The 72089-nt window shown below is 37.4% G+C and overlaps 1 long non-coding RNA gene across 10 annotated transcripts; it reads left to right on the top strand.

Annotated features, from left to right (window-relative positions):
- The first annotated feature begins 25455 nt into the window (after nucleotides 1–25455).
- Nucleotides 25456–61986, top strand: LOC111093297. 10 transcript variants are annotated; one of them, XR_005381670.1, is made up of 11 exons: nucleotides 25456–25650; nucleotides 26250–26476; nucleotides 29708–29852; nucleotides 34427–34565; nucleotides 37092–37190; nucleotides 44514–44617; nucleotides 47893–48006; nucleotides 54435–54580; nucleotides 57205–57260; nucleotides 60259–60384; nucleotides 61752–61986. It is a non-coding gene; the product is annotated as an uncharacterized LOC111093297 (long non-coding RNA). The 10 variants fall into 10 exon arrangements; XR_005381671.1 differs by having other exon boundaries at nucleotides 47893–48061; XR_005381672.1 differs by lacking the exon at nucleotides 29708–29852 and having other exon boundaries at nucleotides 34474–34565.
- The last annotated feature ends 10103 nt before the right edge of the window (nucleotides 61987–72089 follow it).

Here is a 72089-nt window from a genome sequence, read left to right as displayed (position 1 = left end):
CCTGTGAGATAAAATGATAAGTATTACCTACACTATCCTAATGATGAAACTAAGTTCAGAGGTAATTCTCTTTTTCCCAAGGTCAAGTGCAGAGCAAGTAAGTGACAGTTGACACACCACACATTGCAATGGCTGTCCCATTAAAATAAATAAGAGATTTCACTCCCACTTTCAACTTTGTTTGTGGACCTTATTAATCTTCCCAAAGATTTTGCAGTCAAGTTTGGTTGTATTTTGATTCATTCCTTGGGAAATTTTCAATGAGATGGCAAATGTCAGCTGCTGCCAAAGGAATGGTTGGTTTGATGCAAAGTGATGTGTGAACACCTAGAAGATGCTGTTAATTGATTTTTCAATGTCCTTAAGTGTGAACAGGTGTGATGAAGTGTAAAGAAGTATGTGATGTGGATGTGGCAGAGTTGTCACATAGAGAAGACTGACTATCAGAAGAGATGCCTCCTCAACTACTATCAACCTTTCTGTCCAAACGTCTGTTCCCAAACCATCCTGCCTTGGCAACTTCAAGAGCCTTAAGAGATGTAGCAAAGAGGCATGTGACATCTTTATGCACACTTGAGTTGGGTAGACATATGTGACCACTCTAGGCTTGGAAGTAGATTTTCCTAGAGGAAAGGCATCATCTCTGACCTATAGTTAAGGACAAACATCATTGCCGGAATAGGATTTTTTTTGTAAACTGAAGAGTTACATCCTCAGCAAAATCCATTTTTAGGTTGAGAAACCTGGATCCAAAGAGTAATAAATCAGTAAAAAGATATCCTCACCAAAACGTAGCCACAATGCAAAGTCTGGGTAGGATACTATACTACTATACTACTCTTCTAGAGTATAGCCGAGAAGTTGAGGCCAGAAGGTGACAAGAATATGCCTGCAAAGGGGAGGAAGAATAATTGTGTAAATGTTTGAGCAAGTTGGTATTGCTCATCACTCCTTGTGTTGTTCCAAATGTTTCTGGTTACTGGTAGGCTATTTCCTCCTCTCTCATAATCAATGAGCAGTTAACAAGTCAGAATATCATCAGCCTGGTTCTGTGTATTGTAACTTTTACAATTGGATAGTTTCTGTGTCAGAGATCAGAAATATCAGATCTTCTGCCCTCACTCCCTCTCATATACTGTTTCCCTTTCTGCCTAGGGCTCTTGGTTGGTTGGGGTTTGGCTTTCCTCCAGAGCATTGATGCTTTATGGCCCTGAGAATTTTTAGGGGGTTCTCCAGAAGCAGAGGATCAAATAGAATTGGATGTGCAAGATGCTTATCAGGGACTAATATCTAAGGAAGTGAGAGGAAGAAATAGGTCAGACAGAGAGACAAAAAGGACCATGATGAGGTCAGGGGTCAGACAAAACTTGGCCAACCCAGTGGGGAACTGTGGAGTAGATGTGGCTTATCCATGTTGTCATAGGGTGACCAATTTGTTCTGGCTTGCCCAAGACTTATGTCAGCACAAAGTCCCACATTCCAGGTACACTCACAAATTGGGAGACTTGGTCACCCTAGCACTTATCTCATGTTGGGTATCATGTCACTGAGGCTCACGCTGTGATGCTGAGGCACACCTTGAAAAAGCTTCAGGCCGGGCTATCTACAGAGGCTATTGTGGCAACTTGGGTAGCACGTCCTTGCAAGAAAGGAGATGTGAACAGTGCATGCCTGGTTCTACCATAGGGAGATAGGATGCCATACCCACAGTCCTGGACACCTGACCCTGTTCCATTCTTTCTCCTATTTCCTACCTTGTGGAGCTATGGTAAAGGTCCAATGAGATGATATATGCCTATTATGAGCATAGATAGAATAGGTCCTTGTTAAGAATGAACCAACATTATTTTTGAGGAAAAATCTCCCACCTTGGAAACAGGACAGAAAATTGCCTCCAGCACCCACCTCCCACTAGAGTTTAGCCTCCTGTCTCCTCTAATCTACCCTTTTATCCCCTTTCTATAGGTTCCCTCTCACTTTTACCTACTTCCTGGATAGGTTCCACATCTGTGCAATCAGATAAGAGTAACAGCCCCTGACAACCAAGACTTTTGAAATACATTGTGGCAGAACATGCTTTTTACTTGGGGGCAGTCTGCTTCCATGAAAATCTGAGAGTCAAAGAGGGCCTGTGAATAGTCTGTGTTCAGTGAGGTCCCTGCAATTCTGAACTGTGGGCAAGGAAAGGGTAATGCTGGCTGAGCCTGAAAAAGTACAGTGGAAGGCAAAAAAAATTAATGATTTACGGTTTTGGAAGAAAGACTTTTGAAGAAAGCTTGACCGTAACCTCTGGAGCTTAGAGAAAAGCTCTACTCAGTGAAGGTGGGTTTCAGCAGTAAATTGGTCTGGACAAAACACATAGAGAGTCATTATAAGAATAGAAAGCCCTCCTCACCTTATTGGGGCAGAGACTGCTGATAAGAAGTATCCTTAAAGAGCAGCCTGCTGGGAGGAATTGGACTAAACTCAAGGACAATAGCAATCATCGTTAGGGGCAGAAAGCCAGGAGAAGTAATATGGGGGCCAGTTTACCACGCTAGTTCCTGAGTTGCTTGCCTACAGCTAGCTGGTTGGCTCAGTTGGATAGAGTAGAGAGCTAATGAAGCCAAGGACAAGAGGCTGAGTTCCTGCAAAGACCAGCCAACTTTTTACTTTTCTACTGCCACGGATTCCACTCTATGCTAGACCATGAAGCTCAAACTTGTGTGTTTATTTATTATCCACATTCCTCAAATTTATTCCCTAGGGATTTCACTAAATTGTTAGCAAAAGTGGAGATATGCTATTTATTTGGAGGCTCAACCAATGATCCAGGCCAGCAATAAGACATTAATTCAATCACACATTTCATTCATTCTGCTAGTCCTATTTAAGTGTTTACTCTGTGGAGGTATTGTGCAAGGTGCTATGGACACAGCAGTAAACTAGAAAAAGTTAGAAGTATCACTGAAATAATAGGACATTCAACATAGGAGAGAGGCAAAAGGTTGGTTGTATAGCAATCCTAGGAAGGAGAAATGATTCCTCCCTACAAAATGAGGACAGAAATTAGTAGAAAAAGATATCTCAAAAAAAAAAAAAAAAAAAAAAAAGAAAAAGATATCTCTAAGAAAGAAAAAACTGTTGGAGTAACCAAAGAGTTCAAAAGTATAGAAAGAAGATTTTCACTTCTGTTGATAAATTTGGAGTGAAAAAGTAATATACACATGGATAACTAAGAAACTGAAGAAATAGGACAATTAATAATTCTAGAGAAAATACAAATTATATGAGAAAAATGAGATCATAGTACAAGTAAAGATGTTAAAAGAAGTTGCATATCATGGACTGGAAGAGAAAATATTGTTAAAACATCTATACTACCAAAAGCAATCTATACATTTAATACAATCCCTATCAAAATATCAACAGCATTTTTCACAGAGCTAGAACAAACAATCCTAAACTTTGTATAGACCCACAAAAGACCCCAAATTGTCAAAGCAATCTTGAAAAAGAGAAACAAAACTGGAGGCATCACAAATCTGGACTTCAAGTTATATTATAAAGCTGTAGTAATCAAAACAGTATGGTACTGGAAAAATATAGACACATAGATCAATAGAACAGAATAGAAGATCCAAAAATGAACCCACAATATTGCCAGTTAATCTTCAGCAAAACAGAAAAGAACTTCTAATGGAAAAAGGCAATCTCTTCAACAAGTCGTGCTGAGAAAACTGGTCAACTGCATGCAAAAGAATGAAACTGGTCTATTTTCTTACACCATACACAAAAATAAACTCAAAATGGATTAAAGACCTCAATGTGAGACCTGAAACCATAAAAATCCTAGAAGAGATCACAGGCAGTAACTCTTGATACCAGCCATAGCAACTTCTTTCTAGATATGGTCTCCTGAGGCAAGGGAAACAAAAGCAAAAATAAACTATTGATACTACATCAAAATAAAAAGCTTCTGCCCAGGGAAGGTAGCAATCAACAAAATTAAAAGGCAACTTATGGAATGGGAGAAGATATTGGCAAATGACATGAGATAAAGGGTTACTATTCAAAATGTATAAAGAACTTATAAAACTCAACACCCAAAAAATGAACAATCCAATTAAAAAATGGGAAGAAGACATGAATAGAGATTTTTCCAAAGACAACATACAGATGACCAACAGACACATGAAAAGATGCTCAGCATCAGTCATCATCAGGGAAATGCAAATCAAAACTACAATGAAATATCACCTCATACTTGTCAGAATGGCTAAAATCAATACATAAGAAATAAAATGTGTTGGTGTGGATGTGGAGAATGAGGAACCCTCTTGCGCTGTTTGGTGGGAATGCAACTGGTGCAGCTACTCTGGAAAACAGTATGGAGTTTCCTCAAAAAGTTAAAAATAGAACTACCTACTCTACAACCCAGCAATTGCACTAGTAGGTATTTATCCAAAGGATATAAAAATACAGATTTGAAGGGGCACATGAACCCCAACATTTATAGTAGCAATGTCCTCAATAGCTAAACTATGGAAAGGCCCGATGTCCATCGTTAGATGAATGGATAAGAAGATGTAGTATACACACACACACGAAGACACATACCCACACACACACAGGAATATTAACCATCAAAAAAGAATAAAATGCCATTTGCAATGATGTGTATGGAACTAGAGATTATTATGCTAAGGGAAATAAGTCCATCAGAGAAAGACAATTATCATATGATTTCACTCATATGTGGAACTTAAGAAAAAAACAAACAAAAAAAGAAAACATACACATAGGGGAAGGGAGAAAAAGATAAAAACAGAGAGGGAGGCAAATCATAAGAGACTCTTAACTATAGGAAACAAACTGAGGGTTACTGGAGAGGAAGTAGGTGAGGGGATGGGGTGACTAGGTGATGGGCATTAAGGGAGACACTTTGATGTAATGAGCACTGGGTGTTATATGCAATTGATGAATCACTAAATTCTACCCCTAAAACTAATAATATACTCTAACTAAATTGAATTTAAATAAAAAAATTTTTAAGTTAAAAATAGAACTATCCTAAGACCCAGCAATTGCACTACTAGGTATTTGCCCAAAGAATACAAAAACACTCATTCAAAGGGATACATGAGGGATCCCTGGGTGGCGCAGCGGTTTGGCGCCTGCCTTTGGCCCAGGGCGTGATCCTGGAGACCCAGGATCGAATCCCACGTCAGGCTCCCGGTGCATGGAGCCTGCTTCTCCCTCTGCCTATGTCTCTGCCTCTCTCTCTTTCTCTGTATGACTATCATAAATAAAATAAAATAAAATAAAAAAGTTTAAAAAAAAAACAAAGGGATACATGAACCCCTAGGTTTATAATAGCATTATTTATAATAGCTAAGATACGGAAGCGGCCCAAATGTCCATCAATTGATAAATGGATAAAGAGGATATGATATATATAATATATATAATATATCATTATATATTATATATATTATATATATAATAATAATATATCATTTTATATATATAGTATATATATATATACACACACACAATGAACTATTACTCAGCCATAAAAAGAATGAAATCTTGTCATTTGCAATGACATAGATGGAGCTAGAGAGTATTATGCTAAGCAAAATAAATCAGTCAGAGAAAGACAAATACCACATGATTTCACTCATATCTGGAATTTAAGAAACAAAACAAATAAGCAAAGGGGAGGGGGAGAGAGGCAAACCAAGAAACAGGCTCTTAATGAGAACAAATTGATGGTTATCAAAAGGCAGGTAATGGGGGAATATGTTAAACAGGTGATAGAGATTTAAGGAATGTACTTGTGATGAGCACCAGGTGTTGTTTGGAAGTGTTGAATCACTATATTGCATACCTGAAACTAATATTACACTGTATGTTAACTAACTAGAATTATAAAAACAAAACAAAACAAAAAGTTGCATAAGGGGAGTTGAAATTGAGACTGCAGAATGGTGGGGGGAGGGCAAGGGTTTGCTCTTTTTCATTATAAATGTAGCAATGCCATTTGATTTTTTTAACTGTATATTTATGACTTAATTTTTTTATTTTTTATAAATGCTATATGTCTTTTATAAAAAAGCAAGGGTCAGCAGGCATTTAAAAATCTAAAAAAAAAAAAAAGGTAGATATGACATTGAATCACATAGTCTGTAACAGTGAAAATTGTTACCAGGTTAAATGTTCATCAATAGGAGATTGCTTAAATAAATATCAGTAAATCCATAAAATAAATGAAGTATTTCACAGCCTTTTCAAACAAAGTGTAGGTTGATATGTGTTGACATGGAAAGATCTCTCCATATATTTTTAAGTGAAAGATCAAGTTGCAGGAAGTATGTACTGAAATGTGCATTTATGTATACATATATGTGTGCATATATTTATGTCTGTGTACATGTTTGTGCATACATGGGAAAGTGTATGGAAAGAAACAAAATAAACTATCAACTGTGGCTACCTCTAGGGAGTGCTTAGAACAGGGTCAGAAGGACTCTCACTTTTTCTGTCTAAATATTTATTGTCTGTATTTTTATAATGAGCAAGTACTACCTCTATTATTATGATAAAAATCCACAAAGATAATATTTTTCTAATTAAAATACACAGAGAAGGGGCTAAGTTGCATCTGACTCCAGGAAGCTCACCAGCAGTAGTGTAGAGGACAGACAGGTTAGAGAAGAGGTGGAAGGCACATGAACCATAGGAGATAGTCCTGGTCCAGGCAAGGGATGGGGACCTGAAAGAGGACACCAGTGAGAAGAAGGGGAAAATGTGGAACAATGCTGAGCTAAAAGAGGTGTGGCATATGTTTTGGGTTGATTTCCCAGTAATGATGAGGAATTTGTTTTGATAGTTTGTGTTGTGGTAGAAAGAAATGGAGAGGTGGCCAGGATCCAAAACTCCCCAAACTATGAACAACTCTGTTTAAGGCCCTAGAGGACCTCTCTACTCAGAGAATAAGTTTATTTTTTTCTTTTCTTTCTTTTGTATATTTTTTATTGGAGTTCGATTTGCCAACATATAATATAAAACCCAGTACTCATCCCGTCAAATGCCCCCCTCAGTGCCCGTCACCCCATCACCCCATCCCCCTGCCCACCTCCCCTTCCACTACCCCTTGTTCGTTTCCCAGAGTTAGGTGTCTCTCATGTTTTGTCTCCCTCTCTGATATCTCCCACTCATTTTCTCTCCTTTCCCCTATAATCCCTTTCACTATTTTTTATATTCCCCGAAGTAAGTCAATCAGAGAAGGACAAACATTATATGGTCTCATTCATTCGGGGAATATAAAAAGAGAGTAAGTTTAACAGCTGACCAAAGTTTGGTATCAAGCCAGCTGGGGTTCACACACTCCACTGGGAAGACATTGTGGTCGGCAGTGCATGTTAGCCCTGTCAGTCTATGGTCTTAATTACAGCCCAGGCCTCGTTGGCCCCTTTTCTCTTGGTCAGTACCTTTAAGACTGTCCCATACCTACGATAAGCAAAATCAAAGAAAGTCAATATAAACTGGAACACAAAGTGTGTGTATAGAGGGGGTAGGCAGCAAAACTCCAGTTGGCTGTACCTGCAGGTGTATTCTGAATGTGTATTCTGAAGCTATAAAGGAGGGTGTGAGGGTGATATAATCCATGTCGATGTGGAATGTATCTCTGTTCAGCTCCCTTCCCACTGAAGAGTCAGGTAGAAGAGGAGGAGGAGGAGAGAGAATATGTCCCCTCATCTGACAGAGCTATTAATAATCTTTGGTTGCACAAAGGGAGGCCCAGAGCTGGGTTTAGGAGGAAGGGCAAAGGAAAGAAAAGGATGAACAATGTTTATGAATGATGAAAGCCTGAATTGATGGAAAGAACAACAACAACAACAACAAAAATAATAACCAGAATATCTGCTATTCAGTTCTAAGGTGTTTGTCCATCCGTGACATAAACTGCCTCCTTTCACAAACATTTAGGAAAGTATGTTACATATACAAAGGCCTATAATTGTGAGTTTGTGGAGTGGGCATAGATAAATAAAATGGATAATTCCATATCTGGGAGGAAAAAAAAGTTATCCATTCAAGACAGCAAGACAATCCATGAAGCTGATAGATTAATTTCATCTGAATCTTAAAAGAGACAGTTTATCTAACATTTAGGTTAGATGCTGACAAAATTATTAAGTTACCTGGACTATGCAGTCCCCAGAGATCAGTCCTCTGCTCTACAGCAGAGCAGAGAAGGAAGGGTAGGCAGTATATCTAACAGGCAAACAGAGAATTCCCAGCACACACTATACACCACCTTCAAGGAAGCACAGGGAAATGCAATTCTCTCTTGTGTCCTGAAGGGAAGAAACTGAAACATTTGTTGAATAGCCAAAGCGACAACCACAGTAGGTTCACCGACTGAGGAAATTTCTCAGACTGTTTAGAGACCAGTGCAGAAACAATGAGGCTTATGCAAGTTGGGGGAATACTATTACAAAATGTTCCTCAAGTAAATTCTCTACATTTTTCAGTTTATTATTGATTTCTCCAAAATGCCCTGTGAAGTAGGATTCCTGGTCCCTCATTGCCCTGTACCCTAATTGCCATGAGCCCAGTTTGGCTATTCGTGTATATTTGCGATGTGGTAATAAAGAAAGAGCTTGCTTGTGTCCTTTATATTTGTGTAATGCTTTGAAGTTTACCAAGCTTGCTTATAAACATTATCCCATTTTGACTTCAAATGATCCCATAAGTATATACCATTTTTAGGTGGGAAAAATGTCTCTGAGACAGGTGAAGTGTCCATAAATACAGAATGAAGAGCACCTGGGTGGCTCAGTGGTTGAGCATCTACCTATTGCTCAGGTCATGATCTTGGAGTCCTGGGATCAAGTCCCACAACAGGTTCTCTGCAGGGAGCCTGCTCCTCCCTCTGCCTATGTCTCTGCTTCTCTCAGTGTGTCTCTCATGAACAAATAAAATCTTTAAAAAAAAATTTAAAAGAATGAATTGGCAACTTCCGTAAGATTTTACTATGAGCCCGACCAGATACTGGGCCCAAGTGGTACAGCTATGAAGACCATCAGAGCCTCAAGCAGCACTAAAGCTGATAGGTTTCTGGAGCAGCTGCTACCTGGTGCTCGTAAGTACTCCATGCTGGGGTCTACTCAGGAGAGTCTTGGCGACTAAAAGCCTGGGTCCTGTAGATCTTGTCCTAGCTTGTTTTGACTCGGCCCTTCTGGTGGAAGAGTTCTTGAGAGTAACTGATGCCAAAATACAAGCATGTTAGTTGCTTTGGGAAAATGCCTGACCCCATTCTGACCTACCAACCAAATCTCTGATGTGATTACTGCACAGGAAATATGATTTCCTATTTGGCAAGTCATGTGCGGCTCATTGCCCTTTCTCTCTCTCTCTCTCTCTCTCTCTTTTTTTCCAAATCTTGGATGGGCCCTAAATGGTTTCCTAACTTCTGGACTTTACCCAGCTGTCTTCACAGGCCAGAGTGCCATGAAAACAAAAGTCATTCCTCAAGAAAAATTGCATAGGTAGAAGAATCTCTGTTCTCACATTCATGATCTCTGTACTCCTCCCATCCCCAGGGAGAATCAGAGGGGAGGACCACCAGGACGTAATTCACCCCTATTATACAGATGGGACTCAAATGAGGCTCAGGAGCTTCAAAGGGGCCAAACTGACTGGTCAGTTGTCTGCAGAGCTGCAAATCCACCTTGATTGCCTTGCCCAGGGAATTTGCTCAGTGAGTGCCCTTCAAATGGTCTAGACATGAATCCTGGATCTGCCTCTAGTATCCATGTGATCTTGGCAAATTTCTCATCTTTTCCCTGATTCCATTCAGAAATGGGAAAATCAGGGTAATAATAAAGCTTACCTCCCAGGTAATACGTGGAATACATGGTAATCTCTCAATAAGTGTTAAGTACTACTATTGTTATTTTATTGAAAAGAGAGAGAGTTCCAGCCCCTTCCCCCAGGTTTCCAAGAATAATTATTCTAATTTCTTAAAGGTCTTCCACTTCCAGAGAAAGAATGGAGAGCCACAAGAAGTTAACTGATTGCTGATCTCCCTGCCTGGCAGAAGGCAAATCATTTCAGGACACACCATAGCAGAGGTTCTGTGGCTGCAGAAAGAACTGAACTTTCTTTAAGCTTTGAATCCAGACTCTCTCTTCCCTACTGTGTGAGCTTGGACAGGTTATCAAACCTCTCCAAGCCTGTTTTCCTTATCTATAGGCCAGGAATAATATGTAACACAAAGTGTACCTACATGGATGAGAAATAATAAATGTGAAGAGATTTGTATGGCACCTGGCTAAGTGAATTGCAGCTAGTATTTGATTCTTATTATTCCATCTGATCAATGATTAATTCTTGTAACAAGGACAGAGAAGTGCACACATATACACATTCACACTCACACACTGCCCTCTCAGGCCTAGAATGCCATGCTTTTGGGTGCAGCCTTCTTCGCTTGGCAGGAATTGGGTTCCAATATTGATTTTAGGAGCAATGAGGAATAGATGAGGGAAGTGGTATAAAAAATAAAATAGAAGAATAATCATAATGTTTAATGATCACATTGCAGTTTGTAGTTTACAAACAGTAAACTTCACCAAAATTGCCTCAGGTAACTTTTTTTTCCTTTATTATAGTGCACTTGACATACAATATTACATTAGTTTTAGGTGTATACCATAGTGTTTCAATATTTATATAGATTACAAAGTGATCCCCACTATAAATCAAGCTACCATATCTGACCATGCAAAGTTGTTACATAGTATTATATACATTTGCTGTATATTAAATTGCCATGTTTTATTTATTTTATAACTAAAAATTTGTACCTTTTAATCCTTTTCCCCTATTTTGTCTCTTCCCCCTCATTCTTCACCTCTTTGGCAACCATCAGATTATTCTCTGCATTAATGAGTCTATTTCCATTTTGTTTTATTTGTTTGCCTTGTTTTTAGATTCCACATATAAGTGAAATCATATGGTATTTTTCTTTCTCTGTCTTATTTCACTTAACATAATACCGTTAGGTCCATCCATGTCACAAACGATAAGATTTCATTCTTTTTTATGGCCCCTAAGATCATATTTTAAGTAGTGATCTAAATCAACACCTCACACAACACTGTATTCTGAGCCAGCATCCCTCACTGTAGACCATAAGAAATTTTGTAAATGTTCTCCCCTTGCCTCTTGGTCAGTTTCTCTGTGTCCCTAGATAATTTGACAAGGATTATGGTTTTTACCACTGGACTTCTATTCCCAGTATCAGTCTTTTCCATTAAATCCTAAACTAAACTATAATCTCAGAACCTCTTAAGTAAATAGATAGCAATCATTTTACCCACCATGATCTACTGGTATTTTATCTTTTTTCAAACCTTTTTGTAGTGTTGTCCTAGATACTGAATATATTAGACATTAAAAAATAAATACAACAGTAAAAATTGATTTATAATCATTATACTATATCCTGAACTATTGCCTTTCTCTTAAAGTGAATTCAGATTAAGACTAATTTACATTGATTTTTAAAATCTAAATTGCACATTTATCTAACTACATTCAAAACACAGGACCAAATTTTATATTACTGTTTAAACCTTTTGGAGAGTTTAATTGAATAGCATTTATGGGTCACCCCAGTCTGTACTGAGAATATCTCATTACTTTTGTATTATTTAATGTGGTGCCCTAGAAACTAGTCTACATTATATGTATATTATGTGAGCCCTTTCATTCTCTCATTTCCCTCCCTACACCCAAAACAAAAAGTCAGGGAGAGCCCTACATGTTTGGGCAAGATTAGGTATGAGAAATTGTTTGCAGGCAAGTTTTGATTATTATACTTAGAACAGAGTTCATCACAAAATAATGAGCATACTAAATATTAGCATTAGCAATATGCACTAATAGAGGGAATTGTGACACAGTTAACCAAAGTATGAGTATTTGACATTGTCAATTAGTCATTTCTATCCTCATATTTTCAAGTGACCTTCTCTAGCATTTTGAGAATTCTCCCAATACTATGCATGTGCTTCAAGGAAAAAGTGGCTCATCATCCCCATCTCCAGAGACACAGATCCTGATTAGTCTAGGAGTCTGCACTTTTTCTTATAGAGCCAGATAGTACATATTTTAGATTTTGTAGGCCAAGAGGCATAACCATTTAAAGAGGTAAATCCTTACCTCTTAAGACATAATTAAAAAGTGGTTGGCTGGATTTGGCCTACAAGTCAAAGTTTGTAAGCCATTGGTCAAGGCCATCATGACAACCCCATGCTCTTTGCCGATTAAGGTCAGGAGTTTGGCTTAAGCTTATGGAGCACTTCATTTCCCTGAGAACAGTTATTGTTGGTCTGGGGCTGGACACATGATTTGAGGTGACCTGATAAGACCAAAGTGAAGAACCTGATCCTATTGTTGGGAGAACAGTTCAATCTCTCTTTTTCCTTTTTCTCACCCTCTTTCTTTTCTTTCCTTCCTTGCCCTTCCCTGTTTCTTACTAGAGATAAAGTGAGAATATTGCCACAACTTCTGCTGATAGCCATCTTGTGATTATCAGAAAAGCCAACCTGAGAAGAAAACATCTACATGGAGAACAAAAGAGCTGAGAGAATCACATAGAACAGATACAGAACCATGATTACACATAGCCTGTAGCCCATTCCACTTTGGTGTTTCTTACTATGCGAAATGAGAAACATATGTATTAGTTAACCTAACTTATTCAAGTTAACTGTTTCTTGCAGCCCAAAGCATTCTGATACAAAGTGAAAATCAGATGTCATTAAAAATTATTATTGCAACTTTTGCAGCTAATAGCCTTTGCATGTTCATATAGGAATTAACTGCTCTCCCTGTTCCTGCAAGTATCTCTCGTTTATTTCTGAATAAACATTAAAAGTACACTAACTCATATTTTTCTCCTCCAACCTCTTTGTTGATGTCTGCTTCCTGCAAGCCCTGGTATCTGGAGATCCTACTGTGGCTAGATGGAGATGCCTACCAATGGCTTCTGTCAAGATACTACTCACCCATCTCAAATCTCCAGTACTCTCTCCTACTCTATCATCATACTGACAGAGCCTACATTCTGAGCAGAAATGTAGGAAATGTTCTGCTGCCTGTTTTAGAGTAGACTAAGCTACTACAACAAAGAGACCCCAGAATTTAAAGGAATAGAGAAGTTTATTTCTCTCACATAATAGTAAAATGAGTGTTGAGTTTACTGAGGAGGATTTTGGGGTAGGAAGATTTTGGGGAAGGATAGAACTGGTGATAGTTCTTCAATTTTTTTATAGCTTTTAGATTACTCTGTTAGCCTTCCTTCCAGGGAAAAAAAGGGAAGGACATGGAAGAGGGAATGTTCATGGAGGAGGTTCTGAGGTAAGTCTGAAAGTGACACACATCACTTTTCACATTCTACTGAAGAGAATTTACTCAACCCACATGTCCACACAGAAAGGGAAACTGAAACCAGAATGTCCCTGGGCAGCCATATGCCAAATTCAAATGCTATGTAAGATGGGAAGGAAGGTAGATAACTATCTCTGCCACATTCCTTGTGTGTTGTTAGCCAGACCTCCAATCCACATAACCTGTACACCAAGAATCACATTCCCTGTAAAGATAATCCCTTCAGCTCCTGCTCTAGTCTCAGGACTTATCTTCCCACATTGATTTTGCAGCTTGCTTTTAACTGTTACTCCATTTGATTCTTTAACCCTGATGAGAAAGATTGGATAAATGTTATTGACTCCATTTTACAGATAAAATACAAGAGATTAAGTGACTTGCCTAATATTAACCAAGTTATCAACAGAACTAAAACCTGGCAAAGACTCTTTCCTTGACCAAACCCTAGACATGCTCCTCTGAGCCTGATCAGGCCCCATTCTTGGGCATGTTTTCAAGAGTACAGTTTTTGCAAGAATCCTGCTCAGTCACTGTAGCCAGATTCCCCCACCCCCAATATCTAACAAAAGTCCTCTTCCCCTACCAGGTGATAGCTAATCACTTGGCCTGCCTTCAGCAAGAATCCACTTTGGTAAGTGTAGCCAGGACACTCCCTCCACACCCCTGATATCTCCTCTTAGTAATTTTCTGTCAAATTGACAACTGACCCCCTTACTCTGAGTTCACTCTCTTTCCTCTACTGCAAAATCCTATCACAGTAGTCCAGAATAAAACCTGCCTTACTGTTTAGCAAGTGTTATGAATAATCTTTTGTTTAACAGACCAGAATTCAGGTATCCTGGTCTAAATTGGGTACTTTTTTATGAAGACACAGACTAGGTAAAAGCCACACATACTTATTAACCTCACTCACATGCTCTCAACCATGAAACACCAACAGGAGACCATATGTCAAAGGCACAGGAAAAATATCTAGCCATAGAGGCATCAGAGAAAAAGCTCTGGAGGAAAAGGATAGTTGTTTTGTGTTCTCTCTGCAGCTTCTTAGCCATTCTCTGCCCCTTCTCTGCTCTGCCTTATACTATGGAGGCATTTCCTGGGCTCCCTTACTGTCTGGTTTCCCACTGGATTCGGCCAATGAGAAGCATCACAAAAAATCAGGAGATAGGGTATCTTTTCCCTGCTCCTTTCCTGCCTTTCTGGAAGTCATTGCATCCCTCCATATCTGCCCTTTACCAGGAAGCCTCTCCCATTGGACCCTGCTTCTCTCTGATTTCCAGCCACACTTTGTTCCCCTTGCCCCCCTAGTCTCAGTGGTGATAACAGTTCCTACCAATTCTAGTCCTCTGGTTCTTTTAACATCCCTCAATGATTCTTTTAACCTTACTTTAGCCTAGCCTCCTCTTTATACTGTTTCTTTATTTGAACTATCTGGGGTAAGTTATTTCCTTCAAGGATCCTGAATGATACTGAATACATGTATGACATCAAATTTCTAACCAGAGCAAGTGTGACTGAGACTCATCTTCACCTCTGCAATAAGCATACTACTGTCCTAACATAAGCATCACAATAACCTTTGCCCTCTCCCAATTCAGCATGTGAACACCACCAGGGAAAGCTGGCTCAGCCTTTCCTTTTAAAGTTGAGTTTTTTTATTCCCCCTCTTTCTTTTGCAGATACAGATTTTGGTCAATGTTTTGTGGCTTGTGGTTCACCTGCTGGCAGCAGCAGTGGGGAAGTTAATCAAACCCTCTGAAAGCACAGAGAACACTGGGATGTTGTTTTATGCCAATCAGAATTTCTTTCCAGTGCTAAGGATGCTCAAACAAATTTTCACCAGGGAACATGAGGGGACTACCATCCATTAAAAAAGGATTGATGATTGCAGGCTTTCACTTGGTATAAGAGGCTTTTGGTAATGTTAATGACAACAACATAATAGCTAACATTCACTGTGGATGTATTTTGTGCCAATCTTGTTTTCAGGACTTTATGTATTTACTCATCTAATCTTCATGAAGGGAGAAGGAACTGTATCCTGGGAAAAAGAGATAAAACTTTTATTCTGACTTAGAATCAGAGAACAATGGAATAGAGGGAAACTTACAGTTCACTAAATTTATCTTTCTACAGATGAGAAGAATGAGATGAGAGATATGATATGGCTTCTCCACATCCATTTGGCTAATTAGCAACAGAGCCAAGATACCACCCCAGATTCCTCTTTCTTCTCCTTCAAATATATTAAATCTGTAAGTCAACATGAAGCCATAAGTTATCATCTCAGCAATTCATGAGTCAGGTTGACACATACAAAAGGGGAGGAGTCTCCATAAAAGATATTCCACATACTGGCTCTTTACACATTATCTATATCAGTGATTGCAGAGAAAATAGACATGGTAGTTGAGCACTGGGGTTCATGAAGCTCAGGGGTACTTCTGAGGCATGGTGGTTCTTTATCACCAAGATGAAGGATACTCTCCCCAAGGCAAAACTGAGACTTCTGAGTATGAACTTATCACCATCCCTAATCTGACCTGGAGAGGGTAAAAATTAACTCTCTAGACAAGGCTTCAGCAAACTTTTTCCATAAAAGGCCAAATAGTAAATACTTTAGACTCCCCGGGCCATATGGTCTCTGTCACTACTCAATTTTAATGTCTTTCCAAGCTCTAGTCTGCTATGTTTTTATTTAGTTTAACATTTGTTACTCACAGTGTGGATGTCATTGTTGTAGTTGTTGGGGAAAGGGATAAATTAGATATTCTTTCAAGATCTGACTTCTATATCTGGCAATATTGCAACCTAAATTCAGAGAATGCCCTGATAATACAGCACATTTAATAATACTGGATAAAATATTAAATAAATAAATAAATAAAGGCTGTGCTGCTGGAAAAGTAAGAGAATTTCTTCAAGATCAGAAAGAAAATGTAGAAAGTGCTAATCCACAGGGTAGTGTTAGAACCAGCATCTCCCCTGGAGAAATATGTGTATTCTGACAGTCTATAATCTGAGTTTTAACAGACCTCTACAGGAAATAGGAGACAAAGCCTATGGCCCAGGTAAAGTAAGAAGTTAGATCAAAGCCTCACCTAAAGCCAGAATCTTCAAGGGGTAATATCTTCATCAGGAGGGTGGGGAGGTATCACCCTACCAAGGAAGGTGAGTATGATACATGATTGTCTTAGTCTTGGCTCTGGAAAAAAAGGAAGTGACCTCTGTAAACTACACTCATGAGGATGAAAGCTGAAAGGTCATCTTATTATCTGACTCCCCCTAAAATATAAAAATTTAGTTTAAATTAGTTCTGGGTTAGCAATATCACCAAAAACTAGGAGATGTACAAGTTTTTTATGGAGAAACATACTTTAAGACCAGTCTCAAATAATTTCACAGATAAAGTCTGTGGTAGGCTGAACAATGTTTCTCAAAATGTCCATATTCTAATCCCTGGAATTTGTAAATGTTACCTAAGACAGCAAAAGTAACTTGGCACATGTGATTAAGTTACAGACATTGATATAGGGAGATTATCCTAAATTATCTGAGTGAGACCTAAATGTTATCACAAGAATCTTTATAAGAGGGAAACAAAGGGAGACTTGACACAGAGGAGACTATGATGTGAAGACACTGCAGAGAGAGAGTTGAAGATGCTACACTGCTAGCCTTGAAGATGGAGAAAGGGGCCATAAATTAGGAAATGAAAGCAATGCAGCTCTAAAAGCTAGAATAGGCAAAGAAATTTCTCATCTTCCAGAGTCTCTGGAGGGAGTGCAGATTTGATTTTAATCCAAAACAACTTGGTTTCAGTCCAAAGAAACTCTCTTTTGGACTTCTGACCTCTAAAGCTGTAAAAGAATAAATTTGTGTTGTTTTAAGCCACCAAGTTTATGGTAATTTGTTACAGCAGTAATAAGAAAGTCCAAGGAATGTGAGCTCACAAAAAGAAAACCAAAACCAAAATCACTAGTAATACAAAGAAATAAATTATGAGACATATTCTGCAAAAACAACATACTACAGAATCACACCTGCAAACAATATTAACATTTTGACAGATGTAAATATTAAATGAGATTGATTAATATGTCTGAAGAAATAAAAGAGAGCATTAAAAGTACAACAAAGGAATAATACCATAAAGTAAGCCAGGTAGATGTGAAAAAGAACCAGACAGAATTTCTTTTTTTTTAAGATTTTATTTATTTATTCATGAGAGAGAGAGAGAGAGAGAGAGAGAGAGAGGCAGAGACATAGGCAGAGGGATAAGCAGGCTCCAATCAAGGAGCCTGACGTAAGATTTGATCCCAGGTCTCCAGGATCATGCCCTGGACTGAAGGTGGTGCTAAACTGCTGAGCCACCCAGGCTGCCCCAGAATTTCTTTTTTAAAAAATATTTATTTATTTATTTATTTATTTATTTATTTATTTATTTATTTATTTAGAGAGAGGTTGAGCAAGAGCAAGAAGGGCAGAGGGAGAGGGAAGGAGAAAGAATCCCAAGCAGATTCCATGCTGAGTGTAGAGCCCAATACAGGGCTTGATCTCACAACCCTGAGATCACAAGTGGAATGGAAACCAAGAGTCAGATACTTAACCAACTGCACCACCAGGTGCACTGAAATAGAGTTTCTAATGTGTAAAGTATAGTGGTTGAAATTAGAAATTTAATATATGTGCTAAACAGATTCAACAAAGCTAAAGAAAAAAATATGAACTGGAAGATAGCCACAAAGAAATTACCTAGCTAGGCTATAGCACAGTACAACAAAGAGATGAAAAATATGAGAGAAAAGTTAAGAGACATGGAGGATAGAGTAAGATGGTCCAATACATGTCTAGTAAGAAACTTAGACAAGAAAGAGAATGAGAGAGAGACACTAAAATATTCAATGTTATAATGAATGAAAATTGTCCAGATATGATGAAAGTTATCAAGCCCTCAATTTTAGGAGACTCCTCATATCCAAAGCAGAATAAATAAAAAATAATCCATATATAGACAGTGTAATGGAACTACAGGACACCAGAGATAAAAATGAGTTTACAATGGGACAGATAGGGGCAGATTACTTACAAAGAAAAGAAAAATTAACACTGACTTAGTAAAATAGAAGTCCAAATTCAGAAGCATCATATTTTCAAAGAGCTTAGAGAAAATTGCTTTCAACTTGTAGTTCTATACCCTGCAAAATTATTTAAAATGAGAAAGGAGTAAAGTTAAAACATTTTTAAATAGACAAAAACTGAACTTTTATCCCCCATCAAAATGTGAGTAAATGAAATTTCAAAAGCAAAAGTAAAATGATACAAAAGTCTCAGGTAGAGGAATGGAGAATAAATAAATTGGAAAATTTGTAGAACTTTGTGGGGATAAAAAGGATAATAACAAATAAATAAACAAGAAAGGAGGGAGCTAAACTTGTTCACATTTGTTATGTTATTTGAAGGGAAGGCAAAGACATTGATAAATATTAGAATTTTAAATATGGATATTAAACCTTTTAAGAAATGGTTAAATTAATACAAATAGAATTAATAAGACTTTCAAATGAATAAAGGAAAAAATATAACGAAGGAGAAAACATCTCAATCTGAAACTAAAAAAAAAGTAATAAAAGACTAGAAAAGACAGGGCAAATATAAAGCATAAATATATTAGAAATTAATAAAAATACATCAGTAATCACAAACATCGTAAACTGACTAAACTCTTCAGGCAAAAGACAAGGATGTTCAGAATGAATTTTTCAAAGTATAGAATCCTGCATCATATTATTTTCAAAGCACATACCTAAAGCATTATGGCATAGAAAAATTGAAAGTAAAGGAATGGAAAAAGATAGCAGTAAAATTCTAACCCAATGGCTGGGTTATATCAGTATCAGAGAAAATGTATTGTAAGGCAAAAAAAGCACTACTAAAGATAAAATTATCACTGCATATTGACTAAAGGTCTAGTTCACGAAGGAGATAAAACAGTTCTAAGTTTTTATGTGCCCAATAATGTTGATTTAAAATATATAAAGTTAAATGACAGAATAAGAAGTTAACAAATCTACCATCATAGCAGAACATTTTAATACATCTCTCTAAATAACTGATGACTCAAGCAGGGGAAAAAGAAGCAGTAGGGATATAGATTTGAGTCACACAGTTAACAAGTCCACAACCAACTACTTCAGATTATCCCATGTTTCCAAGCATAAACGGAACATTTACAAAAATTGTTCATGTACCAGGGCATAAAGCAAGTCTCAGCAAATTCCAAGTATGAAGATAGAGACCACATTTTTCAATCATAGTGAGATAAAGTTAGATTCAACCATTAAATGGTAATTAAATAAGACAAACTTCCTGCCCCCAAGAGGCTTATTCTCTAGAAGCAGAAACACAAAAGGAAGCAACTAATTGGAATATAAGCAGCATAAGTTCTAATAGAAAAGCAATTTTGAGGGGATATAAAGGAAGATCAACTGATTCTTAGTAGGCATAATCTAATGGATGTGCTAACATCTGAACTGTACTTGAAAGCTGAGGATGGGGCATGAGGGCAGCAGCCTTCTAGGCCAAGGCATAGAGTTAAAATTGCTCAAAAATTGAGAGATATCATTAAAGTCAGTTTTTCTAAAGATTATTAATCTTTCTTTTGCCATAGGCCTCTTTGGCAGTCTGGTGATGCCTGTGGACTACCTCTACAAATTTTTTAATATGAATTACAAAGGAAACCAAATATAGTGAAATACAGTTATAAAAAATATTCAGAAATATACTTTATGTTGTGTTAATTTCAAAGTCACGATGAGCTGTAAGCAATGTATTTCAGGAGACCTGCAATAAGCATAATGTGATATGAAAATATCTGTTATTTCTATTAGTGATGATGTCACAGTACTCCTACACTACTGTGGTTTGTTTCCTTCATCATTATCAATGGAAATGCTAAATTTCATTTAAAAGTTAATGAAAACAAAGATGTAATTTTCTCCCAGTAGTGGGTCTATAAAAGGCATTATAGATGTCTTTATAGGATATAAAATACAAGCCCAATCATGATATAATTTAGGTGCTAGATTATGAAGGGAATTTTAACTCTTTTTGTGGGCAATGGGTATCACGGATTTCGATGCAACATTTAAAGTTTTGTGTTATTTTGTTGTGTTTTTTTTTTCTGTCCTGTATTAATAAAGTATTAAGTGAGGTTGATTCTTTAATATATACTCTTACAGTGTGATAAAAGTGAGAACTATGATTTTAGTTAGCAGTTGTAAATATAGACATTCCTTAATTTCAAGGTATTAAAAATGTCCTAAGAGTCAAGGTGTTTCTGTGATCTCCTACTACATATTATGGAGGCTAAAGTGTTACCATTTTCGGGATATCACATTCTAATCTTCATCTACCACCTCATGTTTGCATAGCAACTCTGTCTTAGTTGCCTGAAGTGCACATGCCTCATTTTGGTAATCTACTTTAGTCTATTTCTGTGCACTGAAAGACAGTCCAATTCAGTATTCCACACTTCAATATTAATTTGTCTTTTAAGCTATTTCAACAGAGGATGTGTGTCCTCTGCTACAACTTGGCTCGAATCCATCCGTCATTTTATTGACCTACTGGAAACAATGTCCAATGCATTCCAGCTCACAGATTGAGTTTGCTTTAGCCACACATGAAACCAGGACACTGTTAAGCGTCTGTTTTTAAACAGAACATTCACAATGACAGAGATTTTCCACATGGAAATGAATATACATAAAAACTAGCATATGGAACAAGAATTGGAGCTTTCAAAATTTCAAAGGTTAAGCAGATCACTTAAAATTACAATTGTAAGTGAATAATGTATGCGTTTACTGTTGACTCAGAAATAGTCTCATGCATTTCCTTTAAATGCTGATTTATAAAGGGCATTTTCCCCAATAGTTTTAGGAGAAGCACTCAGTGACACATGTAGATAATTTTGAAATAGAATATTGGTTTGCTACAAAGAAAGAAAGTCAGGCTTTTTGGTGGAGAGAGGTGCAAATTATTTCCCTATATAAAATTTTCCTTCAGTAAACACATTTATGAGACCAAGAGATGAGGGTGATCTTTTTTTTTTTCTACATTTTTTTAAGGGCATGTGATCCTTAATGAAATTGTACACAGGAAAGTCCAATGTAAGTAATTTTGATCCCTCTTATCTGTAGCCCAGTTCATTGCATTATAAAGAGAGGGTTGCCATTATTTATTTTGTGATTTACATGGCCCCCCCAAAATAGGAAACTGGCAAGCATTCATTCCATAAATGTGAAGTGGGCAGAATTAGTGAGATTTTTCTTAAATATCTAACCAGGAAAAATGCAGTGTTTTATCAGATGAAGAGGAGGGCTCCATTGACAGGACAAACAGAAAAGGCCCATTGGAATTAGGCTCTGTTCTTCATACTGTTTACAAATGCCTCTTTCTCTAGGCAAGAAGCAAATTACTCAGTATGACTCCCAGGGTTATTTTGCCTACAAAAGCTACATAATATCTTCTCTATTACCCTGAATTGCTTTTTATTTCCAACCACATTATTTGCTAGATTCAAAAAGAGGAAATAATTCTCAAGGTGGATCTCTTCTAAGGACTTCTAAGAAAAAAAGATTCTCTTCATCTTCTCTCAAATATTAATATGAATTTGGAAATAGTCATTTCAAAAATCCATACTTCACAGACTACTATATAGATTTTCCAAGTACAGTTTCATTTCAAATCAATTCCTACATTTGCCAGAAACACCGATCCTAAAAATTTTTGTTAGTTAATTCGAAGATATACATATATATATGTATATGTGAAATTTAAAGATATACATATATATGTGAAATTTATAATCACAGAATATTTTAAACATTAATTTAGAAAACTAAAGAAATAATTATGAAGAATATAATTTAAGAGAAATATAAGGCAAATAGACAATTATCTTTAGAAATGACTAGATTTTTAAACTTTAATTATTGACTATAATTTCTTTCTAAAGAATTAAGATTTCTTTCCATGCAAAAATTAGTTGTTTTTCCTGCCATGTAGATTGCTAATCTGGATTCAAATTTTAGCTCTTGTACTTTTTAGCTGCCTAACCTTGTAAATCACAATTACTCAGAAACAGTAAAATGGGAATAAAATTATCTCCCTCTTAGGTTTTGAGGATTAAATCAAATAATTAATGAGAATATGCTTTGTGAGACACAAAGTGTTATTGAAAGATTAGCACCAGTGCTTTTTAAAGTACAGACTGAGATATCATTACTCATATTTGATATATTGCAAAATGTCTTTCTCAATCCTTTTGTCTTCTTAAACCCCTCTCCTCTCTCTAAATTGGCATGAAAACTTATTGTTTCTGCCAAATCAGGCTGGATGTGAACAACCATTTATTTAAAGATGTGCATCAACACTACTCAAAACAAAACAAAACAAAAGTACCAGTACATGGCATTATAAAAATCAGTAAGCATTGCTATTAGGTCAATATTTGATGCAGAGAGTATTAAGTCAAATGTATGAAAATGCTATTTTTTGTAGATCAGAAAAGGTAAAATATTGGCAATTTCCTATGTTCAACCTGTTATCTACTGAAATAAGAATGAAAAGAGACTTCAACTCTCTAAGAAATATTTAAATGAAATAAAAGATTATTAATTGTTTTGAACACACACACACCAAAAAACAAGAACAAATCATCTTCAAACACCAACCACTAGTTAGCATTTTGTTGTTTCCCCTTATTCAATTTCTATGTCTTACAGTCTGAATTAGAATTTAGATCTTTTTGACAATGAAGTTATCCAACAAGCTTAAAAGAGTTCTGTTTAATAATATCGCACTGATCTACTGTAAATCTTTTTTACTTTAGACAGTTTTTCTGCTTATGAAATTATTGAATGCTCAAAAAAAAAGAATGAATGCTCATTGTAAGAGATTTGGAAAATACACTAAAATACAAAGAAGAATAAAGATTTTTTTCATTCTCAAAATATTTAAATCCAAATTTTTCTCTACACTTATTTTGGGGCATAGTTGAAATGAAATAATACATTAATTTTGTACTCAGCCTTTTTGTACTTAAAAACTTAATTAGTTTTCAATGTTAATTCATTCTTAGTGTAATTTTTATAGATAAGGTAATTTCTCATTATGTAGGTATGTTACATCTTACTGAATCTTTCCACAATTGTTACACAGAGTTTTATGTATCCAATATCTTAATGAACATCCCCATATGTACTATTTTCTCTGTTTCATATTTTTCCTTATGATGAAGTCTCAGAAATAGAATTCTTGGGTAAAACGCAGGACTCTTCCCCCCCCCCCCCCCCCCGCAGGACTCTTTTTAATGTTCCTGATATATATAGTAAAGTGCTTTCCCTAATTTACATTCTCACCAATAGTATTTGAGAATATCTATTCAACGTGATACGTTATCATCTCAAAGTGCTATTAAATGTTTCAGTTCTTGCTTGCTTATCCTCCTACAACTGTACCAAGTACTGTAGTTGTAAATATGCAGTTTGATTATTTTAATTCAACAGAAAGTTTTCTTCCCCACTAAAGAAATGAATGATGTTTGTGTTATTTTGAATATAAAATATATATTAACCTTGTCACTATAGTGCCAATCAATTAATTAATGGCAAATATATTTTCAGTTATTTATGTGGTTATTTAATTTATATAACAGATGGTCACTAAGCACCTACCCAGATATTTGGTACCAGTTACTTGAGCTGGACATAAAACAATGGAAATTAGAAACAATAAACAAGTAAACCAATACAAAAAGTAATTTCAGATAGAGTTAAGTGGTAAGAAAGAAGTAAGTTTACTACAGAGAGAACTGGTAGGCATGCAACATTTGACAAGATGGTCAGGAAAGTCTTCTCAAATGAACTGACGTTTCATCAGGGACATACATAATAAGACTCTAGCCTATGACATTTTATAAGAATCAAGTCCTTGAGGTGGGGAAAAATGGACAAAATAAAAAGGAGAAAATAACAGATTGTTGAAATTCTTTTTTAATATTTTATTTATTTATTCATGAAAGACACACATACAGAGAGGCAAAGACATAGGCAGAGGGAGAAGCAGGGTCCCGGTGAGGATCCAGATGCAGGACTCAATCCCAGGATCCTGGGATCACAATCTGAGCCAAAGGCAGAGACGTTCAACCACTGAGCACCCAGGTGCCCTGATTGTTTAAATTCTTATAATGTGAGAACCAAAAAGTTCAATGGAGCATAAGTTTGAGCCAAGACTGAACCACAAAAGGACATATTCCTAATTTCATTTGGTATGGGTGTTTTTCATGTTAATTATATTCTAATGAGAAAGCCATATACAAATGAAGTGAACTATCATTATCCTAAGTAGCTACAGTGTGGGAGGAGCTTGGGGGATATTTGTGAAGTATACAAAAGATGAGATCTCAAGAAAATGGTCTTAGGCAGTAAATGAATGAAATCTTCTGAATCTTGGAGATGGAGAACTTCTTGATAACACGGTTAAGGTCAGTGTAAAGAACCTGAATGTTTTCTAGTATCTACATTGGCTCACCCTTTTGACCAAGTGGATTTTGCTGCAAGGGAGAAAACTTCAAAAGTTAAGAGATTTTCAAGCTCACCTTTCTGGTAGTTTTAGCGAATGTATGTAGATTTCTGTAAAGAAGGCAACATGTTATTCTGAATGATGGGCCTATTTAATGTTGCTATTAAGGTTGGTCATGCTCAGCCAAGGTTTTCAATAGACAGAGAACAACAGAAAAAGGAAGTTGAATCATATTATCTTTATGAGTTTTTCAAATATATATATATATGCTTTTGTCTAAGATGGCCACCATCAATTCCTCCCTGTCTGTCCAGGTCATTCCCTCACTGAAGGATAGAATCTATTCCTCCCTTCTTTAACCAGCCTGAGTGATTTGATTGGCTAATAGAGTGGGATGCAAGTAGCATTCTAAGCCTACTGAGGCTAAGTCATAAGAAGCCTTGCTATTCCTCCCTGGGTGTCCTGAATTATCACTCTGAGGGAAATAAACTGCCATGTAAAAAGTCCAATTACCCTGAAAGTATTATACTGTAAGAAGCCTAAGCCACGTGGAAAACCTGGAAGAGATACCATATGGAAAGAGTGGTCAAGGAGCACTGACACACAAGACATGTAAGTTAAGTAAAGCTATTTTGGAAGTGAGTCTTCCAACTATTTTTGTGAAGAAAAAAAAAAACATATATACATATATTTTCTGGATCACTTCATTACTCATTCCCTCTATTCATTATTGTAGGGAGTTTAGATTAATAAGAATAAGAGGAAACAGTGAATTTTGTTTAAATAATTATCTTTAAAATACTGCCTTCCTGGGACAGTGGTGAACTATTTCAAAGAAATAACATCTTTCAATTTCTTCTTCTGAGACATTTCCAAAGTGCAAATAAAAGAACCAAGAAGAATACTGAACAATATAGAGACAATATAGTATTAAATGTCCAGCTAATAGTGAATCATGTGATTCAATTCAACAGAGAAGGCTCCACCAAGTCTGTAATAAAAAAGTAATGAGTTTTTATAACAAAACCAAAAAGAATGCAGATAGAAATCTTTTCAGTACAAAGACAAGAAGGATTTACAATTGAACACTGAAAATGCTCACAAGTTTCAAAACCATGACTGATGAACTCTGAATATTCAACAATCTTTAGTTGAATACATTAATCAAACTACACAGTAGTATAACTGCATCTCATTCTGTCTTTTCACAGTTGCAGTGTGAAATGATAGCAGAGAGAGGAAAAGAAAGTGCAGTCCAGTGGAAACGCACACACTCTCTGACTTGTATCCGGAGCAATAGCATTTTGAAGCTGCAAAGGACCTGAAAAAACAGATTTCACCTTCCTCATTTTACAGTTGAGGAAGCAAGATGCTCAACAAGAGTTAGCTGCTCAAGGACACAGAGCAAGTTTTTATCAGAAATAAAATAAGAATCCAGGTATTCAGACCCTAGACTAACAACCAGATTTTTTTCCCCTTTGATTACTTAAATTACCCAAATTATTTTTTTTATTTTTGTGCTTCTATAACATGTATTCAAAGAATAATATTTGAATTTATTTAAATAATTAATTAGTGAAAACATAATTGGCTATCTATTAACAAGAGGAGAAAGAAAGCCAAGGGCCAAGCTTTGTCAGGAATAACAATGGAATATTTTACGTTATAAAATACAGGAGCTGTGCTTGTTTCCATTCTTTTTGCCTTCTTCCTAAAAAACAAATCATATCCTGTTGCACTCCTGCTTTTTGTCAGGACCTGTGTTGAGTGTTAAAGGAGACTATTTAAACAATGAATAAAATAATGCCTGACCTCAAGGAGTATAAATTTAGACTATAACTTTTCTACAAATACTAAGTTATTACAAAATAAAATGTTTAAAATAAAACAAAAAGGGAGGGTCTTTGATTTGATCAGTTGTCTCATTTGACACATTTGAAAGCAAACAGCAGGTATTTCTGGCTGAAAAAAAAAAATCTTTCGAATACCCTAGGTATAAAGCCACAGACATGGTTTGTCATGAAACTACCCAGTAACAGCTTAATGCAGGATGAATCAAATCTAAAATCCATCTTGTAGTGGAACTAGTTCTTGTAGAATTTATAATTATTTTTCATACTAAAATATTGTACCAAAAAATAAAAAATAAATAAATAAAATATTGTACCACCCAAAAGGCTCTGTTTTTGCCCATGCTAGTGCATCCTGCCATCCCTATGTGAATGAGTTTTGGGTTACAAAGTCCTTTGGATTTAAAGGTCAATTAGCTTGGTTCCACTTTAATTAGAAACCATCATAATAGTGCTGTGTGAGTAATTTATGGAGGCATAAATATTGACATCAATTTTTGTCAGATATTCTGATATCATAAACATCATGTAAATCTAGGCACCAGCAATCAATTTGCACATAATAGACAAATTTTATTAGAACTGTATGACTGCACTACTTGGTTTTTAGAGTCCCTCTCTTCTTGCTACATTAAATCATCATTTTAAATCATGTCATAGTGTTCCTCACAGCAAGCAATCAAAAACAGAAAATTTAAGTTTATTGGATCTTTGCCTAATTTAATGATTTTTCTCCAGAGTTGTGCTCTGTTGGAGCCCTGCAATGAAGGTTTGGCTCTGTGCCTAACACCTCCATGTTGTTCAGAACAGGGCGAGGCACAAACTAAAGCTATAGCAAGAAAAATCTCTTGGTGCTTCTAGAATCTGAAGAGATTTTTGTTAAAATTATTTGTGCTCAGTTAGGATGCCTTGTGGGAAAGCTCTCAGCTTACTGCTCATTCTGAAAGGGGTGACCACGAGTCATTGAACCACAGTCCTCAAGGGCTCCTGGGCTCAGATGTTTCTCCAACCACAATCCATGGATATCTTTGCAGAAGCCCTTGAATTCCCTATAAAAATGTTTTATTTTTTTCTTCAAAATTAATTCCATATTTGTTATTTCTGTTGTTCATAATCTGTTAGTCTTTCCTAGAATATAAGCTCTGTTCAGGCAGGGATCTTGTCTATGATGTTCTTAGATAAATCCCAAATGCCTAGAACAATTCTAGCCCAAAGTAAGTACTTTGTGTTCAATGGACTAACCAAGATAATCAAATTTTGAGTCAGTTGGATGACTAACGTATAATGGAGAGCAGTCCCAGAATCTTAGCACCTGCTTTTGGGCCCGCATTTTATAACCATGTATGCCAAGAAATCAAGTTTCAAGTAGTATTCTTCAAACTGGAGATCATGGGCCACTGGGCTCTATAGAAATGTTTGCAGAGGTCCATAAATTCTGAAGACAAAGCAACATTGGTTGAGCCCAGTTTACAAATGAGGAAACTGAGGCCAAAAGGGACAGGCTTTCTCAAGGCTGCTCAGTCAGTGTTAGAGTCAGAATTAACAGCCAGATCTCTTATTTCTTGGACACTGCTTTTCTCATTCTACTGCACTAATTTCTCTTTTGGAGTTCTTGATCTTCCATTCAGAAAATTCTAACTCTGAAATCCAAAACTAGACCCAATCATTTCAGTAAGAAAAGAAAGGCATTTCATTGTCAGTGATTGTTCTTTTTCTTGCTTTTCAATGTTATTTTATGATGCTGACTTTAGTTTTAAAACTTGAAGTATTTGTAATTTGTATGTGTTTACTATCTTGGTTGCTTCTGTATTTTATCTTGACTAGATTATGAATGATCTGAGGATCTGACCCATGTTATTACCATGTTATTTACCAACACCCAGCTCCCAATGGGTTTTAACATACAATAAATAAAAACATACAAGAAACATTTTCTTGGTATTGAGAACATCAAACCAACCTGGATTTATATTCCTCAAATTGGGAAGAGCTCACAGAGGCTGAGGAATATCCCTTATAATCGTGTCTTTCTCTAAATAACTGATTTTTCTACCTTTCTTTCAAACCTTCACTTGACTCAGAAAACTGCTTCTTTTACATATGGAAGCACAATCCTGGGATACATACCACATCAGTTTCCTAAAGAGAAACATAACCCAGTTGGGCACAATTGGGTTGAACAAAAATATTGTCTTAGAATGTTACTAGGTATCTTCTTCAGTCACCTTTTTTCTGTTTACTTGTGTTAGTTAATAAAATTGATAGACCTATCACTCATTCAAAATTATAAAATATGACTTATGCAAATCATTGAGATAATTTTTTTCAAGATTTTATAAATTATTCAGCCAGGCATAATGCTCCATTAGAAGATCTGTAGACTGTTTTTCACAGCATCATAGTCATTGAGTTAGAGCTGCAAAATATTAGGATCATCTGATCCAACCTAATAAAGAATAAACAAACCCAGAAAAGGCAAATGACTTGCACAAGGACATCTAGCTAGTCAAAGTGAGACTGGGATATGACAAAGGCTTCCAAATTCTCCAATATTTCTCTTGCTTTGATAACATACAAGTAATTTATATTCATCAAATATCTCTGTTGCTTATGTTATTGCTAATGGAAAATTTGTGATATAGAATCTAATATTTTTCAGAAGGATTTGAGAATTCAGCCATGTTAGACCAAAAGTCTCCTCTCGGGCATGTATAGCTTTTCTGCATGCTCTCTCTGATGATATACTAATCAGTACTATTCCTAAAGATATTAACCATTCTTTTATTGTGCTAAAAATATCTTACTTTAAATTTTATTAGGCTACTATTATATATTGAAGAGAAATGATGCATTTACCAAAAATACGACTCAGAGACACAAAATTCACTACCTCTACTAGATCTTCCATCTCAAGAATAAGCCTGATTACATTGACCTGGTCCTTGATAACTCCTCACTGAACTGGTCAGTTTGTTGGCACAGCCAAAGCTCTTAGGTTCCACATTCTGGTCATTATGATGGGGATGAGGTGGAGTTGGTGGTGGGGGGCGGGGGGGCTAGGAATATATTATTTATTAAAAGACTACAAAAGTGTGGCAGTGAAAATTTGAGCAATCTTAAGTATGTTCCATGTCCTATGTAAAATAATGACTCTAATAAAAAGTCAGAAAGATGACTCTGACAAAGATCATGCCTCCCTAGAGTTTACAATCCAGGCATATATACAGACTCTGGTGGAAATGACAAGAGAGTTAACAACAAAGAACTTCAGGAGATTAGAGGAAGAGAAAAATTATCCTGGGGACTGGGGTAGGGTGGCAATCAGGGATGGTTTAGAGAGTGCAGGCCCACATCTAGATGCCACAAAAACTGAGTGTGTACATGTGTGTATCAGTTGGGTGTACATCAGCTGTTTCTGCCTCCACCCAGGCAATAGCTGAGCAGTTTGGGTGTATGAGCAGCAAGTCTGCAGAATTAGATTAATCATTTGTATTTGACTGCTTGCTTTATGATCAATATGGAAATGATGGCTCCAGGCAATATTACAGACTCAGTCTCAAAGTTTAAGTTGTAAAAAGGCTCTTCAAAACTCTTGTGGAAAGTAGGCTTCTAAAACAAGGAACAGTCTTTGAAAACTCTTGCTTTGAAAGGGGCAACAGAACACATATTGGTCCTTGTGGTCAAACTCACAGTTAGTGCAAATAGTATTAATTTTTAATAGACAAAGGTCAAAGACAAACTAAAAAAAAATATTTAAAAAGCGAAGATTTGAAAATTCAAGGCTGTGTATGCTTTACCTTATATAACCAATTATTAAGCCCTGTCAAGTGCATTCCTTTGTCTACTCCTCAGTATCCACTACATAATAACTCCATAATAATTCCAGTCATTCTCTACATTGCAGCCATACAGAACTTCTCAATGCATAGATAGGAACTTTATAATCTCTTGCTTAAGGATCACCTGGCTTTGCTTAACTTCCTGCAGTAGATCCTCATTACCCAACACATGAGCTCCAAGTTTCTGGACATGGTATTCAAAACTTTTCTTTTCTCTAAATTTTTTTCCCTTCACCTACATACATCCAAACTCTAATCATGGTTTCTTTAATATACCATGCTTGTTCATGTACCCATCTTTGCAAATGTTGTTCTCCATAGTTAGAATTTTCTTCCCTTACGTCTACTCACAGAATGTCTAATCATTCTTCAAGGCTCTCTTCAATTATCATCGCCTCCATGAAGCAATTCACCACAGATCTATAGTGCTCTGTTCTTGATGACCATTAATTATCTGCACACATTTGTGATAGTATGCATCTCTTTTCATTGTAATATTTTATTTGCATGCATGGCTGTGATTTCATTGAGTGTACAGACTCTCTCATCTTTGCATCTCATACCACTCATCAATTTCCAGAACAAATAAAAGTCAAGCATTTGTTACATTAGTTAAGACTTTATGCTTTGACTACAGATTTTATTTTTTTTTTTTTTAAAGAAAGTTGACTGAGCTGGGACCCCTGGATATTAAATCAAATTCAAAGATGCTGGTGAGAAATCAAATCATTTTTATGTGAGCACGATCACTAATAGCCTTAAGCAGAATAGAACATTATTTTAAAACAAGTGATTGATCTTGATAGCAGCAGGGCAAGCCAAGGGACAAAGTCCCTTGCTAGCTCCCTGAGAAGAGGGACTGTTTTCTAGTTCTTTTTTATCACATGCAAAACCTTGTAAAGTGTGGGACACATAGCAAACCCTCAATAAATGCTTGTGGAGAGAACAAATAGTGTTACACACATGGGGATGAAACTCCGTATTCGAAACTTTCTATTCATTCTCCCTTACCTCAGATCATGACTTAAACTAGCTAATATAAAATTTAGTCAACAATATTAATTAATCTCAACATTAGCTGCTATTAGTACCTATTGAGAAGTTTCTCATTATCCTTTTAGTATAGCAAATCTTTTATATTGAAGATCTATTTGCATTAAATATCTGGGATATTTTAATTCTATTTTCCCCGTTTCATTTTGGATTCTAGTCACAGTTATTTGAGTGATCACTTTGAGGTCAAAGATGCTAGCATGAGCACTTCTGCACATGTTTATATAATACTTAGCACACAACAAATGATTGCTGAAACGAAATAGTTAACCTACATTGTCAAAAACGAATTTAGCTATAATCTTCATACATAAATACACACAAATATATGGCATTCTGAAAAACAGAAGGAATATTTGCCCAAAACAGGGATCACTTAAACTAAGCACAAAGAATAAAGATGTGCATTTTAAAAGATAGCCAAGTGAAACAGTTGAAGCCTAAGTTGGGCATCAGACAGACCTGGGTTCAGTTTCTAGTTCTGTAACCAGCTCAGCGATCTTGAGTAAAGGTTGTGCTTCAGTTTTCTCCCCTGGCAACAATGAATTAATGCCACCTTTTTAATAGACTGTGGGCAAAATTAAATAAGCTAAAACACCAGAAAGCACTTACTACCATACCTGCAGAGACCACTCAGTGATAGCTTGTTGTAGTGCTCTTAATTGGCCATGATGGTCCCCTAATCCTTTCTTTACCCTTCTAGTGTAGTTGTTGCTATTAATGATGTACTATTAGAGAATCAAGACCCTTCTGAGCAGTGTTTCTCAAACATTAGCATGCAACACAATACCCTAGAAGGCTTATTAAAACACAGATTGCTGGGCTCCATCACCACAGCTTCTGATTCATTAGATCTGGGGTAGGGCCAAGAATTTGCATTTCTAACAAGTTCCCAGGTGGTGTCAATGATGCTGATCCTGGGGCCACTCTTAAAGAAGCACTGCTTTTGAAAAAGTTGTTTCTGTTTTAATGAGAATTTCTGCAGGAAGGGGGAAAAAAGATACTTATGAGTTCTTGAGTATGGGTAACTCTCAGGGCCTCCTGGGGCTTGGATATACAGGAACTGAGTACTCTCACCTTCCATCCCTACACAGGGAAAGAGAAATCACTTCAGGTTCTCAAAGGACAAACCCAGAGCAACCACCAGATGGGCTGAGAGGGGATGTCAGGGTAGAAGTCAAAAGATAGGAATTCTGAAGGCTCCCAACCACCTGACTTCTGCTATTTTCAAAAGCTCTTTTTCACTATATTCAGAAAAAAAAATTAAAAAACAAACAAATAAATAAATAAATGAACTACTTTGGAAAGTACATGTACTGAATGTGTATTCATCTCCAAAATTGAACTATATAACCAACATGTATTTATTGGGACCTAATCAAAGAGAAATATGTATAGTTTCTGCCATAGAATAGCTCAGAATGTGGGAGTATGGCAGGCACGTTAAGAAAAAAAAAAATGATCTAACCTACCTAACATTAGTGCTAAAATAGAGAAAAAAAATGTGAAAGGGGATATAGAAACACATAACATGAAGACCAGTAATAAATAACCAATGTATTTGTGGTGTTTACTGTGAGGCATTGTTCTGTTAATCCATTTAATTCTCACTACAGCCTATGAGATAAGCACTATGACTAGTCCTATTTTACATATAAAAAAACTGAAGCACAGAATGGTTAAATGAGCTGCCCAAGGTCACACAGGAAAAACTGTAGCAGAGTTAAAATTTGAAACTAGGCAATCCTGCTCAACACCTTTGTTCTTAACCACTACACTATCTGGAGCTGAAATAAGGAGATGAAATTAAGAAAGATAGATGGAGACAAAAGATGATTTATGAGAATGGTTCAAATTATCAAGTAGAAATTCATCACTTTCTTCCCATATACCTGAAATCATCTTAGTATTGGACTCTTTCTGCTCCAGGTAGAATCATTACTGCATTGCCATATCTGAATATAGGATAATCCAAAGAAGCATACTGCTTATGTGCACTGACTTCTGTTATGTCGCACTATTTCCTTAAATACAGCAGAGTGAGTTTCATAATAAATTATGTCTCAATCCTATGCATTAGTGCTGGCTGCTCTCCCACAATGTCAAAATTGTAAGCAATTGGCACAGAGTCATTGTGACAATATGTAAATTACTTGTAAAGGGAACTTGATCTTGTGTAATAAATGCTATTTGAATCTTAATTTGCTAACAATATTTTAATGCAGTAATTGAGGTCATGAAAGACGTGGGCTAGAGATGAAACCATCTATAACTGTTGGTTTTAAACAGGACTGCATTACCCAGGTTTATAAAATACTCCAAGGAATTAAAAGGCAAATACAATGCTTATATTTGCTATGAAAAAGCACTGAAATGTAACTGTGGAAAAAGATATAATATGATACGGGACCATAAGAGGGGTTTACCTCTTCTCAAAGGTAACTCAAAAAACTCAAAGGTTTTTTCTAACTCTAAAATTTCTTAGTTCTAAGATCAATGTCCCCTGACTTATCCAGGTTTTTCCCTAATGAAATAAAGAGACATCTCATTAAATCAAGGGCCCCCATTTAATTCTTAATAATTTGGGGCACCTCCTCTCATCTCCATCTTTCATAATTAATAACCAAGCTTCCTTTGTCTTCTCAGAGAAAGCCCTCAACCAGGTATCTGCCCAGTCTTCTTTCTCTTTTCAGTCCAGCTCTCTGATCAAAATCAAGTTCAGCATCTGTGAAATTGACCTCAAGTGTGAAATCATTTTTTAATGATAAAGTGCCAAAAGTGTTCTGTAAGTATAAGGTATTAATTGAGTGCTATAATTATTATTATGCAGCTACTTCCCATAGTGATGACCTTTGTTCTCCTCTACCTCTCCTTCATCTGCTCTATTTTATGGTCTGTCATTTTTGAGGGTTTAAAGCCTCTCTTCTTTTCTGATATCTGAAACTCTGGTGTTCTTTCTTTCCTTGAGTTCTGCCCTCTGTGAACAGAACTAAGCTTTCTCCAAACCCAGCTGACACTATAGGAAAAGTCAGATTTGGCTCTGATTGGAGCCAACAATCACCATTTCTCCTTCCATGTGCAGCCAAGCAAAACCTATGTTGATTGACTCCCACTTATACAGCTTGGGCAATCTCTGGAATAGGAAGATCTTCTGAAGGGAGCCACTCATCAGCAAAGACCTGAAAACCACCTTTTTATGTTATGCCCTTTTTTCAGAAACTTAAAATGCTGTCCTCTTGTGGACAAGTTCATGAGTCCTCATTCAAGACCTGTGATCTTGTTGAATATAACCTATCCAATCATTACTCACTTACTTCTGGCTTCTCTATTCGGATGTGGGTCCATGATCTCAGTTTTCTCTGTACTTCTTGCTCCCCTAGATGAGGACTACCCATCCTTCTCACCATCCTGGTACTAGCCAGTTTTCCAGGCCAAGTTCAAATCTTATTTTTGCAATGGAGCTTGGAACTATTTCATTGGGTCCATATATTTCTTTCCTTCTTGATTCAAATCCCTGCTCAAAAGTGATCTCTTCTAGAATTAGTTTCTTCCTCTTAAGGGCTTCCAAAGAACTTTGCTTCTAATTCTATAAAAACACCATTTTTGCACTGCAAGTATGGTTTATATGTTTCTTTTACTACTAAAATGAATTTTACATTCATTCTAGTAGAATCTGTATTTTGTTCATTTAAAAAGATAACAAAATCTGATCTATAGTAGATACTTGATAAATAATTGTTGGATAAAATAATAAATGGGATCCCTGGGTGGCGCAGCGGTTTGGCGCCTGCCTTTGGCCCAGGGCGCGATCCTGGAGACCCGGGATCGAATCCCACATCAGGCTCCCGGTGCATGGAGCCTGCTTCTCCCTCTGCCTATGTCTCTGCCTCTCTCTCTCTCTGTCTCTCTGTGACTATCATAAATAAATAAAAATTTAAAAAAAAAAAATAAAATAAATAAATAAAATAATAAATGATTCCCCAAAGCTCTGAAAGTATATAATGTTGAAACTTCTCTTTATATGCTCATTTATACTTTTGCTTATTTTTTTATTATTCATTGTACTTATTCATTTGTAAGTTTCTTTACATATTATTCATACCAATCTCATCAGTTATATATATTGGAAATATTTTATCACCATTTGCAACTTGTCTCTTTACTTTGTTATAGTTCACTTACTAAGATGCTAATTTTAATGTGGCAAATTTACAAATATTTTACATGCAGCACCTTTTGTGTTTTGTTAAAAAAAATATTTCCATACCTAGTTTAAAAGGGCATAAAGTTCCAATTCAGAAAAGTTGGGTTTGTATCATATACTACCATTTATTTTCTGTGGGATCCTGGTCAAATTTTATAATTTCTGTGGACCTTTAGTCTTTTTTATGAATAGTTAATATTATGCTACTTATATAAAGAGTTACCATGAGGATTAAGTGTGAGCAATGTTCTATATAAAGTGTTACATGTAAAAAAATAAAAAAATAAAGTGTTACCTGTATGTTAATTTTAGTAATGGTTAAGAATAATTTTGTGCGGGACACCTGGGTGGCTCAGTATTTGAGCTTCTGCCTTCGGCTCAGGGCGTGATCCTGGAGTCCCCAGATGGAGTCCCACATCAGGCTCACTGCATGGAGCCTGCTTCTCCCTCTGCCTATGTCTCTGCCTCTCTCTCTCTCTCTCTCTCTCTCTGTCATGAATAAATTTATAAAATCTTTTTAAAAAAAGATTAATTTTATGCAACCAATGTGGTCTGGAGTTTCCAAAATGAATAGAATACCAGAACAGAATTCAGTAATCCAGAGTTCTAGACTACTCATTTCCACCATGACCTTCCTGAATATCCTCAGACATGATTTTTAACCTTCATCAGCCTCAGTTTATCATCTGTAAAATGGCTATACAGTCAGTCTCCTTGTGATTTTGTGAGCATATGATAATGTTTAATAAACAGGGCTGGGGCCAGGGTGCAGTGAGTGAGGCACTCACCTCCAGTGCAAAATAAAAGGAGACACCAAAAAACTCTAATCGAGATAAACAGTATTTTAATGTAATAGTCTTAAGAATCAAAACTAGTGTAAAATTCCATGATGAACCAGATATCAAATTTTTAAATAAAGATAGGATTTTATTTTTAGTAGGGTTGTTTCCCACATTTAATAAATTTTGTTTTCCATATATGAGAAACTATTACTCACACAATTATCTAGTATAGAATGGCCAAAGATAGAACTAGAAACATGAGGTAAGGTTATTGTTTGAAGCTTTTTAAGAGCAGTTGCAAACACTTGATCTTTGTTCTCTTCAGCAACAATAGATGGTGAGTGGTTGCTGCTCAGCTGGCAGGTGACGGTGTTTTGAAAGCTTTGGAAGCCTGTTTCCAGCTGATTGGCTATTTTCACCATTGGTGAGTTACTCTGTCTTAATCACAGCTGACTGATCTCAGCTGGCTGCGCTCTTTGGCTTTGTACCTCTTTCCTCTCAAAGCCAATGCTAATAGCAAAGGTGTCACTCCCCCCCTCCAACCCCCGACCCTCCCCGCGACTACTGAAGCCTCCCTCTGCCTAAGGAACAGCAAGGCCAGTAAAGGGGCTTTCTCATAAACACAGAGCACTTCCAGCACATGGTAAATAATAAACTGAAACTCAGCCAGCTGGTGACAGGATTGGCTGGTGACAGGATTAGTGACAAAGGTAGTTAAGGAGCTGGGGAGTGTTTTAAGAACTTAGAACCACTGAACATTTCCCTGCTCTGCATGCGTGGAATGCACCAATAAGTAATGAGCTCGATATAATTCTTAGCTTTGGAAGCCCCTCCTGATGAGATTTACTGAAGAGGCAGAGGAGACTCCCAGACCTATAATGCACCTTCAGGGGTATGATAAAGGAGGATAAGTGTACCATATTTAATAGTCAAATATACCTTCTGTTTTTACTGTTGTGAATATTGACTTCCAAATGGATTTAATCAAAATCAATAACAAAATGTACAGTAATGAAGAAATATAAAATGCAGTAATGTATAGGCCAAGAGGTTGAATATGGAATATATTAATAGAAAAGCACCTTTGCAAGAATAACTCATCCCTCTTTTAGAATCTCTCTTCACCTAATGTGAGACAATAAGAAGGAGAGGCAAAGCTCTAGAGCAGGCCACAAAGCAGGTCCTTTAGAGAACTTTGAAAAATTATCTTCTTAGCAAATTTAGTGAGACAGTATTGAGCTACAGCTAGAAAAACAAAATAAAGAAATCTGTTTATAAGATCAGAAGGGTGACCCTATGGGTGGATGGTCCAAACATTGTCCTTTCAGGTTAGCTTTTAAAGGGAAATAATATGACTGATTTATAACAATATCATAATGATTTTCTAAAAGTTAAGTAATTCTAAAATGCTTTATATATATCTTTGGAGCATACACATGCATCCTAAAGTTAAATGGCAAAGGGCACACTTTGTTAAGAATTGTCTACTTATTAAATTTATATCCTAGGAGGTAAAAGAGGGAAATGTATTATCTAGAATTGGCCAGAAAGGCCCAAGGTGATCTTTGAATAATCAATATTTTCCAATATCTGCTATAGCTTTAAAACAGAGAAAAATAACAGATATTGGCATTCACTAGAAATCTGTTTTTTTTTCTTTTTTAAAAGAAGTTTAATGATTTGCTGGTAAAGACGGACTATAATACAAAGATTTCAGAGTATTTTACCAAGAAGGAATACATTCCCATTTTATAGAAAATCAAACTCAAGTCTCAGGATAATAAGTCTCACCATAAATCACTGGATGAATTCTTTCACTCATTTATCATTTCTATTTATTTCTTTACAACTTCAATTTACTTTTCCCTTCTCATATTTGGCTGTTACTCCTCTCAATTAGCCTCTGTGTTACCATCTACATTCCTTCATTTCCTTCCTCCTCTGTTTTCCCATTTCTTCTTTGACCATTCTTATACTCTCTAGAGAAGCTTTAAATGAGGAAAGAAGAAAGGCAATAAATAAACAAAATAGCCTACTTTTAACTATGGGTAGAATAGCAAATTTAAGGCAAAAGGTACCATCTTTTGAATCCCTCCTCTTAAAATGGATTGAAAGGATCAAAAAAAGGAAGAAAAGGAGGGGGAGGGGGAGAAATTTAAAGGGCAGAAAGAAAGAAATGAATGAATTACCAATGTTTGCTAGCACAGTCCTGCAGTGATTAATGTGAACTTCCACATGCCACTCCTGTATAATGCCTGAGCATTATTGGAGACAAGCACTGACATACAAAAACATTATTAGAATTTGAGCAGCAATAGCCGCTTTAGGGGTGGAATGCCTCAAAATTCAGAAATCAGGCACAGACCATCTAGGGTCTAGTGGCATTTCCTACTCATCCTCAAGGGACTCCACCATGACTGGAGTAATAGAAGTCAAAACTTCAATCAGGCCCTTATTAGTTACTTTGCACACAGGATATGAGGTACTATTGTTGATGGCAAGCGAGAGCTATTGCAGCTTAGAATTGACAATGCTTTTTTTAAAAGCTATCTTTGACTGCTCAATATAAGGTTAGGAGCAGGTCATGTACCAGGTTTTTTACCAAATTAATGCTATCAGGGGAATTACACTTAAATGGAATTCTTTCTATCTAAACAATTCCATCTAGTTTCATCACTGCTTCTTCTCTCCATCCCTCCCTATATAAAAAAAAATCAGACGAGTAGACATATGGAATAATATACAAAAAAAAAAAAAAATCAAGTAATCAAACAAAGACTTACAACCAAGTCTGTGCCCTTTCTCTAAGTTATCTAGGAAACCAAAGTCTCAAATAGTAATTTTTTTGACAGGTTTCCAATAATATTTAATATTCTGCTTCTTGGTACATAAACTCCATTCAAATGACCAAAAAAAAAAAATTTAAAGAGATTCTTTTATTTCAGAATCATTTCTCTCATCTATTTTTCATTCAAATAGCACATTCGTGTGTTTAAAGGAAGGCTTCCTAAATCAGCCATCAAATACATGTAGGAATCAAAATCTAAACATAATTACAACTTATTATTCCTTACTTAAAGACAAGATGCCTTTATGGCATCTGTCATTTTTTTTTTCAAGTCTAACAACTCTCCTATCCAGTATTTCCATAACAAAGAGTGATAGTGCCAGTTCTGCACATAGTAAGTGGAATAATTGGAAGTGTTTGTTTTCAGTAATTAAGTTAGTGATAATTATTTAAGCACCATTGTGCCTACATCCAATATATTTGTTTAAAAGGGGGCATTAGAGGTAGGAGAGAATTCATAAAAGTAGCCTTAAAGGGACTCTAAAAAACATAGTAAAAAGTGATTTTTAAACTAAGAAGTGATGAGAATAAAGGCTGTATTTCAGGAAGATTTGTCTCTTGTGGATACTTGGCAATTTAGGGATAGAAAGGAAGGATAAAAGAACAGGAGTTAATAGGAAGGAGAATGGAAGCCAAGGACTTGAGAATGCTTAGACAATAATCCACAATAAGGTAAAAAGGGCATGCTACAGACTGAATGTTTGTGTCTGCCCCAAACTCCTATGTTGAAACCTAATCCTCAGTGTGATGGTATTAGGAGGTGGGGCCTTTGGAAGATAATTAGGTGATAGGGTGGAGGCCTCATGAATAAGATAAATGTCCTCTATAAAAACCACCTTAGAAGCTCCTTTACCCTTTCTACCATGTGAGAACACAGCAACAAAACAACTGTCAGTGAACCAGAAAGCAGGCCCTCATGAGATACTGAACCTGCTGGCACCTTGATCCCAGACTTTCCAACCTCCAGAACTATGAGAAGTAAATATTTGTTGTTTGTTAGTCACCTAGTCCATGGTATCCTGCTATAGTAGCCCAAGTGAACTAAGATGTGATCTAAACCACAAAGTGAAGAGAAAAAATAAGGAAGGCAGATCGGAAGGAAATTGTGATTATTTTAAGACTGGCAGGTATAGATAAACAGACATTTATAAAAGATGAATCCTAAATTGTGATACCAGAGAACCAGGAGAAGGAATTTACCACTTACAGGAAAATGGGAGTCAGCAAAGAGCATTGATTTGGAAATAGGAAAAAGTAGAGGAAGGGGCAGGGAAATTATAAGGTTAAATATGTGGTTTAGCACTTGTTAAATTTGAGAGGATGAGGTTACATCTATCTAGAGCAATTTAATTAACAGATAAAAAGTTGGTGTCTGGATTAGAAATAAAAATTGAGATGGATGTTGTAAGCAATCAGCATGGAGATGAAAGCAGAGGTCTTGAGAATCACTATTCTGGCCCACGAAAAAAAGGCAGAGAAACAGAAGGTCAAAGGAGTGATGTTGGAGGAAATTTGATTTTGAAAGATGGGATTTGAATAAAAAAAAAGAGAGAGAGAGAGAGAGATCACAAAGAAGAAGGAGGGAAAGGCTCCAGGAGCCTTGGAATAATTGCAAGAATCCTTACCAGGAAGCAGAAGACATGGGTTTATTTCTAGTTTTTCACTTACTCATGGTAACATTGACTGAGTTCTGTGGTTGTGCTGTGCTTCTGTAAATTAAAGGATGTGGATGAGTTCGTCTTCTGCTTAGGGTATTAGGATATAGAAAGCTAGAGTGTTACAGAAACTCTAACAACAAAGAAACGCCAGATAGACAAAAAAATCAACTGTTTTTGAATCTCGGGAATTTTATTCCAAGTGTGACAGGAAGCCATCAGAGGGTGATGAGAAAATACATAAGTTTCAAAAGCTGGGTGCCACAGATAGTTAAATTTTAAAAGAGTGTTAGTGTGAGAGTAGGAAGATTCTTTTGGAGCTTTTACAGTGGTTCCTACTGAGGTGATACTATCTTGGGCTAAGGTGGGAGTAGTGGTCACACACAGAATGTATTTGGACAGAATTGCTGACAGCATGTGTTAGCTATATGGGCATTGGTCAGGAGGAAGTCTCTGCCTTGATGAGAATAATTTCCAGCCTGAATCAGAAGATCCAGCTCTAAGTAGATTTCAAAGCTCTGGGAAGTAACACAGTATAAAATATGGCTAGGCACACAATGACTGTCAATATTTTAAAATCCTGCAAAATATGGAGAATATTTTCAAGCAGTAGAATTCCAACAGAAAGTGCATTTTAACAGAGCATATTTGCACCTTCCCATCTTTCAAAATGTTTTCCACGTTTCCACTCAGGGTGTTCTCCCTAGTGAGAGCCATGGGTGGAATCGTTTTGAAAGTGCTTGCCTTTCATCACAAGCCAAAATAAATCAAAAACTGTGGTCACAGCTTTTGCCAGGATTGGTTCAATTGTGAAAAAGAATATGTTTGATCTGTGGAGGCTCTCCAAGGGAAAATGTTTTGAGTGAAAGGGCAGCATTTTATTTTCTAAAAACAAATGCTTCGTCTTTCCCCATCCATAAAGGCTATATCTGCACACATAGAAATGAAGAAAAAAGTTTAAATACTTACCCAAGCCATGCACAAAGAGAAAGGTGCTGAAAGGAGGGAGAAACACAGCATTTTGAGGCAATGGTAGGATTAGTCTTGCCTGCATTATTCAGATTAAATATCTAACTGGAACAAAGGCCCAAGATTACTGTTCTACTTCCACTTCACCTAAAAGGAGGAAGATCTTGTGAATTTTATTTTTCTAGGAGACAACTGGTGCTTTTCTTCAGACTCTCTTAAGATAGATTCCTAAGAGTTAGTGTGTAAAATCAACAACTGGTAAATTTTTATAATTCTGCATATTAAATAAAAGCTGCTATAAAAAGTGACTATCTTCTAAATGTCAACCCAGTATTTTTCCCATGTGGAAGGATGTTTTCCCTGATTAGATTTATAGCTTTTTCCAAGTCCTTAATCAATGCAGTCTCAATCAAATAACTAATCAACTTTACTTCCTAATTTGATGAATTATACTAATAAACTCCAATTTTCACCAAGAAAATGTAGATTTACCGTCAATTCCTTTTCATTTGAATAAGAGAGTTCCACCATTTTTAAAAATTATCTAGTCCTGGGATCCCTGGGTGGCGCAGTGGTTTAGCGCCTGCTTTTGGCCCAGGGCGCGATCCTGGAGACCCGGGATCGAATCCCACGTCGGGCTCCCGGTGCATGGAGCCTGCTTCTCCCTCTGCCTCTCTCTCTCTCTCTCTCTCTCTCTGTGACTATCATAAATAATAAATAAAAATTTAAAAATAGTTATCCAGTCTTACTTTTGATTTGCAGAAGTTTTGACTAAGCTAAATTTTCTTTTGGAATATGCCCAATATACTAAGTTTTATGCCTCTATAAATGGTATCAGATTTTTTTTTCATCAGTTACCATGAGAGTCTTATCCCTCTCAATTTCATTAATGTCTCATAATGAAGGAAGTATACTATGTGGGGTTGTTTGTCTTGAAGGTAATGAATATTCTGTGACTCAATTCTGTCACTCTTGTCATTCACTGAAGCATGAGTCTTGAGCCCTCAATCACATGGGCACACTTAGATACTCCACCCTGATATTCTAATTTCATATTTGGGTATATAGACTTTCCTTTAGTCTTTGCCAATCTTACAATGATTATTTCTTTTTTGGTATATTTTTTTAATAAGAAGATGAAAACAGAAAACATGTTCAAGGAATAATGCACCAGATGTAAATATCTTCTACACTAACTTGACCACCATACTCTAATGGTCAGGACCCTCTCTTTTATACTACCTCTAAGATTGCTTGTTGCTGCCTATACTGCTGAATTTCCAATATGTATTACCAACTTATTAAATGCTTAATCAAATCTCCCAACTTGAGTTCAATTTAATTTGACCACTACTGTTATGCCCCTACTATGTACTGAATACTATTGATAATATATTGATGAATAAAATAACCCTTTGTTCATGGGCTCACGACTTGGAAGTAGGGGTCCTAGATTAGTGCTTATTTTGAATGATCCTAGATTGGCATTTATCTTGAATAGATACAAAACTATGGAGAAGCTTATTTGTAAAAAAATCAGGGATCAGAGACCTTCAGAGTCACCACAGTCTTCCCATTCAGGGCATTTCCTTAATCATGGAATTCTCCAATCCATTCCAAGGAATATAAGCATTAACACATAGGAGAAGGGGGTGCCTGGGTGGCTCAGTGATTGAGCATCTGCCTTCAGCTCAGGTTGTGGTCCCAGGATCCTGAGATTGAGTGTCGCATTGGGCTCCTTGTAGGGAGCCTGCTTCTCCCTCTGCCTATGTCTCTGCCTCTCTGTGTCACTCATGAATAAATAAATAAAATATTTAAATAAATAAATAAAACCTTAAAAAAAACATAGAAAAAGACACATTGCTCAGTGATTCCAATCTTGTAGTTCTTATTACCTTTACTGAAAAAAGTTATTTACAAATAAATGCCATGTATGTAATTATACGGTTGGACAAGGTCTTAGAAGTGCCTTGGCTCCGTATTCTTATTTTGCAGATGAGGGGACTAAGACTCAGAAAGGAAAGTGGCTTGTCTTAGGCCACCCACTTCTTAGTGGTAAAACTTGGCTCAATGAGCTTTATTTTCAAACACTTAGATTCCATGCCCCCTCACTGGATATAAAGAGGCCAGAAGTGATCCATATGTAATCTCCATGGGAAAAAAATAAGAAAAATTGGTAAAAGTTACTATCATATTAGAATTCAGCTCTATCAGGTGAGAGATGTGGGGTGTGTGCTGAGCCCCACCACTGACCTTCCTTCTCTTATTCTGGAAGGCTGCTGACTTGCTCCTCCCAATCTCAGAAACCCAGGTCAGTGTGCATGTGAGAGAGGAAAATCTTCCTTTATCTGAGGAAGAGGCCAAGACCACCAGCATCAGGTTAGTGGGGAGAAACTCTGTTTATAAGCTGCATAGGGTCAAAACACAGCTTTATCATCTATTATGTTCACCTGGGTAAGTTATCTAACCTCTCCGTGTTTCAATTGCTCTCTTTTTTTTTTTCTCACTTGTTTTTATTGAAGTTCGATTTGCCAACATATAGTATAACATCCGGTGCTCATCCCATCAAGTGCCCTCCTCAGTGCCCATCACCCAGTCACCCCAACTCCCCACCCACCTCCCTTTCTTCAATCCTTTGTTCATTTTCAGAGTCAGGAGTCTGTCATGGTTTGTCTCCCTCTCTAATTTTTCCCACTCAGTTCCCCTCCTTTCCTTATAATCCCTTTCACTATTTCTTATATTCCTCATATGAATGAAACCCTATGATGATTGTCCTTCTCCAACTGACTAACTTCACTCAGCATAATACCTTCCAGTTCCATCCACATCAAAGCAAATGGTGGGTATTTGTCCTTTCCGATGGCTGAGTAATATATATATATATATATATATATATATATATATATATATGCCACATCTTCTTTATCCATTCATCTGTTGAAGGACATCATGGCTCCTTCCACAGTTTGGCTATTTTGGACATTGTTGCTGTGAACATTGGGGTGCAGGTGACCAGCATTTTACTACATCTGTATCTTTGGGGTAAATACCCAGTAGTGCAATTGCCTGGTAATAGGGTAGCTCTATTTTTAACTTTTTGAGGAAACTCCACAGTGTTTTCCAGAGTGGCCACACCAGTTCACATTCCCACCAACAGTGCAAAAGGGTTCCCCCTTCTCCACATCCTCTCCACCATTTGTTGTTTCCTGTCTTATTAATTTTTGCCATTCTCACTGGTGTAAGGTGGTATCTCATTGTGGTTTTGATTTGTATTTCCCTGATTACAAGTGATGCAGAGCATTTTCTCATGGGCTTGTTGGCCAAGTCTGTCTTCTTTGGTGAAATTTCTGTTCATGTCTTCTGCCCATTTCATGATTGGATTTTCTGTTTCTTGGGTGTTAAGTTTAATACTAGCCCTTTATTTTCTATGTCATTTGCAAATATCTTTTCCCATTCTATAGGTTGTCAATCTCTCATCACTAAAATGGGATAGGATCATATCTACCTCACCATTGTTATAAGTATTAAGTGATATTTATATAGCTATTAGATTTCCCTACCACTTCTGTGCATTTTTAAAATTAATACAGTTCAATGATGTACGTGCCCAATCTATTAGAAACAAGAATACTTGGGGCACCTAGGTGCTCAGCCAGTTAAGTGTTGCCTTTGGCTCAGGTCATGATCTTAGGGCCCCGGGACCAAGCCCTGTGGCAGGCTCTCTGTTCAGCAGGGCGTCTATTTCTCTCTCTCCTGCTATATCTGTGATCTCTCTCATGCTCTCTCTCAAATAAATAAAATCTTTTAAAAAAACAAGAATACTTAGAGATACATCTTGTCTAAAAGTAGTTTCTTTTGTGTCTTTTATAGAAGGCAAATTTCAGAGTTAGAGGATTCTATTAAGGATTTGTAGTGCAGTTATCTTATACTGTTCATTAAGATGTCAACTTCAACTAAAAGTGGTATCATGCCTGTTCATCATGTTCAGATGGACATCAAACACATCCATTTTTTAAAATTAATAATCACTTTAAATTGGTATTTCCCACATTGAGTTTTATGGAACATCTAAGTCCTTAGAATATACATATGAGTCAAATGAGTCAAAATTTTTTGATAGTCAAAAACATTGGGAAACACTGGGATACACTGAATTTTTTTTATTTTCTTATTTATTTATGATAGTCACAGAGAGAGAGAGAGGCAGAGACATAGGCAGAGGGAGAAGCAGGCTCCATGCACCAGGAGCCTGACGTGGGATTCGATCCTGGGTCTCCAGGATCGCGCCCTAGGCCAAAGGCAGGCGCTAAACCGCTGCGCCACCCAGGGATCCCTGGGATACACTGAATTTAATGGTTTTCTTTGCTGTAGAACTTTTAAAGCCTATACTATGTTAATGAGATTGTTAATTCTATTTATTAAAGTGAGAAGGAAATCTTCAGGAAATCTTCAGATACAAAAGATTAGCAGCTAAAATGCACCTATGCTTTACAATACTTTAGATTATTAATTGCCTTTGAAAAGATCACTCCTGCAGGCACTGATTCTGATACAATTTTCAAAGTATAAATCTGTATGATCATTGCTAGCTGGGTATATCTGGCATATGCCAGCTGTTAGGAATGAGTGGAAAACATTTTTTTATCACTTCATCAATTTGAAATAAAATGTGGAATTGGTAGCAGAATTTCATACATGTCAGAAAACATTTTTTAAGGTACACTTTCAGATCACCCAGGGTGTTTAGTTGCTGAAGAGTTCACTGCTATGACCATTTTTAATAAGATCAGAACCCAACGATCAGAATAGGCTTTAACCTGTTAGGAAGAAAGTGCATTCCAGTTTGCATTCTGGCCAAAAAGGTTACTGGGTTTGCACCAAAGACAAGACTATAGTCTGCAAAATATGAGACAATCATATCAAAGAGAAGTGGGATGTTGGATGCAGGCCTCCTGCAGGCTGGTGGAGCTTCTATAGTACTAATTATTATGCCACAAGCAACTAAGTCTGCTCCCCTACCTGCCTCCTTCAATTAATTCTAACAGCCCAGAGTATTCCACATCCAGGTGGTTAAAACAATAGGAAAATTGTAATTGGGCTGAAATGTCATAAATTCTTGAGTGTTGTCTTCTATAGTTCATCTACACACTTTCTAGTTGATGTCGCCAGATGTTTTAATCATTTATTTCCTGCTAAATTTTATCAAAACAATACCTAGAAAAACAAAAGCCACAGTCAAGCCTGATTTAAGATAAGGCATCTGCAGAAGGCCTGTTTTCATAAATACGATGCCTAAAGTTGATTGTGAACCTATGTGTTAATGCCCATCAGCTTTTGACAACTGATAGCCACCGCTGGGGGTGATTTGAAAAAGAGAGGATTAGAGTTTAAACAGTGCAGGAAATTGTTCAGTTCAACATTACAAATGTTTGAAAGAAATGCATTTGTGCCTGGTAGGTATAGAATTTCTAAGACATGGGTGAGAGATACATGTCAGAAAATATGCTGTGTTTTGGTCTTCTCTGGAATTAAGTTTTCATTGGCAGTTGGAAAAATATCCACTTGGTACATGAGGTATTTCTCCCATAACTAGACTGAGCCATGGAAATGAATAAATGTTTGCAAACTTTCCTTCCATGTTACTATTTTCCCAGGAGTAGGCAACATTGGAGCCACCAGGCATGAATTGATGTATGAACTGGACAAAGATGTTTGCTGAGTGGGAGGAATGTAGAAGAACATAATGGCTCTAAACTATTAAGACTTCGGTACATATTAGAGGAATCTCTTCTCTCCAAAAGCACCCACCTATACAAGTTACTGGTTTGTTGCCCCTACCCCAACAACCATGACCTCTTCCCTATGCATAAGCATATTAATCCCAGGAGATGCCTTCCATCCCTGATCTCTGGAATTGCATTAGAAAGAATTACATCTGGTTACTATAATAATGGTGTTTTTAAAGAGTTAAACATATATACATTTTTTTTTCCAGGAATATTTCTCTTCCATTTACCAAGGGATGTTTGTCCTTATAAATTTTCAATATTATTTTGTTTTAAGGCATATGAAATTTTATCACTTCATCAATTTGAAATAAAATGTGGAATTGGTAGCAGAATTTCAGGCAGTGATAGAATTCCCAAAGGATTCTGATGTCCTTTTAAAAATTAAATACAATAATGGAAGATAAACTGTGTAAAATGCCAGCACTTCTCTTCCCCATCTCCTCTGTTTGTGTACTAAGCCAAGAGGTCTCACTGCCAATCATATTCTAGGAAAGAAATAGTATAGAAAGTGCTTCTGCTATCACTCATGCATTCATTAGATTCCCTGTTTCTTTCATTCAGTTTTGAGTTTGGTGTTAATTCACAGCACATATACACCTATATAAAACATACACAACTTCTCTGATTATAATACAGATAGATTGTTGGTAACTTGAGATATACTGAAAATATTTAGAAATACTTATGGCTGGGTTAAAAATGTCTGAACAAAGAGCTTTAAAATGGAATCTTCACTGGAAGAAACATCTACTGATGGTACAGGATAAATACCATTGTTAGGATAATGAGAAAAGTATTAGATTTCCAAGAAAGACCAATATAGTAACTACTCCTTACCCAAAAAAGAAAGACAGAGAGGAAAAGACAGGGGTGATTCCAAATCTAAACCTCAATTCCAAATCTAAAGTTCTCTATTAATGTAAACAAAATTATTTGTCTTTTCATAACATTACATCAAGTCAAAATGTGATTTATACATCAATCACCCTTGTATGTGTGGTCATTCCTCATAATATTCTGAGTTTTATTACAATGCCTCTGGCTATTTTCTTTTAATTTTTTCCCTTTACTTATGAAAAGTAAACACAACTGTTTAAATGCAAGAGATATTTTCCTCCAGAAAGCTGGAAAAGCACAAAGAAAACCTAAAATTTTATTAGAACACTTTCAAAAAAAAAAAAAAAACACTTTCAAAAATATCATAAGGGACCATTCTTAGGACACTAAGCACAAAAATATACCCCTAACAGTTTCTTTGACAGCAGCCTCATAGCGGAATAGGCTCTTTTTCATATTAACTTCCAAAAATGTGATTTCTATTTGATGCATCAGAAATTTCCTTAAGAACTAGTTCCATTTCTGACCTTCATAGTTAGGTCCAATCATCTTAAAAACTGCTTATTTTTTTTTATCTATATATTGTCCTGAGGTCTATGGATTTACTACAACTGAAGAGCATAACACACTGTTTTATGTGCCCAACATAACTTCTGTGAGGTTTCACAGGGCTGCTACAGTTTCAGTGACACTTAAACTTAAGCACTCTGTTCAAATGTCTCTTGACTTTATAATCTTACATTTCTATACACATTGGCAGCATGTTGTTGTCTTTATCTTTAGAGTACCTCCGCACCCAGTCCTGTATTTTCCAAAATTACCTCTCGGTCAGTTTGCTCTCCAGCACACAGCCCTGACACACACAAACACTCCTATGTGTACACTGTAGAAGATCCATTCCTTCAGTGAAACAGAGGGAAGGCCAAGGGAGACAGCTGATATTTATTGACTCTTTTAGGCGCTCAGCCTAATCCATGTGCTGTCATTTTATTCTCATAACAGCACTATGGAGTATGAGTCAGTATCCTTATTCCTATTTTCAAATCACAAAACAAAGACCGGAGTACTTTGCCTGCATTCCACAGCTATTGATGGTGTCAAACCTAGGCTTGCTGGTCACCCGATCCCTCCACAGAACCACTAATTTTGAAGAGCAGATAATTTCGAGTCTTACCCCTTACCCCCTTTTCCACTCCGCCTTACATTTCCTCCCTTTTCAGAGACACTGGCTTATGCAACCACTTTTGTGAAAAGTCTCAATAAGTTGTTTAAACCTGTTTTGGTTTAATAACAACATTTCAATTGTATGATATCAGTGCCCCTATTCTTTGTTTGATAGTGACTCCTTTTGATGACATCTTAGCCCAAACCACAATTATTCAGACCCTTTCAGTTACTTAAATATAATGCAAGACAGCTTAAACCTTCTCCCTCAAATCCAGTTTGAAGCTTCTGACTATACAGACTAGAAGTGTAGCTCCAGGAGGAAGCAGAAAGGAGAGATTTTTTTCAAGTCCCTTTTTCCTACCTTAGGCTCCAGTGTGTGTAGGAGCAGGAAAGGGTGGTAGGAGAGACAGAAATCTCTGATGCACCCTGACCCACAGGGTCAGGACTAGGGTGAGGCAACGGAGGCACTAAGCTTGCACTTGCACAACCCTGGAGGGAGGACCTCCTTAAACCTGTGCCCTGGGAACTTCCCTTGCATCTCTTGCTCAGGATACTTCCATTTGACACTGGAAACCTCTGCTCCATACTGGTATCCATTTAGTGAGTGCACATGATTGCAAACAGGCAGAGGCTGGCTTTCCTGGGGCACTCTTTTTATTGAGGACCTCTAGAGGAGCAGCACATCCCCTGGTCCCCCTTCTTTCAATTATACTCTCTGGTTGGGTGCCCCCTCTCTTGGCATGGAGCCCACATGGGCAACCCTATGTTTCCTGCCTCTAACTTCATCTTCCTGCCGTTAGAGCCTCAGGAACTATTGGGTTCTCTTATGTCTTCACCAAGAGAACTAAGATGGGGCAAGAGTTACCCCCTACTTCCTAACAAGCTTCTTAAAATATAATCCTTTTATGATCTGCTGGTGTGGATTCCTCAAATAAGCCTCACACCTTCCCAACACTCTGCATTAGACTCTGGGTGAAAACCACCAAACTTTAGGGGACATATGCCATGCTCTCCCAAAATCTCTCTCTCCATTGTATTCTGGCAGAAGGTTGCTGATCTCAGGGAATGCTTTTGTCAATGCTTAATAAGTTTCCAGAAGTGAATATAGTTTCAGAAGCCAAGAAATCTGCTTTTTTGTAAACCTATGGTCAAGGTCTGAGTTTTCACAGCACTGCTATCACTAAAGCCACAACTGAGCACACAAAACCTTCCTGACTCTACAGGCCTCCAGCTCTGCAGTGAGAAATGCTAGACGCCCACATCCTGACCTTGAGCTATTTGCCTGGCTAGGGGTTTATTTGTTTGTTTGTTTTTTTCCACCAAACTTTGGAACCACTAAGCTATTTCTGAACCCTGGTTTCTTTTCTGATTGCTTACCACGCAATAATTCTCCTGGTTCTCCATTTGCCCTAGAAACAGAAAGAATCACAGCTCACTAGAAAGTCAAGAGGCACAAGTGGTACCAATGTAAAGTAGCATCGGAGGCTTTCCAGAGTCATAGACAGCATCACCCACAGTGGCTGGGATCTCAGCCATGCATTTCCACAACCCCCAACATGACCTGTATGTGTTGTCTTGAACTCTGAAGTGATGAGGACCAGAATCAGAGGCCCTCAGGGTCTCCTGGTTCAGTCTCCTGACATATATGATTGATATCTGCCCTCAAGGGCTGAGATGAGTGAGGGTGGCAGAGTGGAAGTCTCCCTGCAGAAGGCAAAGGTTTGCAAACTGTGCTCCTCAGAGCCCTTAGAGGGAGGGGGTGATGACAGGATTAGGAAGAGGCAGGGAAATTTCTTCTTCTCGAAATGTTTTATATTTTGGATTTGGGTGACAATTTAATACAGAAAAAGGATTTCAAGACTTTAAAATTGAAAAGAGTATAGAGGTTCGGTCTCAGAAAAAAAGGATTCCAAGTCCTAGCTATGTCCTTTACCAGTCGTTGATTCTGAGCAAATTATCTAATGCTTCCATACTCAGTTCCTCATCTAAAAAGTGAGAGAAACAATACCTGTCCAATTCTCCCTGAAATGATAATGAGCATGAAATGTAGGAAAATATTTATATTTCTTGAAGCACAGAAAGGGCCTTTGGTTTACATTCTCTCCATTGATCTTTGTGACAACCCTGCAATGCAGGTGCCATTGGACTTCATTTATCATATTGAAAAACAAAAACAGAAACAAGTTCAGAGAGGCTTAGTAACTTGCTTGCAGTCACACAGTGATTGATCCAAGATTTGTTCTCAATTCTGACTCTGGGCCAGAACTTGGTCTTGAATTGGGCTTCATATTGCCATTGTTCTTCTCCCCTGCTCTCCATACTACTGTTTATAGAAATGCTAGGGACAAGAACAGCTGCTGTTCACTGAGTCCAAGGGACTGTGCTCGCTGCAAGACATATATTACCTCATATAACCATCTCCATTCAGTGAATCCTTACAGTACTTGTATTAGGTGGGCACTTTTATTATTTGTTTTACCAATGAAGAAAGTATTGCATAAAGAAACTGCATTAACTTTCCCAAGGTCCAGGACCAGTCACATTGTACATGCCTGCAGCTAAGTCCCCACCTCTCCACCATCTCCCTGCTGCCACCATTAATTTTGCCACCATCACTGTGGCTCCTGACAATGCTGCCATCTCTGCCACTGCTGTCAAAGTCCTAATTCATCTTCTGTACTCCAAAAGGCAAAATTGCTTTTCTCAGTTTTATGGTACCCAACTTCAAGAAACATGGGGCAAGTCCTATAGGACACTTGAAGAAGATGCCCCCTAATTCTGAGCAGTGTCTTGAGGTTAAATCAAAGCATCTGCACTCTCTCCTCACAGGAATTGCCTGTCCACCTGGAGAATGCTTCACTGACTTAGAAATCTTTTGTTCCCCTTATTTTTTCCCAAGAATTATCATTATGATGAATATTTACCCAGTACTTTTTTTTTTGGTCTTGGGTACTTGACTAGCATAAAAATATGCATCATGTCATTAATTTTTACAACTCTGTGAGATAGTTACAGTGATTATACCCAATCTATATATGAGGAAGCTAAGGCAAAGAGAGCCTAGTAACATACTCACATTTTTTCAGTGACTTAGCAGGAGAGTCAGGCTTCAAAGCCAGGTTATCAGTCACCAAGATGAACTCTTTTAGCCATTAAATATGCCACAAAGGTTTGTCCATTGGCCCAAGAGTCCATTCCCTGCTCCTCTCAGGGACATAGATAACAAAGTGCTACCCTAAAAACTCAGAGTGATTCTCCCTATATAAATATCAAGATGTAAAGATTAACTCATTCCACGTGTATGTGAAGATATTTTTGTCATCTAAAAATGCTAAGAGGATATAGTTCTTTGATCAATTAATCAACATCGTCATTGTACCTTGCATCACAGTAAGATATATATAGTGGAAATTATGGATATGATTTAGGAGAGGCTCTACTCTTAAAGGTGTTGAATTCTTTGAGAGAGATCAAACCCAGAGGAGATGGTCTCTGTTGGTCTAGATAGTCAGTTTTCCCTCCCAAAACATTATAAATACCCTTTGTGATTGTCCATCTGAGACATCTTTGTGCATTTACAAATACATGCTGCATAGATAGAACTGGCTACGTAATTTTCAGGGTCCGGTGTGAAATGAAACTATGGGAACCTGTGTTCAAAAAATTACTAAGAATGTTAAGACCACATCTCATTAAACCCAGCAAGGGGTCTAAGTACAAGGCCTGTGCAATTGCATAGGTTGCATCCACATGAAGCTAGCCCTGGTATCATGCCACTTTTTGTGCTCAGTACCAATGTTGATTCTGCTTCTACATCAAATATCTTGACCATCCCCAGGCCAGCCCCATTTCTTGGGCCAGCTGCCTACCCAGTATTTCCTACAAGGCCACACCTGTTCCTCCTGTCTCCTAGTGAACCCCTATCCCAACTTCTCCAATTAACTATTTTCTACATTCCTTTCTTCTCTTCACAATAAATTGAATTGGCTGGCTTGGCTGGCTGTTTAGCAGGCTCAAAGTAATCTAACTCCAGCAATAGGCACTCCTCTCACCTGCAGGCCACTTGGCGCCTTTCTTCCGCTCACCCAGGAAAAGTGAGTGTGGGACTGAAGGAAAGCAAGCAAAAAGAGCCACAGACAAGTTAAATCTTGCTAATACTACTCTTGTAGCCACACCTGACTTTGGTAGTTTCTCACCATAATGAAAGTTACTTTGTATGAAACTTCTTGATAATTAGCCAAATCCCTACGGATCTCACAAAGCAGCCCCCCCCCCCCCCCCCCCCAGTTAAAGGCCTTCTCAATTTTGTTTGGAAATTTATTACTACACTGAATTCAAGGAATATGTTAATATTCTTGATAAATACGGTTGTGATGGGCATGCTCATTTTCATGCTTCTCCAGATGTAAAGCAATGCATCTTGCTCACCTGAAAGGACCCTCTGTGTCATATAAAGCAGCAAGTGCTAGAGGTCAAATGAATGTGCAAATAGAGGCTTCAAGAGTTGAGAAATCTTCGCTGTAAAATTAAGAATTCTGGAGATCTTAAGGTGAGGAGGTGAGGATAAAATAATTGTTTCAGGGGATCCCTGGGTGGCTCAGTTGTTTAGTGACTGCCTTCGGCCCAGGGTGTGATCCTGAGGTCCCAGGATCGAGTCCCACATCAGGTTCCCTGCATGAAGCCTGCTTCTCCCTCTGCCTCTCTCTCTCTCTCTCTCTCTCTCTCTCTGTGCATCTCTCATGAATAAATAAATAATACCTTTAAAAATAAAATAATTAGTTTCACAAATTAAAATGGAATAATAGTTCTTCCATTCAACTCAATAGCAGAGAATCTGCAAATCTCAAAAAAATATTTTTCTATATGGAAATAGAGAAATTTCCTTATTGACTTCCAAGATTTTATTATGTGATTTCTCTTTACAGCCTTTATCCTGATCATTTAAAATTATTCCTGATCATTTAAAATTGTTATGCCCAATACTTACGCTTTTGTAATTTTTTTAACCCATCACTGCTTTATTTTATCAAAGTCTTAATTGGCTCCTTGGTTCTTAACAGTTAATTAAGGCACTGCAAAATAGCAGGTAGATACTTTGATCACAGGATGATTTAGCTAAAATACAATCCTCTAGCTGGAAATCTTCTGTTCAGTTTCTGAAACCTTTTGCCACTTTCTCTGTATTTTTGCTTGACAATTGTATTTTTGTTTGAATAACAACTTTACCCCCAACACATGTTATAGGGCTATAATAGATATCTCCATGTCTTATCTCCCTTTGTAGCCTGCACATTCTCAAATGACAAGATTCTGAGCTGGTTCATAAATGTGCCCAGCAAATAGAGGGTGGTTAATAAGGAAAATGGTTTAGTTAGTTGATTGAATGAAAAAAAGGAAGAAAGGAAGGGGGAAGAGGGTGGGGGAGGAAAAACAGGAGGAAGAAAAATTTTCTATTTTATCTGCATCTTCATTCCCCCCTCATCTTTGATCCTGTTATCAGTTAGTTCTAAGGTATAGCTGAGCAGCTCCCTGCAATCAACTTTATGCCTGCTATTTTCCAAGAAAGTCAGTCACTACTAAGGAACTAGGAACCATCAAAAATAGCTGAAGGAGGGATCCCTGGGTGGCGCAGCGGTTTAGCGCCTGCCTTTGGCCCAGGGCGCGATCCTGGAGACCGGGGGTCGAATCCCACGTCGGGCTCCCGGTGAATGGGGCCTGCTTCTTCTCCCTGTGCCTGTGTCTCTGCCTCTCTCTCTCTCTCTCTCTCTCTCTCTCTCTCTCATAAACAAATAAATAAAAATTAAAAAAAATAGCTGAAGGAGATAAAGCAATGATGAGTTAAAGAACTGTTAATGGCACTCCGTTAAGTACAGATGAAGCTCAACACAGCTAAGATGTAACACTTTGCAGTGACTTCCTGTCTAGTAACCCAAGCCTTTACAATGTCTCTTCCACCAGATGTTCCAATCATCTATAAACCTGGAGAATAATGCTACAATCTTAGAGGAAATCTTACATGTTTCCTAGCAATTTCTTAATTTTTAAATAACCTACATAAAGTTTTTGCTTAGTAACTCTCCTTCAGTTTGATTATATCCAACCCTGTGAAACTTACTACTTACCAATAAAACCTATTCTACATTGTTAAAAAGATTTTTACATTAAAGAAAAAATAGAGAATAATGGAAGGATCCCACCAGATAGAAGTACATAAAACAAATGCTAAAATTCTGTCATTTTACTTCAAAAATTATAAATATATATCTCTATGCATATAAATATATAACAATTAAAACAGCAAATATAGCTGTGGAACACACCATTTTCATTTGTTTCCTGTCATTTGCTAATGATATATACATTATTTTCTGAACCTATCTGTTCTAAATGTAAAATCTCTACCCCCCAGGAATTTATGATTGCTCCATTTTATCTGTATGCCCACCTCTCATTGATTTCTGCTAGAAAATTGATTACGTCCCCCAAGATCTTCCTCTCTTCTAATTTCTTTTTTTTTTAATATTTTATTTATTTATTTGAGAGAGAGAACATGAGAGAGCACAAGCATGGGAAGGGGCAGAGAGAAAGGGAAGCAGACTCCCTGCTGAGCCAGGGAGCCAGATTCAGGGCTTGATCCCAGGACTCCCCAGGATCATGACCTGAGCCAAAGGCAGACGCTTAACTGACTGAGCCACCCACGTGCTCCCCGCTTTTAATTTCTTGATAGAAAAAGACTCCCAGGAAATAACACCAAAGAAATCCCCTAGCCTTTAATATTCAAGTGTTTAAATAAGAGCAATAAGATGTGATTGCCTGTTCATAAGAGTAACTACACTAGCAACTAATGACATCTTCTACCAAGGCATGCTAAAATTGCTTTAAAGAAAGCGAGTTAATTCAACTCAATAAAGCCAACATTTTCTTGTTCAAATGGGAATTGAATTTGTATCTCTCAAATCAACAGAATTTTAATATAGAATTAGCTCTGATCTTTAAACTGAGATACAAATAATTTCAGAAAACAATTATCTTCTTTAGCTAGAGCAAGGTAAAATAAAGATAGACCCAAATGTATCTGAGATCTCATTCTTTCATTTGTGCTTACACACTCCCCAAGCAAAGTGTGTCTCCTCTCCTAAGGCTGTGCCTTTAAATCACTGATTTATGTTCCAGGACCTGAAGGCTGTGTTTTACATAGTGCAGTGCTAGCCAGCAGCAAGTCCCAGAAGGTGAGTGTATCATTTGAAAGGGTTTTAATGCAGCAGCGGGGGAAGAAGCACTACCTCCCGGTAATCACATGATCAGCACACCTAAATGGACAGCCCCAGCCTGCATATTTAAACCTGCAGCCGGAGATGCAGCTCTGTTTGCACAATGCTGTCCCATGGCAGAATTACACAGCTCGCCATGGCTGCAGCCAGATAATTATTATTGATTCGCTCTCAAACTGTCAATCCAGGGACAGCTCTGAGGCAGTCAGTGATGGACAGAAGGAGGATTGGACAGCCACCATCCAACGAGGAAACTTCATCTTGAAAATGAACTTAGATGAGATGGTGCCGGTGGATAAGGGTAATTGATGATTGTTTCAGAGTGGAGGAAGGGGAAGAAGGAAAGATTAAAAAAAAAAAAATCCTCCTTGGCATTCATCTTCATGTCCTTAGTGGAATATAATAGGGGCAGTCCACAAACTTTGTGAAATTTTTGTGTGGTTCTTGTGCAAGATATCTATCATTTTTAGTATGCTACCATAATCAAGATGGACTCACCGCTTTCCAAATAAAGACAAAAATTTAGGTGTCTTCTTGATTACCTTAGAATTTGGAAATTTTTGAGGATGTAGACATATTATCTTTTAATGTGCCTAAGACATATATTTGTATAGTCATTTTAACTTTTCAAAATATTTTCTGTAATTTCCTAATATTTGCAAGGCAATTATACCCTCAGCCATGATACATAAACCATCAAATACCATTTGACAATTTGAGAGATGGGCAAATTGAAGCACAGAGGAGTTAAATGACTTATCTAAACTTACAAAACTCATTAGAGGTCAAACTAGACAAAGATTCCACACTTCCTGTCTCTTAGATACTTAGATACTCTTCCTCTAATAATCATTCCCATTCTTCAACTGGCTATTCAGAGCCAAGCATTATAAAAGACACTGCATAGATTATCTTATTTAAAATTCACAACAGGAAGGTGGATTGCATGAACCATTTTTTACAGACAAGGAAATGAAGCTCATAGTAATTTCAGGACTTGTGTGAAGTCACTCAAAGTCTCAGCCAGGACTTGAATCTCAGGCTGCCTAGTGTGGTGCTTCACATGGAGGCAGCATGTCCAAGTTTTAAGGCCATGTCAGCAGCTACTAAAACTACAACAATAACAATGTATTTGAACAATAAAACATTAAGCCACAGTCCTGTGTAAATACTGCCTTTCCTACCAGTGAAGAGTAATATGGCTTCAGTGACATCCTGTTCCAACACCTAAGATTCAGAAGTCTTTGGAAAATTTTTACTCAAGGGTAATGTCCTGATTGTGTGATGCTGGACCCTTTTATTTGTTCCTCTAGGTGTCCAGTGGGTCAGCAGCCCCACTGTCTCCCACTGGGAGACAGTGATCAAGTTGATGTGGACTAGGTTGAAAAACAGCCATCCTGACTATATTCCTCATGAGTCACCCTTTGTCTCTCTTCATTTGAAGTATGACCTGGCATTTGCTGATTGTCAGTGACATTGCTTTACTACAGTCATTTCCGGGCCTGAGGTTGTGTCACTCTGGGCACCTTCAGTTATCTCAAGGAATCATCTCAGAATGTTTTTTTTTAAAAAACAAGAATTGTTAGTTCATCTTAATTAAAAAAAAACAAATAAAACAAAACATATATCCGAGAGGGCATTTTAAAAGAAGGAAAGTGAGTCTAAAAAAAAAAAAATCAAGGCAAAACAAAGACACACAGGAAATCATTGGTGAATATAAGTCACACATTATTTGCAAAGGAAAAGCTTAATGTTATCCATATTCTGAGAAGTTTGAATCAAATACCCTGGGTTCTGGCCTAGAAGGAAAGCAAACTGCCAGCTGCTCCCTATAGTTTTAACTTGTCACATACTAGATTTCTGGTCATTCCCAGTATTCATATGCTCCAACTATCTCCCTTAGAGTAGGAGTGAAAATTCAAGGGATCCCTGTGTGGCGCAGCGGTTTGGCGCCTGCCTTTGGCCCAGGGCGCGATCCTGGAGACCCGGGATCGAATCCCACGTCGGGCTCCCGGTGCATGGAGCCTGCTTCTCCCTCTGCCTATGTCTCTGCCCCTCTCTCTCTCTCTCTCTCTCTCTGTGTGTGTGACTATCATAAATAAATAAAAATTAAAAAAAAAAAAAAAAGAAAATTCAAAGGACTGTGGTATGGTAGATACAGAAAGTTCTCTTTCCAGTGTATCCTTAAGCCTTAAAAAAAGCTTTTCCTTGCAAGGATAATCTCCATTCATGATCGTACACTGCACCCATGCCCAGCATTCATGGTTGCTTTAGTTGTCATTTGATGCTCCTTTCATGTATCCAACATTCTTAATCATCCTTCATCTCATTTGATCTACATTACATTTTGAAAGGCAGGGCAGATACGATTACTGATGTTTTACAGATGAGCAGGTTGAAGACGAGAAATTAAATGACTTATTCAAAGCTGCTCAGCTTGTGAGTGACAAAGCTAAATCTAGAACACAGATTTTTTGACTGCTAGTCCTAGGCTGTATCACTATGCCTCAATGATCCTATGGTTGTGTTTTATTTTTAATATATGAGATCCATTTTGCATGCATGTAAGCTAAACACAGGCCACGAGGGATAGCATGGAAACCATAAATTTGTATAAGTATTTATACTTACACAATAGTAAGGAATAACCTCCTACTATACATCAGTAGAGAGTCTCTCTCATTTCTCCAAAAACAGATTATTAAGACAGTATTGTAACCAATGGAAGTATAGTTTCTTAAGAAAAGGTTGCTGGTTTTTTTTTTTTTTTTTTAATAATACCCAAAGATACCATATAACCTTGATCTTTGGCTCTGAACCCATGGTCTTATGTTTGAGTCCTAGGAAGAGATGGCTAGGAGAAAAAAGGGAACAAAAAAATCTAAAAGATTATTTGCTTGAACCTCAACTATTTGAAGCACAGTCCCCTTTCTAGTTTTTTCTTGTGTGTCTGTAGGTGGGCACCAGTCACCTTTTCTCTGAGATGTCTCTTCACCTTCTCTGGAGTTCCAAGACGACCTAACATCAAAACATCTGATGAGGTTAGCCCTGTTCAGACTGAAGAAGACATCATTTTCAGCAGGTATTGGTGGTACCAGGACAGTGATGGATTTGTGGCACCCTTCCAATATGGCCATGTGTCAGTGAGAAGCCTAGAAAAAAGACAATATCCTAGCACAAAGAAGCAAAAGAATGGAGAATGGTAGATTCTAATGGGATTCAAGACTATGTTTGTGATCTTTCTTAAGGATGCCTAGAAATAATTAGGGGAAAATGAAGGAAAGGAAGACTCTCCAGAGAGCCTGGGTCAAGGTTTAGAGTAATGATGTTTGTACTATGGTTATAGTTACAATTGTATTACCCATTCTAGGGCTGATGTGGTCTGGAGAAAAATTTGGGGAGTGGGGGTACCCCATTAATATTAACAGGTTGTTATTAAAAATACCTGTTCCATGTTTGTTTTTCAGGAAAGGTACATAGATTTTAGGGTCTGACAAAATTGACTTTCATTGTTAACCCTACCATTTACTAGATCTGGATGTCTGAGCAAGTAATAAAACCTGCCTAAATCTGTTTTCTTTGTAAACTTGGAAAGGTGCTTTCAATGTGAGATTGTTGGGATCTATATGATCTTAAGGAGAACAAACTCTTTACAAAAGAGGTAACCCTCATCTGACAAGGTAAAGGTGAGGTCTTTTACAATCCTGAAAGCCCTATGTCAGTTTTGAGAGTTAGTATGACCTCTATGGGATAGACGAAGCAGTCGGCCTTGTTCTCCATGGCACTGTCACTCACCTAGCTGTTACTTGGGGCCAGATTCCCTCAGCGGGTGCTGTGATGCAAACCATAATAATAAATTAAGCCATACCCTGTGCTTCTACCCCCAATCTGGCATGGTAATCCAAAGACCTGCATGTGCTGCTTCTGAGATATATTCAGAATAGGACTTGCCACTTTACTTCCAGGGAAAGAAGGCTGGGGATCTCTGTGAGGAAGCACTCTCAGTACCTCTGGGGGAGCTAAAGGTGCTTCCCCCCCACTCAGCAGCCAAATGACAGGAATGAGCCCATATCAAAGGCAGCTGTGGCAGAGGAGAAGGTCTGTTTCAGGGAGGGAAGGGAGCCACGCTGTAGAGAATGCTTAAGTAGAATTGGCAGCAGGAATCTTTGATGGCCCTAGCAACAAACACTTGAGTGGCAGGACTGTAGTGTTGATTTTTCTTTTAATCTTCTCTCACCTTCATGATAACATAGTTCTCTGCTGGAAAAGTCAGTCTTTACCCATTTATGGCACTGAGGCCAAGAATCACAGAAATATTGCTTCAACTGAAATTCTGAAACAAGACCTCATTCCCTATGATTACAAAAAACGAAAAAGAAAATGAGTGTGTCTGTTCATGATATCTCTTTTTGTGGTCATGATGTTGCTTTCCACACGATCTTTGTTAAGCACTATTAAAGGTGCCAGAGCCAACCCTACATGCTGAGGTGTGAAGGCTGCATCAGAGATGATGGACAAGAAAAGACAGAGGGCAAGAGAGTGAAAAGAATTTAGAAAGAGAAGTCCTTAAAGTGTGTCAGCTACTGGAGATTGGAAGAACATGCTGTTTGAAGAGCCAGAGGAACTTAACCAAGTCCTACTCAGACTGGCCTAAGAGAAAGTGTTAGAGGACTAAGAATTTGTATGAGACTAATTAAACATAAATTTACCTCTACCTTTGACTAGACTGTGCATTTAAGGGATGGGGAAAAAAAGGTAGAGAGAGAAAGCAGCATGGAATGTGGATGGAACTAAAGGGATCTAAAATGATCTTGCAGACTTTGTGCAATTAGAGATAAAAATCACTGACAAGTAAACACTGGCATTATAGAGCTAGATAAAAACTTAAGCAAAGGAGAGTAATAAGACCAAATTGAAATAAGTTAGTATAACTCAAAAGTGTACCTTAGTCTGAAGAAGCTGCCATAACAAAATACTGTAGGCAGCGTGCCTTAAACAACAGACAATTCTTTTCTCCCAGTTCTGCAGGCTAGAAGTACATGCTCCCAGTAAATTTGGTTTCTAGTGAGAGGTTTCTTCCTGGTTTGTAGTCGGCCACCTTCTCTATATGTCCTTATACAGAGCTGTTCCTTATAGTGTGTGCATAGGTAAAGAGAGTAAATCTTTTTTTAAGGGCACGAATCCTATCAGATCAGGGCCCTACTGTTCTGATTTCCATTAACCTTAAAAACTTCGTCAGAGGCCCCATCTGCAAATCCAGCCACATCAAAGTTAAGGCTTCAGCATGTGAATTTGAGGGGCACAAATGTTCAGTCCATAACACCCCTCATGGAAAATATGTTGTCTTATTAAAAAGAAACATAAATCCAACATCATTCCAAAGTAGCAAAAAGGAATTTAAGTCTTCAGTGAAATCTCTCAAAGAGGTACACATGATTGCCGCAAACAGAACAAAATGCTCAGATTTTTTGCTGATCTCCCTGAAGTTTCACTTAATGCAATACTTGAGAGAGTCTGTAGAGACTCTTCTTGAGTGCATCCTCCCTAGATTCCTGCTTGGCTCTCCTCCCCCTCAGCCCCTTTCACTCTCACTTTTAGATTAATCCTCTTCTTCTGTGGGTTGTTTTAGGCCAATGGTTCTCAAACTTTGGTTGGTACCAAAATGACCTGAAGAAATAGGCAAAAATACAAAGGCCTATGCCCTATTCTACTTCAGCAAGCCTAGGCCTCTGTAGTCTTATTGGTTCTTTAGATGATTCTGATACTTACCCAATGTATTAGTCTGCTCAGGCTCCCATTACACAAAGAACAGGCTGGAAGGCTTAAACAATGGAGAGTTATTTTCTCACATTTTGGAGACTAGGAAGTCTAAGATCAAGGTGCTGGTGGGTTTGGTTTCACATGAGGACTCTTCGCAGCTTACAGATGGCCATCTTCTCCCTGGGTCTTCACATGATCTCTCCTTGGTGCTTGCAGAAGAGAGAAGAAGAGCATTTCTCTCTCTTCTATTTCTTAAATGGCCACCAATCTTATTGGATTAGGGCCCCACCCTTCATTACCTCCTAAAAAAACTATCTCCAAATATAGGCATATTGGAGTTAGAGCTTCAACACATGAATTTTGGTGGGACAAAATTTAGCCCATAGCACCCAAATTTGAGAGCCAATATTTTGGTCCATTTGTTCTCAACTAGGGGCAATTTTGCTACCAGAGAACACTTAGCAATATCTGGAGACATTTTTAGTTGTCACAACTTGAGGGAGGGTTGCTACTGACATCTAGTGGGTAGAGAGGCCAGAAATAATGATAAACATACTACAATGCACAGGACATCCCCCCAAAACAAAGAATTATCCAGTCTAAGATGTCAATAGTACTGTTTATTGAGAAACTCTGCTCTAGTTCTTTCTTTGATCCTCTGCTTCCATAACTCTACACCTTATCCTAATGGGCACAATGAATGCCAGGCATAAATCTGCCTGAACATCAAAGGCAAGAAGGGAGGAGCAAGGAGAGAAACCTGAGAGTACCATTGTTATCCTTGCCATATTTGTTTGGATTATAATAGTGATTCTCAAACATTAGCATGCATCAGAATCACTTGGAAAGCAAGTAAAACATACACTGTTAGCTTCAATCCCAATGATTTTGATTCAGTAGGCCTAGGGTAGGGCCAAAGACTTTGTATTTCTCTTTTTTCTTTTCTTTTCTTTTCTTTTCTTTTCTTTTCTTTTCTTTTCTTTTCTTTTCTTTTTCTCTTTTTTTAGAGAGAATGACTGAGTAAGCAGAGGAGGGGCAGAGGGAAAGGGAGAGAATCTTAAGCAGGCTCCACACACAGTGTGGAGCCCAACTTGGGGCTCGATCTCATGATTCTTTCTAGATTTTCATAAAGGAGGCAATAAGAAGTCTTAAACCAAGAGCAGTTTACTATGGGAAGTTAGAACCTCTTTCCCTGGTAACCATGAAGAAAATAAGACTCCTTTGGTTTGATAGTCAGCAGCACTCTGCTTAGCATTGCAAAGGAAAAGAGACTGCTCTCGAGAGAGCTATGCCAAACATAGCCTGAGTCTGGAAGACAGACCCTTTTCTGAGGTACTGCACAGTGAAGTTCAGAAACAGGATAGGTCTGCTTTTTTTCCTTACTAGAAAATATAACACATTAGATGCCCCAGTGTTTTTATGTGAATTAGTTTGTTTTGTGCTTTCCTCCTAGGTAAGAGACACACCTGCCAGAGGAATCCTGCAGGAAGGGTATAAAAAGGATAAAATTCCATGCTGAGCAGTGTCCTACAGCCTAGGGACTCTCAACCCCAGCTGAGCATCAGAACCACCTGGAAAGCTTTGTCAAAATATTGAGACCGCAGCCAGCCTGCAACTCAGTCTGAAAAGGACCAGACAGCTGTTGTAGCTGTTGTTATTCCCAAATTCTACAAATGTGTGGAATTGCACAGCCAGAGTTGAGACCACTATAGTTACTTCCAGCACATCATTTTACGTAATGTACATAATAGTCTGCTGATGTATTCCCAGTTGGAATAATGAGAAAACAGGCTCAGAGGGCTCCAGACTGTCACTGTGTTAACAGATAGCAAGTGGTAGAACTGGGATTGTTACCCAAATCTGCTTTGTCCACCTATGTCAAAGGATGATATGTGTTAAGGGGTATGTGAGCACATGGTCTATATTTGTTTGTTAAAGAGAGATGACACTAAGTTAAGAGTCCTCTACTTCACTTTTCCTGGCTTTGGAATCCAGCTCTGAGGGTATTTTTTTTCTCCCTTTGTCAATTAAATAGCTGAGAGAAAAACAAGGTAAATTTCTCCCTTTCAACCTAATTCAGGTTGAATGAGAATAGGAACAGAACTGATTTTATGTCATAGAACCAACATATGATTGTGCTTTTAAATATTTAGGAATAACACTTTTCCCTCTTTTTCACTGACATTTAGGTAAGAATTCATTAAAGGAAGTTGAGAAGAAAAAAAAACTAGGAACTAACAGTCAATCAGAAGTTACAACTCAGATTATGTATGAATTTGACTAACATAAGATCAATTAATTCAGCTTTATTATCATTCTTGACTAGTTAATCCTAGTTAACTTAGTCACTAAAGTAGATAAGTCTTATAAATGGATTCAGAAAATTATTTAATTTCATTAGTGGGTGAAATCATTAATTTATATCAATAGGATAAGCCTCTTTTAATTTATCTGCAAAGAAATAAATTAATAAACTGAGTGTTCCCAAGGACCCATGAGGACCAGAGATGTAAGCACCTGATAAGCTATAAGTTGCCACATGAAATGCATTACTGTCATAACTATTAATTTTAAATTAAATTATAAAATGTATGTAGCACCTAAAGAGTACCATATGTCCCAATTTTCCACTTTTCTCCCCATTTCTCTGCTTTTCCCACCTGTTCTCTTACTTCTCCTGATACCCCTCACCACACCCTCTGCCACTGAGCATGCATTCTTAGCCTAACCTCAGGAGACATGGTCCCATCTTGTCCATTTAAAAAATTGGGCTAGCAACAAAGAAATAAACATTGACGATGTACAACTAGCTGACAAAGCTGAATTCCAAATGGCTGCTATGCTCCTGGTACAGTGAATATCACATACACATGAAAAAGAAACAGAAAAAATGAACATAGTAATGCTTTGTCATCACATGGGTACAGATTCTCCTTTTCTTTCTTTGCTATTGCAATGTTCTTGGAGCAATAAATAAAAGACTTTAAATCTTATATCTAATTTTTGATGTACTATTTTTCTCAGGATTCTCACAATCTCCCTACAGAACCTCCCCCATCATCCAAAACACTTTAAGATCAAATTCAAGTGGTAAGAATACAGCTCTTTTGTCAGGCAAATGAGTACCTAAGAATCTTCATCTTTAGTCAGGTCAGAAAGTTTGACTGCCTTCTATCTTGTTTGTTTGTTCCTGCTCCCTGGGGGCCCACTTCTATCTATACTGACAAATTAATCATAGGAATAGCTGTAGACCAAAAAGCTGGTCTTCCAGAAGATTATGACTACTGACATCTTGCCATGTGGACAATGGCCTGGCCAGACCTCATGATAGACAGTGTGTCAGAGACTGCTCCTACATCCCCAGGGGGCTGCAGAGACCTCCAGAGGAATCTGCCTCTCCACCAATAAAGCATCTATGCTGTCAGCAATGATTTCACTGCACACTACTGATGAAACATTTATCTGTATATACGTATATGTAATATAGTATATGTATATACACATATGTAATATATAGTATATGTAATATACTATATGCTGTAGTATACTATGTATAGTATAGTATACTATGTACTATATATATATACTGTGTAGTATATAGTATATTACATATACTATATGTAATATATGTATACTAAAATATACATATATTATTAAACATATATATACATTTTACATAGGTATGTAAAATATACATAAAAATAAGTTGATAGGAAAGAAAGAAGGACGGAAGGAAGGAAAGAAAAATATCACCAGAGGTTCATGGGGATGTGCTGAGGGCTGTACTAAGGCGCTGAATAAACATTTTTCTGGAGCACTAATTTTACTCAAAAGTAAAACAAATACATCATGGAGTAGAATGAAATTTTTACAAGCCTTTTTAACATAAAAGTGAAAACTGGAAAGACATTTCCTGGAAGCTTTGGTCAGATGCTAGGGTTGAAATTTACTCTTTTTTGCCTGTGTATCAGTGGGAAATCCAACAAACAGGGCACCTAGAGGCACAGGGAGTTATGATTACACTTGGCCTCTGGTGTGTTATAGTTTACTTTCCAAAGTGAATGTCCCAACTCACTAATACCAGTGCAGAGTCTTGAGAACTGGTCTTCATTTAGTCACTGTGGGAAGAGCAAGCAAGAGCAGGATTTGCCATCTACTTCTTGGGTATGCCCAGCTGTTTCCCACAAAGACTGGGCAGACCACCAGTGCAGAATGGAAAATGTGGTACTGCTCTGTTCTAATAAATCTGACACATTCGGTCACTTCTCTTTTAACAATAGCCTTGCTTTGCTACCTTCATGAACCAAAAACCTGAGTTAAGCATGATCAGGTAGTTTTTTTTCTGATTTACTAATTTTACTATATGAGTTTCTCCAGACCTTATAAGCCCATGAATTCAGATAACAGAATTGAGATATGAGTAAGAGACCAAGTTTCTCCATCTCTTGCTTCTAGAACTTGCCTGTGTGAGATTTTAGCCACCTTACCCTGGTTTGCCTGAAAGTACCCAGAGGTACTTCACAAGCATTCAAGAGTTAATCAGAATATCTACCAACATCTTTCTGTCCTGACCCATCACCAGTGTCGAAGGTGAGAGGCCCCTTGACTGGGTCTCAGTGCTGTGGCTGCTACCTGGGCCAAGGTGTTCCATGTTAAGGATGATATCTCTTAGGCTTTCAGAGGTAGCAACTCTTGAGGTGCCAGGTGTATTCTGTGTAGCAGTGAGGAGGTTAACCCTCTTTCCACTCTGAGTCCCACATTACCATATGGTGCCAAAGCAACATTCCTGATACCCCTACATTTGACCACGTTCCCTATGAAAATAGCTTCTCAGTTTTTGCATGTAGTTTCATTCATCACAAGGCTCAAAGACCTAACACCAGAGAGTAGACCAATATTAAAGAAAGACCCCATGCAGTCCTATCCCTCCTCATTTTCTTCTTTCTTCTTCACCATACAGCCCCATTCCTCCCTTGCATATCAGTTTACTCTGACTGAACACTTGAATGCCAGCTTCTGACTATTTGTCCTATATTCACAGACATGCCTGAATTCTCAAAGCAGGCATTTTTTAAGGTCAAAACAAAACTCCAGCCAGCCACGTAGATGTGAAGACTTAGGAGGTATGAAAATTAGTCTCCATGTACTGGTACCTTTGTGGGTTATTTTTACTAGGTAATACGGAGACTGACCCAGAAAGTACAAGATGACATGTCTTTCTGAGACCAGGTGAATTTGGCCTGTGGTGGTAACCCATGCTCAGCCCACCAGCCCTAATGGCCCTGATGTGACTGGCCATCATGTAAGCATAATGAACCAAGCCTCCTTTTCTACAGGAACCAAGGTAAAAAGCTCTTGCATTTGTTAAAATCGCTTCTAGGTCTTTAATTGAAATGTGATACAAAAGGACAAAGTGCTATTACATTAACCTAATTATGAAGTTACTTGCTAAGAGCAAGTTTTAGACTATTTACATTTGTTTAAAAGCCAAAAAGATTATCAGCTGTACTGCTGCAGACTTTGAGGCTCCTATGTTTTTTTTTATTTACCAATTTCTAAATTTAGGTTGAGGATTCTGTTATACATTTGAACTGCTGGTCAATTCTGCATGGGCAGACAATGCAATATAGAAAAGATACTACAATTATGGTTGAAAATACTAATACACAAAAGACAATTTTATATAATAAAAATACATGAAATGGCAAGAATAACATTTAAAAAATAAATGGCTTCATTTAGCAAATTGGAACTGTATGAGGTTCCATTTCTAGAAACCTCTGCAAAGAAGATATGATAATTCTTTATTCAGAATGGAAAAAGAGGGGACTTGAGGTGCTTTTAATGTTTTTATATTTCTCATTTCCATTTTGCATGAAATTCCACAATCTTTGTAATTGTTAAATTGCTTTAGCTAGGGGAAATCATGATCTAGATATAAATATACTTGCTTTGAAGAAGTGAAAAAATAGAAGATTAAAGATTAAAATTCAGATATGGTGATTCAGCAGGATAGGGCCAGGCCTTAGAAATTTGGTGCCTCTTCTCTTGTCAAAGAAAATCTTTTATCCAGATACCATCTTCTCTTGTCAAAGAAAATCTTTTATCCAGATAACACTAAACAGTTCAGTCACATACCTCACTTATTAGGAACCTACTCATTGGGGACTGCAACCATCCAGAACTCAAGAAGCAAGTGGTCAGGAGGGCTGGGGGTCATGGGGTGGTAGAGTGGAGAAATGTTTTGAGAAACAAAAACAGCTGTCACCCCATCATCAGTCTGTGAATTTCTCACATCCTAGCCTGCAGTCGGGCTGCCTGGGCTCTTAACCAACCCATGCATGTGAAACATTGGGCACATTGGGCAACCCTTCTGATCCTTGGTGTTCTTGTCTGTAAAATGAAGATGGTAATTTTTTTGTCCCTCATCAGATTATACACAAGACTAAATGAGATCATCTACCCCTGTTATATAGTAAATGCTCATAAATGATGTTTTTATTACTGTTGTTATTTATTACTCTAACAACAATTCTGCCAACATGATCACCAGGCTGTCCACACCTGGCTGATGAGGAGACAAAAATTAGTCAATTAGGATAATGTTCTCCTAGAAGGTTGCATTAACAGCATAACAAAGCCATGGCCAACAAGTTGAGAGTAAGGTAAAAGACATGAGAGTAAGATATAAGAATTCAAAAATAGTCTGTGTCTTTTTTTTTTCATTTTATGGAAAACAATAGATAACATTTCAATACTTTCTCAAAATATTCTGTTAATAAACAGTTGGCATTCAAAATAAACCTAGCACATAGAACTAAATTATGTCCAACATATCCCCATGAGAAATTTCTTAAAGAGTAAGTACTAGGAAATATTTTTTCTTTCCTTAAAGATATGGCATAATATTTCCCTTTCTTGCCCAACAAGCTGTTTTTTGATATATGTACAATATGGTTTTGAAACATTTCATTCCAAATGTTTTATTAAGTTAAATCCAGGAACTAAAGGGATAAGCTATTTTTAAAAAATCTTTTGCAGTGAAGAATATTCCTTCTATGGAAAAGCTTATTCCATAAGTGTCCCAGGACAATAAAGCACTACTAAATTCTTCTCTTCCTAAATGAAGTGGTAGGTTCATCTTAACTCCAATTGCCCCAAAAGTAATGGAGTCTCCATATTTCTCTAATGGAGAGAAAATGAGCAGCATTGAGCAGCTGGATAGTTTAGGCACCAATTAAGTGATAGAAAGCCCAGTTCCTAGACCCCCATATCTTAGATCTCAGTGGCATAAGCCCACGGTGTTATCCAGATATAGAAGATAGGATACACTAGAAGATAGGAGACTATAAGAGTCCCAATTCCAATTTCATTCAGGTCTGTGATAAATATCACCCAAGGAGAGTCCACTCCTCACTACTTATGTAAACTAGTCTCTCCACTCCCAGCCTGCCTATTCCTATTCCTATTCCTATTCCTATTCCTATTCCTATTCCTATTCCTATTCCTATTCCTATTCCTATTCCACAGCATTAGTATACAGGGCATTTATCCCCTTTTGACATATATTTACTCTTTTATTCTTCTGTCTGTTAATTGTCTGTATCCTCCCATTAATGGAAGTTCCATGAAGTCGGTGACTTTATCTGTTTTGTTTGTTGTTGTATCTCTAGTTCCTAGGACAATGTCTGGCAAAAGGTGAACACATGGTAAATATTTGTTGTTTGAATGGATGAGAGAATAAATATGCAAGTGATTAACCATGAGGGATTTTTCCTTTCTGCCACTTTAGAAGGGTGTGTTGAGATATTTTTAAACTTTAAGTCTTTTTTAGGTCTTTGAAAAATAATCAATTTAAAAAGATTAAGTGCATTTTATCAATCAAACTGTGGGACTAAAGAGAGAAGCAGGACCATTACCTGTCCTGCTAAAGATCTCATGGCTTACCAAATACTACTCTCTTCCACAGTTTAGGGCCATACAGTCTACTTTTCCTTCTATTAAGTCATTTCAAAATTTATATCCCCTGCCCTGGACTCCTTCCTGATCATCAATCTATATATGATTGAGAGAGAGATCTGTAGGGGTATCCCACAATTGCAACCTGTCTAAAACCAATCTTTGATGTGTTTCCAGACCACTTCTCTGAACATTCTATTACCTAGGATGATGGCCCATTAACTCTTTTGGGTTGAGTTTTCAAGGTCTCGAGCATGGTACAGGCCATGAGAGAATGAGATATCAGGCAGTCCACATTTAAATAGGATGGAAATGAAATGAAAAAAACAGAGACAAGATGGGCATCCAAACATCCTTTAGTGGTGAGCTAAGCTAACCCAAACAGAGACCCCAGATGCATAAGACAGGGTACATTGAGGGAAATTATAAGCAGGAAGGCAAAACCAAGGTCACTCACTTCTCAGTCCTGCCTGGAGCAGGGCAGCATTGAATGAACCAGGTCCCAGCTACTAAAAGCAAAGATGTCTTAGAGAGAGCAATTTGTGATATCATATGTTGGCAGCATCTTATGCAACCACTGTTGGTTCTCATTTGGCCCTAGCTTTGTCTGACCTCTGGAAGTTGTGGCTCAGAAGTGCAGAGTCACTTTGAGTATTTTGAATAGAAAAGGTTTCTATTAATATACACTTTAGCTTACCTAAAGAGAACCTCCATGCTTGCCAACATTTCTCCACCCCTTCCCTAATAAGAGAGTGATAAAACCTAAGCCAGAGGGGAGCAGAAATTGCTAGCAAGGTACTCTGACCTGGCTCATTCTGCATCTCCCTAACAGGCAAGTATCAGATCCTAATGCATGGCAATTTTTACTCAGTTTCTCAGCCATATGGTTGTGTTACAAACAATTCTGTCCTGATACCTAGTAATTTCCCTTTTTAATTCTCAGAATCCATTTTTCCAAACTTCTTCACTATGCTTAGGGTAACTTGCAAAACAGAAACAGGGGGTCAAGTTACTTGATGGAATCTTCAAAGTTAATAAGTAACACTTGTCCCAGATTTTAGTGTTTGC

This window comes from Canis lupus, chromosome 30, assembly GCF_011100685.1.
Source record: "Canis lupus familiaris isolate Mischka breed German Shepherd chromosome 30, alternate assembly UU_Cfam_GSD_1.0, whole genome shotgun sequence".
In the NCBI taxonomy this organism is placed as follows: Eukaryota; Metazoa; Chordata; class Mammalia; order Carnivora; family Canidae; genus Canis; species Canis lupus.
Note: the sequence above shows the minus strand (reverse complement) of the source record. Positions and strands in the feature narration are given on the sequence as shown.